Genomic DNA, 57067 nt, shown 5'->3' on the forward strand with positions numbered 1-57067 from the left:
GCATATTGATGTTAGACTTTGGCGTTGTATGAACATCACATTAATGACGTTAAGAAGTCGCAACCAATATATAACCAACTACCTAGAGTATCATATGACATTGCGTGCCTGCTGGGTAATGTCACAAATAAAATATCCTGCATATTCATGATTGTTTGACTCAAAGTGCCGATGGTATTTACTGACTGACAATCTGTGAATTACCAAAGACCAGAGTTTCAGCAAAAATGTACTTCGATGTTCTACTGTAGGAAAAAAAAAGTCTGAGGTACATCGTACATGTTCAGTTCAGGGTAAACTATCTCTTTAAGAATTCATTGGCGCATTAATATAAAAAGCATTTTGAGTCTTAAGTGAATTTAAAGCATATATTAAAAGCATGTAACATATTTTACAATGTTCAGACAAACAGTAGCTCAAGTCGTTTTCACATTCACAGAATCCTTGAAGCCACTTTCGTTAAGTCCAAAATAACACACTTTACCTCCACAGGTTTAATGCCATCAACAACAACAAATTTCACATTCCAAGTCAAAATGATTCATTTATCGTTCACAAAGTAGTCAGTGTCAACATTGAAGTAATGAATGAGAAACAAAGTGCGTGTGGTACATTCTTTTGGAAACTTAAAAACCGTGATATGGTAAATACAATCTTTTCTTGCCTTAAAAATGCAAACTAACATGACACTAACATGAAACTCAAACAAAAAAGAGAAATTGGGGTCAGTCCTGAGGGCTACAAAACAACAGACATGTAAGATACATGGTGAAAATACAGATAATAATATATAAAGCTTCCTTTTAACACTAGAATGGACCGAACTGATAAGGCCTTGGTGCAGCGTATCAACTGCTAGGATAAATGGTCATTGACATGTAGGAGGTCAAACATGGTATGATAAACACTGAATTAATCTTTTATGTTTACATAAGAAGGTAAAAGTGGAGCTGGAATATGACCTCCTTGCTTCACTGCATCGAGAATCATTATCAGTTTTTTTTTTTTTTTTTGGAAGAGTTTAGGTAAAATCCTTTTTTATAATTAAAAACAACTGCACAAATGCCCTTGACCTTCACGGCTACAATCACAATTTGATATAGTGCAATTTGACTAAATCTATTAACAAAGGTATTGAGCTGTTTTCTTTATTTTTTTCTTTATTTAATGACAATTAAAGAAGCTCTTATGTTTTTTTTTCATATAAATTCTGTTCCTTTGGAGGTTCCATGTTTTAAAAACTAAATGGCCTAAAAGATATATTTACCACCCTGACTAACCAAAAATCTTTTCATAAAAAACTTCAATTGTAAATATTTCGCTAATATTATTTTCATTGATTTATTCATTTTCCTTTGGCTTAATCCTTTTTTTAAATCAGGGATCGTCACAGCGGAATGAACCACCAACTTATCCAACACATGTTTTACGCAGCGGATGCCCTTCCACCCATACACTCTGGCATTCACACACTTTAGACATTCGATCATTCATTTTCTTTTTGGCTTAATCATTTATTAATCAGGGGTCGCCACAATGGAATGAACCGCCAACATATTCAGCATATGTTTTACGCAGCAGATGCCCTTCCAGCCGCAACCCAACAATGGAAAACACCCATACATACAGTCAATTCACCTATAGCATATGCATTTGGACTGTGAGGGAAATCAGAGCAAACCCATGTGGACATGGAAAAAATATGCAAACTCAACACAGAAATGACAATTAGTCCAGCCGGGGCTCGAATCGGCACACCTCCACACAGAAATGCCAATTGGTCCAGCTGGGGCTCGAACCAGCACACTTCTTGCTGTGAGGCGATAGTGTTAACCATGAGCCACTGGGCCACCCTGATACTATTTTGATATATATTATCTTAAAGGATAGTACACCCAAAAATAAACCATTTACTCACCCTCATGCGGTTCCTTTTTCTGGTAAATGCAAAAGATTATGTTTTAAAAAATGTTGGTAACTGATAGCCAGTTACTTTTATAATACTATGAAAGAAAATAGCTCCCGGTTACCAAACATTCCTCAAAATATCTTATTTGTGTTGACCACAAGAAACTCAAATAGGTTTAAAACATGTAGAGGATGAGTAAAGTCATTTTGGAGGAATAATTCTACAAATACGCTGTAAAACCCAACAGTCAACTTTATCAAATAAAATGAGTGTAGTTAACTCAAAATGTACTGAAAGTAAATTTTACTCATTTGAAAAGAGTTTCTAACTCAGTGTTGAAGGCAATGAGTTAATTAAATACCTCATTACTTCAACTTAAATGGAGTAAGTACTCATATAAATTAGCTTAACTCAAGTGGTTTGTTGCAATTGGTTTTCTCAAACGGTTTGAATTACCTTAACTTTTTGGGTTTGACAGTGTATTTATTAATTTATTCCCTTTCCGTCAGCTTAGTCCCCTTAATCATCAGGGGTCGCTGCAACGGAATGAACCGCCAACTTATCCAGCATATATTTTACACAGGGAATGCCCTTCCAGCTGCAACCCAGTACTGGGAAACATCCTTACACCCTCATTCATACACATACACTACGACCAATTTAGTTTATTCAATTCACCTATAGCACATGTCTTTAGACTGTGGAGGAAACCCATGCCAACATGGGGAGAACATGCAAACTCCACACAGAAATGCCAACTGACTCAGTTGGGACTCAAACCAGTGACCCTCTTGCTGTGAGGTGGCAGTGCTAACCACTGAGCCACCATGTCGCCCATATTCCATAAATATATCCACGATGATACTTAGCACTGCATTATGAAACAGGAACGAGACTATTTTGCATTACAGTAATGAAGTTATTCTAAATTAGGCTTCATTTTCTTTCTGCAGCTACATATTCTTATTTTTTATTTTGCTTTAGTGCTGATTTGATTTAGTTTCATTTTGATTTAGTACACTTCTCCACATAATGTTGAGTAATGTCATCTAAATAAGTGCTTCAGTTGGTTGGATGGTTTATCATGCCCTTCAGAGTTAAAGCATATATAAAATTACATAATTAAGAGAGTCATACACACGCATGCAAGTCACAGATGAATGCAGTTTAGAAACAAATAAGTGCACTGATGGACGGATGAACAAATGTGCAAGTCAAAGAATCATTTTTGTTCAATAAATGAAAATCAAAAAGTTAAAACACTACTAAAATAATTCAATAAATATATGACTAGACTTAATAAAAACTATTCTGGCCTTCAAGTGAACCTGTGCCTGTCATTTTGGAAATGAATATTTTTTTTTTTTGCTCACAGCTGTTCTGTTGAGGGAATGGAAAGAGAGGGTCAGTAGAGATCATCCAGACCATTGCCATTCTCAAACACAGCCTTGGTGAACTGACGAAAAACGCGGTCCATGTAGGTGCTCTGCCGAGGCCACAGACCCTCCAGGAAGCCAATATGGCCACCATGACAGGTGATGAGGAGGGCCACATTGGGGTTCTGCTTCACGGCCTCCACTGGAATAGCTAAGCAAAAAAAAAAATGGCCCAAATGTAAGTTTCTTTCATTACAAAGCTTAAAGGGCACTGATTTTGCCCCCTTTTTTACAAGATTTAAACAATAAGTCTCTGATGTCCCTAGAGTGTGTGTGTGAAGTTTCAGTTCAAAATATAAAGGGTTAGTTTTAACTCTTTGAACTCTGTGATCCAAATGATGCTGCTTGGTGACAGTTTCTTTAAATTCAAATGAGGTTGTGCTTTTCAAAAGAGCTACAGACGCATTGCCTATTACCAAAGCAGCAGATTTAAAATCTCGTTTAAAAACTAATGAAATCTCTGTAAAACTGCAAAATGGCTCAAGTGCAAAATGGCTCAAGTGTGATCCCCTTGTAGTGCACTATGGAAAAAAATATGCCATTTTGTTGCAGCTATGGCTCATGAAGACGGTGACTTTTAAGATTTACAAGTGGATTTCTATTACATTTTTCAAAGCTTGCGAAAACAAAAGATAAAGATTAACAGTATTCATTTATATTAAAAGTGTATCTTTACTTTCCATATATGAAACATTTATAGTGTTCATTCATTCATTTATTTTATTTTCGGCTTAGTCACTTTATAAATCTGGGGTAGCCACAGCGGAATGAACCGCCAACTTATCCAGCATATGTTTTATGCAGTGGATGCCCTTCCAGCTGCAACCCATCACTGGGAAACATCCATACACACTCATTCACACACACATACACTATGGACTCTTAAGCCTACCGAATTCACCTGCACCGCATGTGTTTAAACTGTGAGGGAAACCGAAGCACCTGGAGGAAACCCACACGAACGCAGGGAGAACATGCAAACTCCACACAGAAACGTTAGCTGACCCAGCCGAGGATCGAACCAGCGACCTTCTTTCTGTGAGGCAATAGCACTACCTACTGCGCCACTGCGTCACCCCATCTACAGTGTTTTAGTAATTAATTCAATATATATATATTCATTCATTTTTTTTTTTTTGGCTTGGTCCCTTATTATATATTAGTGTTTTATTTATAAATTTATTAACATTCAGTTGAAGTCAAAATTATTAGTCCCCCTTAGATTATTTCTTTCTTTTTTTAAATATTTCCCAAATGATGTTTAACAAAGCAAGGAAATTTTCACAGAATGTCTAATAATATTTTCTTTTTTCTTCTGGAGAAACTCATTTGTTTTAGTTCGGCTAGAATAAAAGCAGTTTTTTTTCCATAATCTACATAAAAAAATAAATAAATTTAAAAAAAAACATCATTATACAAAAACTTCCCTAATTACCCTAACCTGCCTAGTTAACCTAATTACCCTATTTAAGCCTTTAAATGTCACTTTAAGCTGTATAGAAGTGTCTTGAAAAATTTCTAGCCAAATATTATTTACTATCATTATGGTAAAGATAAAATAAATCAGTTATTAGAGATGAGTTATTAAAACTGTTATGTTTAGAAATGTGCTGAAAAAAAAATCTTTCCGTTAAACACAAATTGGGGAAAAAAATAAACAAGGGGACTGATAATTCAGGGGGGCAAATAATTCTGATTTCAACTGTATATTAGGGTTCATTAAGAGCTTCATTTAAAGGTATAGTTCACCCAAAAATAAAAATTTACTCACTATTTACTCCCCATCAAGTGGTTCCAAACCTTTATGAATTTCTTTCTTCTGTTGAAAAAAATGTTGGAAACCTGTAACCAATGGCACCCATAGTAGAAAAAACAGATATTATGGAAGTCAACGGTCATCTAGAATTCCAACAATTTTTAAATGATCTCCTTTTGTGTTCAACAGAAGAAAGAAAATCATAAAGGTTTGATACAAGTTTAATTTTTTTGTAAACCCTTTAAGAATGCATGAAAAATTATACACCTACGGAAACAAACAATTTTTAATACATATTATTATTATTATTATTATCATCATTATTATTATCATTATTTATATTAATATGATTAGTGTAACTATTATTTAAAATTTAATGTGTGTGTATATACAGTTATTAGCCCCTTCTGATTTTTTTTTTTTTTTTAGTTTTTAAGTATTTCCCAAATCATGTTTAAAAGAGCAAGGAAATTTTTACAGTATGTCTGATAATGTTTTTTCTTATGGAGAAAGTCTTATTTGCTTTATTTCTGATAGAATAAAAGCAGTTTTTAATTTTTTTAAAGAAATTTTTTGGGGGACGAAATTATTAGCCCCTTTAAGCTATATATTTTTTGATATTCTACAGAACATACCATCATTATACAAAAACTTGCCTAATTACTCTAAGCTGCCTGGTTAACCTAATTACCTAGTTAAGCCTTTAAATGTCACTTTTAAGTTATATAGAAGTGTCTTGAAAAATATCTAGTCAAATATTATTTATTGTCATCATCACAAAGACAAAATAAACCAGTTATTACAGATGTGTTATTAAAATTAGAAATTAGAAATGTGTTGAGAAAATCTTCTCTCCGTTAAACAGAAATTGAGGGAAAAAATAGATGTGCTACTAATTCTTATTTTATAAATTATAAATATATATACAAATCATGTGTTAACAGATTTTATCTAAAGACATTATTTTGTCTTAACTAACATGGTTCAAACAATGGATCTCTGACAGAGTTCAGGAAACACTACAAACAAACTACAAACAAACTTTTGTAGGCTAGCCGTAAGTTACAGTATGTCATTGTTTGGTAAACGGACTGCTCCGACTTACCGTGATTGGGGGAAAAGACATCATCAGCTGCGTTGAGGCACAGCATTGGCACCTGCACAGACTTGATCTTGTGAATCGGGCTAGCGTCTCTATAGTAGTCATCATTGGATGGATAACCAAACATGATGGACGTGAAACGTTCATCAAACTCTCGTATAGTTTTAGCCTGTGGAACGCATAAAGAAAGTCAACCACAGCACAAGAATAATACAAAACACATTAACATGTTGTAGCAAAAAACGTGACGAGTCAGAATAAATAACTCACCTTCATCACATGGTCTATGTCGTATTTCTTTTCAAGAATGGTTCTGTGACTGTCGAATCAAAACATGAAGTGTCACAATGAGGTATGAGGCAATCTCAACAAGTATAATAATTGTGACATTTGATATTTAAAGGTGACATAGAATGAAAATCTGGTCAAATACGGTCAAACCCAAAAATTTTTGTTGTAGGAGTAAAATTTTTATAGTTATAAATGAGCTTTTAAATTGTTGAATAGCAAAACACAAAGACAGAGAATACACTTGATTTATTTTCATCTTTGTAATTAGCTTTTTATGCTCTTATTAAATATATATTAATGTCTTCCCTGAACAATGTTTTTTTTCAGTGGAACATAAACTCATTTGCTCTCAGTGAATATAAAGCTGCAACAATACAGACCTTTCAGGGTTCGGTTCGGTTTTTGGTCACAGATTTAGTAAATACATTCAGTAAAGAGCACTGTCAAATAAAAATACAAATAAAAATACTCTACAAGCTAAATAAAATCCAAAAATGACTATAATATGGCAAAGATAATACTAAAATAAACAGTGCTTTTCAGGTTTTTCATGCATCTGTATCAGAGATGCCCAAACTAAGGCCAGAGGGCCAAAGTTGGCCCATGGTAACCTTTTATTTAGCCCACCAACCAATCAGAGAAGAGAGACAAATGATGGGGAAGGTTGGGGCAAATTACTTATATATTTATTACATAAATGTTTACATAACCTTTTGTTTGTTTGATTAATTGCTGAGCAACAAAAAAAAGCACAACTGAAAATAAATGTTTTAATTGAATGTGAATTAATCAGATTTTTAAAGGGTCATGAAAGCCTAAAACACTTTTTTTTTTCAGATTTTGACAGATATATATGTGTGATATATGTGCGGGACGTTGTTGTTTTAGTAAATAAATAAGAAAAAAACATTGGTCTCCATTATGTTATTACTAAACCCCATTATGTTTTATTGTAAGAAGTACATTATAAAATGTTAAATATATCTATAATTATTGATACGATTAAAGTATTTTTTCTATTTTTTTATATTATTAAATTAGGAAGTTACCAAGGCAGCTTTAATGTAATACAGTTAGGTGTATTTAGCCTTAGCCCACCACACCTCAATCAAGTTTTGGCCCTTTATAAGAAAAAGTTTGTGCACCCCATCATATATATATATATATATACAGTTTAAGTCAGAATTATTAACCCTCTATTTATTTATTTATAAATATTTCCCAAATTTTGTTTAACAGGGTAAATAATTTTTTTTACAGTATGTCTGATAATATTTTTTCTTCTGGAGTAAGTATTATTTGTTTTATTTAGGTTAAAATAAAAGCAGTTTTTAATTTTTTAAACACCATTTTAAGGACACATGTATTAGCCCCTTTAAGCTCAATTTTTTTTAAGTCTACAGAACAAACCATCATTATACAATACCTTGCCTAATTACCCTAATCTGCCTAGTTAACCTAATCTAACCTAGTTAAGCCTTTAAATGTCACATTAAGCTGTATAAAAGTATCTTAAAAACATCTAGTCAAATATTATTTACTGTCTTCTAGCAAAGATAAAACAATTCAGTTAATAGAAATGAGTTATTAAAACTATTATGTTTAGAGATGTGTTAAAGAAATCTTCTCTCTTTTAAACAGAAATTGTGGAAAAATAAACAGGGGGTCTAATAGATTAGGGGTCTAATAATTCTGACTTAAGCTACATACAGCATCTACTATGGGAATATTAGAGAACTATTTATCTTCAATGCACTCTATGGCACCTTTAAAATCAGCATGACATGAAAATTCAACAAACGTGTGTAAAAAAAATGGCCCTCATAACATTGAATCAAAATGTCATACAGTAGATGGATTTTCCTGTTAAAAAAACAGTATCCTCTCTAGTAATGAATGCAATACTTTAATCATTTCATCTACTCCAAGCAGACCATTTTTAGTCAACTGACATTCACCCAGAAATGTGAAAAGCCAACCAATAACCGGTGGATAAAACCAATTCCTCATCCAGATCTTTGCTCAGGTGTATCTCAATTCAGAAAAATATTTGTCACTAATAATGTATACTTAATAATTTATATACTATATAATAATATTTATATTAATTATTTATTTATTATTAATTATTTAATAAAACACATGAAAAAAACAAGTGCAATGTACACAAACTAACTCACCTCATTGTATTTAACTGACTAAATTATGTAAATTAGAATGCACTATGCGGACATTCTATAGTATTCTGAAATGTAATCCATATATATGTAGTAAAAAAATACATCATGTTTAATTCTGAGTATGTCTACCAGTTATCAACCATGGTGAGTTTGCATATTTAATTTAAATATATGTATATTTTTAAAACGTCCACTTTCGGAATCAAGTCAAATTTGGAAAGAAAGAAGAGATGTAAAATTTGTGGTTGATGTAAATTCTGGTGGATTCATATTGCAAATTGTACTGTGGGATTGTGGAGCGCGCTTTGTTGGAAAAGTAGAATGTCAAATGGTAATTATATGCATAAAGAAATTTGCATGTTATGCACAGTATACTGCATACTACAGAAATTGTAAGAGTACATCATAGTATTTATTTCAGACAAAGCCATTCAATATTACCATAATATAGTTTATTGGATTCACCTTTAATAGGTACATGTTTTGAGTAAAATGTCTATTTGTGCTTATAAACAGTCCCACTTTAAATTAAGTGGCCTTAACTAATATGTACCTAATTGATTGTTACAATGTACTTATTGTGTAAATACATGTATTTACTGTGTACTTATGCTTGATTAAATACATGTATGTAATTACATTTGTAATTAACTTTTGTAATTACATTTGTAAATACACTGTTTACCATCCCTTACACCTTAACCCACCCTTAAACCTACCCATACCACCAAACCTGTCTGTAACCCAACCTCTATCCCAACTCAAAAGCACCCCAAGTGTTCTATACATTTAATACATTATAAAAACAGTAAGTACATTGTATTTATTTTTTGATGTAAGTACATAGTAGTTAAGGACACTTAAAATAAAGTGGGACCATATAAACTATGATATATATATATATATATATATATATATATATATATATATATATATATATATATATATATATATATATATATATATATATATATATATATATATATATATATATATATATATATATATACACACACACACACTTTCTGGCCATCTGATATTAGGCTTGCATCAATCTAAAATTATTAATCCGTCTGAATTATTAGCCCCAAGTTTATTTTTCTCCCATTTTCACGTTACATATCTAAACAATAGTTTTAATAACTCATTTATAATACCTGATTTTTTTTTACTTGTGCCATGATGATAATACATAAAGTTAATTACCAAACATTCTTCAAAATATTAGCATTCAGCTTAAAGTACACTTTAAAGGCTTAACTTGGTTAATCAGGTAAGTTATGGTAAATAGACAAGTTATTGTGTAACAGTGTTTTGTTTTGTGGACAATCAGAAAAACATATTGCTTCAAAGGGGTAATGATCACCTTAAAATATATATATTTTTTATAACATATTAATATTTTTACTTTGAAGACATGTTCTCTGTAGATTATAAAAAGCCCAAACAAATGACCATCTCACTCATAACATAGTGATAAATGCCAAAGTCAGATAATCGATAATAACTATGACGCAGTATCTTATTTTTTTTCCAGAGCTGTATATCAAACACCAACACAGCACCATGATACCGCCATGTCATTTTTTTGCAAGTTGTTGATAAGCTGATTAAAAGTTAATTAAAGCAAAATAAGCCCCATATGTGCAAAATGTTCAGTTAATTTCTACTCCCTGTTCCCAAACTCTGTGTGCTTTAGCAAAATACGTAACAGATTCAGTTTAATCTTACTTGGCACATTTTATAACATTCAAAACGACATCAGACTCAATAAGAGAAGGTGGGGGCGCACTTAGGGATAATATCCCCTGTGACTACACACACACTCATGCACACACACATTACAGGCTTATCCCCCTCTGACCCCACTGACCGGTCCACGGACGCCTGCAGGCAGCTGGTGAGGTAAGAGTTGAAGAGAAATCGGTCCAGGGGTTTCTCCAATGATGCTGTGCATTCAAACACATCCCAGCCTGCCGAAAAAACCACCACACCCTTCAAGCGCACTTCAGAGCCTTTACGACCCAGGTAGTTCGCCAACATCATCCTGCAGGGTGTCATGATATTATAAAAACAGCAATGAAAAGCACAAGCGTACGCATTAACCATCAGATGATCTATATGTACTGTATATGTATGGCTGCTATATTTTTGGGCATAAGCCATGTGATGCTGACCCGTTTCTTTCTGTAAGACGGAGAGGATTACAAAACTGCACTGCACACTCAGCTTTTACTTAAATCTAGTGTGAAATGGTGCCGTGGTGGCATCTAGGGGATAATATTACTTCTGCATCACGTGACAGGGAAATAAATCCATGATAAGGCAACACAATACAGTAATAAATGACTAAAAAAAACATTTTATTTTAACAACTGGTGTGCTAACTGCTTATTATTAAGATATTTGTAAATTTTTAGTACTTATAATGTATGATCTTATCTTATTCCACATCCTTAATCCTACCCAATACCTTAACTTTATTTACTATTAATAAGCAGCAAATTAATAGTTTATTGAGCCTAAAGTCTAAGTTAAAGGTTTATTGATATCAAGAATAGTCTCTTAAAATAAAGTATGAACAAAAATATAATATTATATATGCTTATCATTGAAATAGCAATGTAAAATGTGTAGCAAAGTCCTAACAAGCTATAGTAGAGATTGAATAGGTGGTATTAGTAGTTTATTGAGCTTAAAGTCTTAGTTAAATGTTTACTAATAGCGAGAATTGCACCTTAAAATAAATAATGCACAAAAAATGATATTACATACAGTAAGCATATCACTGAAATTGTATTATTATGTAAATTATGTAGCAAAGTCTTATCAAGCTATAGTAGAGACTTTGACTAGGTGGTATTAGTTGTTTATTGAGCTTAAAGTATTAGTTAAAGGTTTATTAATAGCAGCAATTGTATCTTAATATGTATCTTAATATAAAGAATGACCAAAAAATAATATTACATATGCTTATCATAGAAATTATAATGTAAAATTTGTAGCAAAGTCTTAACAACATATAGTAGAGAGTTTGGATAGGTGGAATTAGTAGTTTATTGAGCGAGCTAAAAGTCTTAGCTAAAGGTTTATTAATAGCAAGAATTGTATCTTAAAGGGCACCTAGGTTACCCCTTTTTTCAGATTTAATATAAGTGTTTTGTATCTCTAGAATGTGTATGTAAAGTTTCAGCTCAAAACACCCATCAGATTTTCATTATACCTGAAAGATCTTATTTTTCCACCAGGGGGCTGTTTTGTCGTACTGTGCCTTTAAGGCTAGTCCACCCCGCCTACCATTTCTACGTGTCTTTCTGCGTGCCTTAATCTCCTCCCTCGGCTGCATCAGACAACAGACAGACTTAAAGGAAGAAGATCTCACGTATCGTTTGTGGGAAATACTACAGTAAGAACTTTAACAATGTTTTTACAAACAATATCACTAACAATGTCTTTACACAGTTCACGCACATGCACACATACAGATACACACGCACACGCAGCAGACACACACACACAGACAGACATAGCGCCCGTTCAGCTTTGTACTCTTTTTGCACGCATATGTAATAGGGTATACATACTGATTTAACGTCCACAAACCGGGATTGAAGCCTCTTCCTTTTTAATTGTTTTGACACACGACTGTGCCGATGAATAAAAAGCTGAAGTAAATCCCTGTAATTCATTATACACGTGCACTGTGTGAAAACATTTTAAACATGTGATCACATTTGATGATGACTGATGATCATAGCGAACTGAACAGACCGTTTATTCACGCTTGCTTTGCGCACGTCTGGTCTTGTTGACATGCAAATACACGTGACTACTGGGACATGTTAATACGCGCAGCTGTCAATCAGTTCGGTGGGCGGAAGATCGCACTCCAACGTCAAGTTGCGGTCGGTCTGAAAACCGCTCTAATTGGTTCCCCGTTTTTATGTTGTTAAATTAAAAATAAAAACTGTTTATATCACCCCAATATGACTGTCTATACACTATATATACACATATGTCTGTCCAAACAGCTTGAAAAGTAGATTTTTTTTTTTATCATAGGTGCCCTTTAAAATAAAGAATGACCAAAAATAATAATAATATTACATTTGCTTATCATTGAAATTGTAACGTAAAATGTGTAGCAAAGTCCTAACAATGTTTAATAGAGTTTGGATTGGTGGTATTAGTAGTTTATTGAGATTAAAACCTTAGCTAAAGGTTTATTATTAGCAGGAATTGTCTCCTAAAATTAAGTATGAACAAAAAAAATAGTATTACATATGCTTATCATTAAAATTTACAAATTTTTGCAAAAAAAATTTAGCAAAGTCTTGACAAGCTATAGTAGAGAGTTTGGATAGGTGGTATTAGTAGTTTATTGAGCTCAAAATCTTAGATGAATGTTTATTAATAGCAAAAAATTATATTACACTTGCTTATCATTGAAATTGTAACATTAAATGTGTAGCAAAGTCCAAACAGCCTATAGTAGAGAGTTTGGATTGGTGGAAAAAACATTGTCCTAGATTTTCCAGGTATGTGTGACTGTATCAGCTGAATTCCCATATAAGGGCATGATAAATTCATGACTGTGTGCGTTTTAAACTCACCCGCCCATAGAAACCCCAGCCGCCATGAGTGGAGCTTTGTTAATGGTTCGCTGGACATGCTCAATGACTACTTCCAGATCCTCTGTGTTGGCTGCACAATAAGTCCTTGGAGTCTAGAGCACAGTGAAAGGAGGATATAAAAGAAGGCTTGTATCCTTAATCACACACACACACACACACACACACACACACACACACACACACACACACACACACACACACACACGCACACACACACACACACACACTCTCTCAAAAGACTCTCACTCTTTAAAGCTCACATGAGACTGATTTGTGATCATGAAATCTTAAAACATCAGGACATTATTTAATATGAAATTGAAAAATCTTTTGGATTTTGATCTCATTCTGTTTCCACTGATCATTCTTGAGATGTTTCAGCAGTTTAATTAGAGTTCACCTGCGGTAAATTCAGTTGATTGAACATTATTTGAAAAGGCATACACCTGTTTATATAAGGTCCCAGGGTTGACAGTGCATGTCAAAGCACAAAACAAACATGAAGACAAAGGAATTGTCTGTAGACCTCCGAGACAATGAGTGGCCCAGCCAGAGCCCAGACCTAAATCCTATTAAACATCTCTGGAGAGATTTGAAAATGGCTGTACACCATTGCTTCCCATCCAACCAGATAGAGCTTGAGAGGTACTGCAAAGAGGATTGGGCAAAAATTCCCAAAGACAGGTGTGTCAAGCTTGTGGCATCATATTCAAAAAGACTTGAGGTTGTAATTGCAGCCAAAGGTGCATCACAGTATTGAGCAAAGGCTGTGAATACTGATGTACATGTGATTTTTTTGGTTTTTTATTTTTAACAAATTTGCAACAATTAAAAAAATGTTTACATTGTCATTATGGGGTATTGTGTGTAGAATTTTGGGGAAATAAATTAATTTAATCTATTTTGGAATAAGGCTGTAACATGTTTTTCCAAAATGTTGAACAGATGCACTGTATCTATCGAGAAGATAGTATTGAAATAAGCAAATACCCCCTTAGCTATCATCAAAGCTCTGTATAGTTGTGTGTGATTAAACAGTTTAAGTTAAAATAGTTATTTACATTTAGTAAAGACATTATGTCTGAATTTGACTGTTCTGATATTCATGCTGACAGCAGTGTGTGTCAACATGACAATGAAGCCGAAATTATTTTATTGAGGAGAAATCAGAAGAGATATAAAAGATTATCCTTACCAATAACTTTTCACCCGATACGCCTCTGTTATTGAACACCACGCATCTGAAAAACATAAAAGAGGAGTCAAAAATGTGTTTCAACAACAAATAGTTTTTTTTTTTTTGAATGAATGAAGGGGCGAGGCAGTGGCGCAGTAGGTAGTGCTCTCGCCTCACAGCAAGAAAGTCGCTGGTTCGCTGGTTCGAGCCTCGGCTCAGTTGCCGCTTCTGTTTGGAGTTTGCATGTTCTCCCTGTGTTCCCGTGGGTTTCCTCCGAGTGCTCCGGTTTCCCCCACAGTCCAAAGACATGCGGTACAGTTGAATTGGGAAAGCTAAATTGTCCATAGTGTATGAGTGTGTGTGTGTGTGTGTGTGTGAATGAGTGTGTGTAGATATTTCCCAAAGATAGGTTGCGGCTGGAAGGGCATCCGCTGTGTAAAAACTTGCTGGATAAGTTGGCGGTTCATTCTGCTGTGGTGACCCTGGATTAATAAAAGGACTAAGCCGACAAGTAAATAAATGAATGATTGAATGAATCATCTGAATCAGTGATCCATTCCTATAGTTAACTGCTTTGCTTCTAAATGAATCAGCTGTGTGAATCAGTGAAACAGTTTGAATTGAATTGTTGTTTTGATTCAACAAGACCTATAAGACCTATAAGACACTTATATATTGTAGGTTTAAGATCTTTATTTGTCTAAGACAGGTCTAAACCAGGCAAGGTTTAGGCTGCAGCATTCTCAGGAAAAAAAAAAATTAATATTGAAATGCCATGTTTCTTCTTAAATTGCGTGATTTTCTGAAATTGCAACACCAAAGCATCTGCTAAACAAATGAATATGAGAAAAGCTGATGATTTAGATGTGGTTAAAATATTACAGTATACTCGCGTAAATCCCCATCAACTATCCATGTCAAGCTTATTTCTAACATTAGCATAATAATAAACGTTTATATTTATAACAACAGAACTTTAAATTACTTTTAATGTTTCATTAATTTCCTAGCACTGAATATTTCCAGCTTTTCCATAATAGTGGAAAGATTGCAAATAACAATGAAATCAAATGTCAACAATAGATTGGTTTCCAGCCAAGTGTCATGCCTCTTGACAGTACAGCTGTGTGAGGTTTGAAAGACATTTGTTTATGCTGACCTTAGTTCGCCACAGCATTTCCACTGGGTCAGTGTGTTCTTTGGTCTGGTATTTCTGCAGGGTTAGCTTTACTTTATGCCAGATCATCTTGATGCTAAGTTGGTTGTCGAAATACTTACACCTCTAGCGGTTTCTGCACATTGGTGTACATTTGCTAGAGCTTTGGTGGTTGCTTGGTTGAAGTCTGATAAATTAATTAGTCATTTCTTTTTAATGTATCCTTTATATTACAACTTTTATAAGCGTGTGCAGCCATTGGAATCTTTTTGGCTCAAGACTTTACCATTAATTTACCACTTCCAATTTCCATTACATTTCATGTTGCAAACTGATCTTTTCTTATTATATCATTCTCCTTTTTATGTATAGTCATGAACACACTTGTTTGTAGAGCAAGTCGTTTGAGACTTTTCTGCCATTTATTATTCCTAATCGTTTCTCCCATAGGAAACTAAATTAGATGTACTAAAACAATCGCAAAAATGAAACTTCCAAATTGAAAAATAATGTATATAGTGCCACTGATATATTGTTATGATCACCAGCGATCTAGCGGCTCGGTTTATGGACTACAAGTTCCAGTTATGCACCGCCTACACACACGCCTGCTCCTAGTTTCCAGTTATTACACACACACAGAGACATAGCTGAAGCTCATCATTCATTATCCAGACTATAAAAATGTTTATGTTGTCTGCTGACTGCCTGTACTGATCATTCGCCTGTTATCTGACCACCACTCTGAATTATCTGTATACATCCGTTTGCTCCTGATTGTGATCATTGCCTGCCTGACCATTCTCTTTATAATAAATCCTGCATTTCGATCTGCACGCCGTTGTCAGCATCACCCCTGTGACATTTATAAAATCTCTTTTTTAGGGAGTCCTCTTTAAAATGGCAGGACTACAAAATTCACAAATCAGATACAAATGGTGCTAGTAGTCTAGTGGTCAGTGCGCTGACATATAGCACAACTGCGCTAGAGCTACTTTTCAGACCTCACAAACCTATCCCAATCGAATTCCCTCTTTCTCTCTGACTTCACTTCCTGTTAATATTGTTGTGTCATAATAAAGATAAAAAGGCCAAAAATAAATCCTAAACAAAACCAGATACAAAAATTTAAAATAGCTCTATTTTCATTTTACAATATATACTCACCGGCCACTTTATTAGGTACACCTTACTAGTACTGGGTTGGACCACCTTTTGCTTTTAGAACTGCCTTAATCCTTCGTGGCATAGATTCAACAAGGTACTGGAAAATTTCTCAGAGATTTCGCTCCAAATTGACATGATAGCATCAAGCAGTTGCTGCAGATTTGTCGGCTGCACATCCATGATGCAATCTCCTGTTCCACCACATCCTAAAGGTGCTCTATTGGATTAAGTTCTGGTGACTGTGGAGGCCTTTTGAGTACAGTGAACTCATTGTCATGTTCAAGAAACCTGAGTGGTGCACCAGTCTGAGATGATTCACACTTTATGCTATGGAGCGTTATCGTGCTGGATACAGCCAAGAAAATATCCCCCACACCATTACACCACCACCACCAGTATGAACCACTGATACAAGGCAGGATAGATCCATGATTTTATGTTGATAATGACCCTACCATCCGAATGTTGCAGCAGAAATCAAGACTCATCAGCCCAGGCAACGTTTTTCCAATCTTCCATTGTCCAGTTCTGGTGAGCCTGTGCGAATTGTAGCTTCACCTAATATTAATAGGTATATAGGTGTTAATATTAATAGGTTAATGGGTGTGCCTAATAAAGTGGCCGGTGAGTGTAAGAAAAATAAAATCAGACATAATAGAAACAGTTTTCATAGCAGTTAGAGAATGCTTTGCTTCAATTGAAAGCATTATTAATTAATAAAGGAAGGAATCATAAATCTGTAGCTTAAATGGTGCAGGATGAGCTGTGTGCCAAAGAAATGAGAGGTTTGATCAACATGTATAACCTGCCTTGACTTCCTCAGTATTCACATACAATGGCATCATTTGTGCCACTACATTACCCTTTGTGTCACTTTTTTTCTCTGAGACAATGATGTCTTTTGACCATAATAAAGTACCATTTGTAATTTTGCTTAGCTGTTTTTATCCCATGCTATCATTTCCTTGCACATGGAAGCTTTGAATAAACCCCCATTCCGCTGCCACTTTATCACACGGAGTACATGTATAAGCTGATAAGAGAAGAGTTATCTGACATAGCATGTGACATGTGAGTTGAACGTGCAGTCAATGTGACCTACAGTCAAAGCACATTCCTTCAGGGCCAGTAGTTCTTGCAGTTTTTATCAGATGATAACTTCTGGTTCTGTTTTAATTTTTCTAAACATGTTTTATGTTGCTCTATAAAGCTGATTTGCTTTCAATCTCTATTTTTGGTATTACAGTGGTGTAAAAAAGTGTTCGCCCCCCTACTTATTTCATATTTTGAGGATCTTTTGGTCTACGTCACATTGTTTGGCAGGTCCTATTTAAGTGATTTCATGATAGCAAACAGGTGTGGTAGTAATCAAGCCAGGGTGTGGTACGAGAAATTGAACTCAGGTGTAATAAATCAAGGTTAAGTTTTGTTTTAAAAGGGTGGCAAACACATTTTTTACACAGGGCTATAAAGTTTGGAATTTTGTTTTCCCTTTACAATAAAAATCTTAATTTAAAAACGGCATGCTTTGTTTACTTGTGTTATCCTTGACTAACATTTAAATTAGTTTGATGATCTATAAAGTGTGGCAAACATGCAAGAAAAAGGAAACAGTAAACACCTTTTCACACCATGTATATACTATACGCATGTCTTTCACTACATTCAAAATCATTCCCGCCATGGCTACATTACAGCTTTTCATTCAAAATCTTCAGCTGTTGGTGTTTTTTTTAATAGTGGGTTATAATCGCACCAAAACGTAATAAAATGTAAGTAAATTATTACAGCGCAAACTTTTCTGTAATCTAGCAGTGCTGTGTGTTATTTGTTTAACCATTTAAGGCAGGGATGTCCAAACTTCGGTCCTGGAGGGCCGGTGTACTGCTGAGTTCAGCACGCCTGAAAGAAAGTTTCTAGTATTTCTAGTAAGATCTTGATTAGCTGCTTCAGGTGTGTTTGATTAGGGTTGAGCTAAACTCTCTAGGACACCGGCCCTCCAGGACCGAGGACACCCCTGATTTAAGGTTACATTTAAGGTTACATGCTTACTGACTGACAAGGCTGCATGATGCGGGAGGCCAGCAAACACGATGTAGCTTTCAGTTTTGATAAACACAATTTTCATAATCATACTTTATTTATAGATAAAGGGCTATAGTTTTGCATACAATTACTTTATCTTGCTGGAGTTTATGGCTGTTTACATTACTTTAGGGCACATCAATGTCGTTTTGTAGGTTTAATAGAAACATTCATAAATGTTCCTAGTGAATCTAATCAATGTTGGAGACATGCTTGTTACATAAACACACTATTTGCCCTCTCCTGTGGTATGTAATGTAATGGCCGGCACAAATGTCTTGATGCCTCAGGCTGTTGGTGTTGCCATCCAATCTGCAGATCTCTCACACACCCCCATACTGAAAGTAACCCTAAACCATGATTTTTCCTTCACCAAACTTGACCGATTTCTGTGAGAATCTTGGGTCCATGCAGGTTCCAATAGGTCTTCTGCAATATTTGTGATGATCGGGATGCAGTTTCTACCTAAAATCTACCTTCTACCACTTTTCCAAATGGTCAACTAGAAATCAAGCTATTATTTGTCGTTCTATTACAGTCAGGTAGTGTAAGTGAAACACCTCAATAACAATGAACATTTGAGTCTGACTTGCATGTATTTTTGTCTTTTTTAACTGCTTAAGTACTGCTTATTGCTAGCTTCATGAAGAAAAGGATTAACAAAACAAAACACTTATATCATGGTTTGGCATGCCAGTGTCTGGCAGAGTTTTTATGAACGATCTCCTTATCAGCTAATGTTCAATAAGTTTGACAGTAAACATTAATTTTGGATTGATCATTGTTTAGAAAATATCTTTACAGATAAGTTTGCGACAAACAGGATTGAGTTTATTAGTTTCTTCGGTCTCTGCAAACAATGACTGACTGTAGCTACTTCTAACAGAAATCCATTGTTGTCAAGGCTGTAACGTGATTGGTTATCAAATCCCATGTGATCCAATCTGCTCTTTACAGTTTCTAAAAACAAATACAGAGCTTATGGTCAGCTGCAAAATAAAATTGTTTATATAACATACGTCACTGCTTATGTGTTACATTTAGAAGCTAGTGGGTCTTTTTTTCGCTGTGGAATGGAAAGTTGGTCTTAGCTAAGCTGCAAAGCTGGACAAAGCTGCAATTCATTAAGCAGAGAACAGAGGCCAAAGAAAGATGCTGAGTGAGCTACCCTGCAGCTTCACGCCTCTGCTGCTTACAAGAATGCCTTTCTGACAGATGCCCAAACGTGGAGAAAGTGCCCATCTCTGCATCCTTTAAGGGTTTAATACAGAGCTCAGTTATTTTTTGCTGGTTGCCTCACTCTCACTCTCTCATCAGAGGCGAGGCCAATAAAGATGTTACAGTAGCACTGTAAATACATTAATCTACTTCAGTTACATGTGTTCTGAAGCCTGCTAGGGCAATGGTTACAAAAGCAAAAGGAAAAACAGAACTTATTTTTAGCCTAAACCTATCATGTGCGTTTTCCAATCTGACTACCATGACTCGACTGGAAATTATAAAGCAGTTTTCAAAAGCACTTACATTTTCATTCCTCATGATATGATTAATACTCGTGAATCAGCCTACTCACCTGTATCCTAGATCCCGGCTCTGCTGTACCATATGCAGAATGTAGGATTCGCGGCTGGTGCCTGTGAGTCCTGGGAGCAGCAGCACAGTGGGTCGCGTGGACTGGTCCGGGTGGGACACACTGTCATCATTGTCAAACCAATCCAGAGAGATCTGGCCTCCATCTGGTGCTCTAATGAGCTCACTGCCGGACACAGAACAGAGAGAAGCAGCTTAATTTAGCCAGAGGAACATTCAGTGAAATTGTGCGTTAATACTAGCTTAAGTTCTCATAAATAGTACAAAGGGAGAAACTGTTTCAGGCAACTAACAACATCACCATAACATACCATGATAGCACAATAGTAGCATAGCTGTCTGTATTACACCACAACGACCCCTCTACATCACATTTAAAAACGTACACTAAGAATCAGTGGTGTAAAGTAACAAATTACAAATACTCAAATGACTGTAATTGAGTAGTTTTTCTCAGGAATTGTACTTTACTAAGTAGTTTTAGAAATGTGTACTTTTACTTTCCCTTGAGTACATTTTTAGTGCAATATTGGTACTTTTACTACTTTCCTTCAACCTACAGCCACTACTTTATTTTTTCTGGTCTATGTGGATTAGAAAAACCAGTCCTGTGATTCCTGTCCAAACTTATCGCACATAGGAGGTAAATCACATCATAACGAACTACCTCAAGACATGGCAATTTATAATTGCAGCAATCTGTTTGGAAGCAGTAAAAGTGTCCAAGAAGATGTCCAAAATCTTTACACGCCTTAAACACCCAACCTTAATGGGTTTAAACACCCAGCAGACACAAGACATCAACATGACGTTAGATTGACGTTTTACCCCAATGTCATGGGGACGTTGCATTTTATTTAGAAATGAAAATCGGGTTGACGTCAGAACTCAATGTCAGGCCGACCTCAATGTCCAACGACCAACCTAAAACCAACCAAATTTCAATGTCTAATGATGTTACAGCTTGACGTTGTGTGAACATTACCTCTATCATACGTTGGATTTTGGTTACCATACCTGACGAATAAATGTCAGTATTTGACATCAATATGACGCTGGTTTAAGATGTTGGCTCGACGTTGGATTTTGGTCACTTTCCAACACAACCTAAAATTAACCAAATATAAACGTCATTTGACGTCGTTATTGGTGATCAAAATAGTGTTGTCCTTAGACGCTGGCTAGACTTTAGATGTGTTCGACATGAAGCACAGCTGCAGCCGCAATCAACATGATTAGCTGAGTGCAGTTGGGGGCCGAGTTGAAAACAGAGCTTCGGGGCTCAAAGCTGTGGGAGTCATGATGACCAATCACATGCTGTGATCATTCATTTATTTATTTATTGCAATAACAACAAAGGATTTCCAGTACAAACATAACAGAATACAGTTTCTACAAACTACAGTTAATTTTTAGACACTAATGCAATTATGAATAGAATTTAAGTAGCCTATTTAACAAACGCATGAGAAATCAGGGAAAAATGAGAAGGCACATAAAAAGGAAATAAATATCCACAAATAGGCCTATTAAACACAAATAACAAGCACAAATTGTAGGAATTGAAACATCAGTCTTTCAGCTACTAAATGTTGAATGGTATGCCAGTATTGTTCCAGTTCTTGTTTGAATATGCCAAAAAGGGTTTACATTTATGTATATAAAACTCTCCAATATATAATAGTGTAAAACCCAAAACAAGGTGTTTGATTAAGTCTTAAACAATGATTAAGACTCTTTTGGATAATGAAAGCATTTTAATCCAAAAAGATTGAATAAAAGGACCAAAATAAGTGAGCTACACTTTAAGTAGAAATTTCCTATAAAGAGCAAGGTACATCAATATCACTTTTAAAAATTTTTCATGAACACAAAAAAATATATAATCATATATATTTATATTTAATAAAACATATTTTTACTTAATTTGTTAAAAAAATCTTTATGGGGTGTCAGGAGCAATGATGATAATCATTTTATTACAATTCTGTAAGACTTATTTGAGTTAATATTCAGGTTATTTACTAAAATATATCATTTAAATCATTTATGGAGCTGAATACAGTATTCTTTTAAAACTGAAAAATTTAAAAACCTATGCAAAGAATCTAGCCATTATAAAAAAATTATTTAACAAAAGATGACACTGCAGCAAAAAAATTGTAGTCTTTTAATAAGCCTAATGTGTACAAGATGGAGATGGCATAAAAAGTCATGCGGTGAACTTGGCCAATCGTGTAATATCGATGTCATCATGGCAGCTCCTGCAGTTACTCTACAGGTTGCTGCACCGTCTGATTCAAATCAATCGTCTGATTTCAGAGGGCTGTCGTGGTACTTTGATGCCACATGTGACAGTCACGTGGCGTTGGCACAGCATCAAGCCGGACAAAATTTCTTACTGTCATGCACAACTTTAAGACAGATTTTAATCGGTCTGCGCAGCGCTGCATAAAGTTGAACGCACCTTTTGAATTTTTGTCACATGATGTCACGACCTAAATCTAACCTAATATTAACATCTAATGACGTTGTGTGACTGCTGAGCAATAACTAAATTCAGTACAGAATGTTACGTTTACACACATTCACAAATTACATGTAAATGTATCAGCTTTTTATAGCGTAATACTAACTACTCACTACTCTTGAGTACTTTTGAAAGGTCTACTTTTTACTAATACTTTGAGTAATATTTACAACAGATATTTTAACTCTACTTGCACTACATTTTTAGGCAAGTAATAGTACTTTTGCATAAGTATGATTTTTAAGTACTCTTTCCACCACTGCTAAGAATACATTAGCATTGCTTTTATAATGCAAATAATTAAAAGAAGTCCTATAATCTAGTTTAAAAAAGAAAGAAGACATTTTGAAAAGGTGAAAAGTAATTGAAAACAGATTTTTTTTTTTTTCAGTGAACAATCCCTTTCCGCCAAGTTTCAATCCCTTAAGGTTTCCACCAAATCTATTTAGAGTGACTGAACTATTTCTCTAATGTTGTGTTCACACTTCTACAGTATTTCAGATTTCTTGGCTAGTCGGTCTGGACCAAAAACAAAAATGATACATATGGTCCTGCATGCTCTGATTTTGGTTTGTGTAGATCACTTGATTCAGGTATACAAGGATTCATTTAGACCGCACAAAAAGGTTAATATGGCATGTTCATACTTATATACATTAACTGATTAGAACAAGCACACCAATCACTTGTTTGAACCAATCACAAAATATGTATTAATAATATAATAAATTATGAAACAAATCTATAGTTTTAGCATTTTTTATATATATATTTGCACTTTTTTAGGTTCAAGTCATTTTTACATTACTTTGTTAATTTTGTCTAATGTCTATAAAATTTTATGAAATTGGATTTTTTTTTTTATCAAACGACACTAAATGAGAAATAATGCCCCAATATTTGCTTGAACATTTTAACATGAAGCTATTTTATTCTATCATTTATTTATTTATTTATTTGTTTGTTTGTTTGTTTGTTTGTTTGTTTGTTTGTTTGTTTGTTTGTTTGTTTGTTTAAATTATGAATTTACACAACACAACACTTCACATTTTGGATAAAGTCACAAAATTTTCAGGTCCAAAGCCAAAGTCAGCCTGCAGTCTGGCATAATCCACATCCCACCTGTGCTTTGGGCTGACATCACTTCCCCTGCTGGACAGCAGTTTGACTCCAACCTCTTCTAGCAATGTAAAATGTTTTTCAGTTTTACTTGTATGTTTTCAAATATACTGTATAATGGGTCTAAACAAAGTCTTTCATCTAAATTTGTTTGTATCTACTTATAAAGGTTTAGTTCACCCAAAAATATAAATTCATTAATCATTTACCCTCCCTCATGTGTTGCTTATTCCACCTCCACCAGCCTTTGTTTTGCACATTCCCGTGAAGGGGTAGTGGTGTCCCAATTCTCTTCAGCTTGAGGGCGTAGGTCTAAGGGTATAACTCCTTAACTGATAACTCCTGTATAGCAGTCCCACAACATTCTGTCACTCAATGACACTCGAATACCATGTCAGAAAAGTCTAGTGGCTGTCAATTAGCTTTTTACAGTGTCTGTTTAAATGTTAATGTTGTTTTTGGTGTGTTTACATAGATGAATAATGCCACTGTGTTAAATGCACAGTACAGTTACGATCTTATTGCCACATTATATCATTATGGTAACATAATATATGTCTTCAGTGATTTCTTGAAGATAAATACCAAAAAAATAAAACAACTGGAATAACTACAGCAGTCACTATTGTCTAATCTTTTATATAGCAAGAGATTGCGATGACATATGATGACGTGTGCAGGTACTGTAGGGCTGTCCCAATTCTTAGGGGTACATTTTGAAGGCCTTCCCCTTCAAACTGGGTTTTAAAGGCCAAGGGGAAGGGGTAGGGTTACAAAAATAAAATTGGGATTGGGCCTAAATATGTTAATAGGTTATTTAAAAATCTGATTTTCCCAGAGATGGGTTGCAGCATCCGCTAGGTATTAACGTGCTGGATAAGTTGGCATTTCATTCTGCTGTGGTGACCCCGGATTGATAAAGGGAGAAAACACGGCCCTCTTCATGATATAAGGATCATGCCCAACATATGTGGTTACCTACTATTCATATATCCTTCGAAAAATGGTGTAAATCACAAAAATGAGGACTTTCTTGTGTCTCCCATTCAGTTCTTTACTTCCTGTCCCATAGCTTGGCTGCTTTTTTTATAAACAGCCCATAGCATTTCACATTTCGGGTTGAGCATATCAAAACCTAGAGAGGATTTGATTGGTCAGAAAATTGGATGAGAAAATTAAGTATAGGGTAATGTAAAAAAAAAAAATGTTGATACATTTTGCAGGAAGTGACAGAGCTAAATGTTTATTTATTTTAAATGCAAATTCTGTCACTGTTTTGGAGCACATAAGATTATAGATTACTTTAAGACTAACATAATGACACTAACATCTAAAATAATTTTATTTTTATTCAGGAGCAGCTGATCACAGAGGGTTGGAACAGATCTTTTAATCCCAATTCCTTTGCAAGCCCTGTTCTGTGGACATGCTTACATGCATTACTATGGAGACATAATGATACTAACATCTAAAATACTTTCATTTTGATTCAGAAGCAGCTGATCACAGAGAGTTGGAACAGATCTTTTAATCCCAGTTTCTTTGCAAACCCTGTTCTGTGGATATGTGTATATGCTTTACTATGGAGACATAATGAAACTAACATCTAAAAAACTTTCATTTTAATTCAGAAGCAGCTGATCACAGAAAGTTGGAACAGATCGTTTAATCCCAGTTTCTTTGCAAACCCTGTTAGTAGATACAGTATGTGTATATGCTTTACTATGGAGACAAAATGATATTAACATCTAAAAAACTTTCATTTTAATTCAGAAGCAGCTGATCACAGAGAGTTGGAACAGATCTTTTAATCGTGGACATGTTTATATGTGTTTCTAAAGAGACCTAATAATAATAACATCTAAAATACTTTCATTTTGATTCAGGAGCAGCTAATCACAGATGCCGCTTTTCCACTATCGTGCTGAGTCATTCTGTATGCTGAACCATTCCATTCTGTGCAAAACTGGGTAAGACAGCATGGATACGGTTTTATTTTCCACTGTCCTGCTGCAACAAAGCTCTTTGGAACGTTACACAAAATGCATCAGTGGTTGCCTTGGTAACGCCATGTAAACAGCTCTATTTAATTTAAATAAAAGCCAAAACTAGTTTTTTCATGTTTACGTGTAAAAGCGAAAGCCGCGTGACTAAACACTGTTATGCTGCTCTCTTATAGGGATGCTAAATATATATGAAGTCACAGCTCCCTTTATTTAGAGGTCATGTTGTGCGGCTCTGGGCAAATTTTGTTTGGAGGGAAAATAATCAAAATGTAACGTGATGATTAAAAATGTTAGGGGAGGGGAAATAAATATTATATTTAAAATCTCTGTACATAACAGAAAAATAAACAATGATAATGCAACAATAATAATGCATTTGCATTAGTGGCAGAAATATATTTTTGGACAGGCCTTGTGAAAAGTGAGCGGGCACTTTCACTAATAAAAAAGGATAGCACTTAAATTATTTCATTTTTAACAATCAATTAAATTACACAGTGGTTTTAAATCAAAGGTTGATAATGATATAAAATATACTACGTTTTGATGGTAAAATATAACCATTTAAACAATGGCTGTTATTTGATTTCAGTTTTCAAACATTAAATAATGAATGCATCAAGTGAAATAAAAACGAATATGAAACAACACATAGCATATCAAGATACAAAGCATATAAAGGACTATTATATTTAGCAATATGCTGCTCTTTTTTGCTTTGCATTTTTATAATTTTATTTTTGTTATATGAATATTTTTTTTTCTTCATAATTAACTCATGAGCTATAGACAAATTCCTGCTTGACATTTTAGAAAATTGTTTGCGCATCTACCCAGTATACAATAAAGATTATAGAGAACAAAAAGAAAAAAAAAACACAGAAACATGTTAGGCTACATAAAGTTATATTTAAATAAATTGTATAACGCCCTGTAGCTATATGTTGATTATTGCTCATTTTATTTTTATATAACATTTGTCAAAAGATATTAATATTTTTTTGAGTAAAAAACTAAACCAACATTTAAGAACCCATATTTATTTTATTTATTCATTCATTTGACTTGTTTATTGGTGCATAGACTATAATTTAAAGGGCACCTTTGGTGAAAAATCTACTTTTTACGCTGTTTGTACAGATATATTTGTAGGTATAGTGTATAGACAGCACATTTGGGGTGATAAAAAACCTGCTCAGTCATTCAGTCATTAATTTTCTTGTCGGCTTCATCCCTATATTAATCTGGGGTCGCCACAGCGGAATGAACCGCCAGCTTATCCAGCAAGTTTTTACACAGCGGATGCCCTTCCACCCGCAACCCATCTCTGGGAAAATCAACACACACATTCATACACTACGGACAATTTAGCCTACCCAATTTACCTGTACCGCATGTCTTTGGACTGTGGGGGAAACCAGAGCACCCGGAGGAAACCCACGCAAACGCAGGGAGAGCATGCAAACTCCACACAGAAACGCCAACTGAGCTGAGGCTCGAACCAGCGACCATCTTGCTATGAGGCGACAACACTACCTACTGTGCCACTGCTTCGCCAAACACGCTCATTCCTTTTTTTCAATTTAACAACCTAAAAACGGTGGTCCAATTGGAGCGGTTTTGAGACATAGGAGCGCGGTCCCCCCGCTCACCAATATTGATTGACAGGCACTCATTACCATATCCTCAGTTTGTTGTTTCACATCCCACATTTTCAGCGTGTTAGTCATAGCGATGTCACCAAAGAAACATTCTTGATCTATTTTTAGATGTAAGGTTCATTGAGCTTAACACAAGATCAACATTTGTGGTGTGATTGGTGTACGAGACATTCACCACATGATCGCTCTAATCGGCGCCATTGTTTGTAACTTTAGGTGGGTTTGCAAATGTGTACTTTTCATTGCGTCTTCCTTTCAAACTTCAGCCGTTTGCATTACCTGCGGTCACAGAAGCTCCCTTTGATCTTAACTAGGCTAGCAGCTAGAAAGTGCGAGCGCATTGCCTCATGTGCGCGTCCATCCATTGAAAATAACGAACTTATGTCCACGCAGCCAGCGCCATGCATTTTAGAATTCTAAACATAGGTTTCTATCAGGGTGCATACACCGGCGCCGCAAGTCGGTGGCTGTCCGTGGTACCCAGCCACGACTCAGAACACTGTTCCTATGTTTGCCGTCCCACAGAGTGCCATCTGAAAAGTTTCATTTTAAATAACACGTAAATGTGAACGTCTGGTGTGCCGTGTCGCGGCTCTGAGCGGCGCATCCAGTGTGTGAAGCCCTTTAGTTTTAGTATCAGTCAAAGTTAATTCAGTGTGTGTGGTTATTAGTCTCAGTGTACAAGCTCGGAACTTTAAACTAGCACACAGTTGGCTGTAAAACTATACAAAGACACAAATGATTTCGTAGTCTCTGCTTGGTCTGTGTCCGAGTGGCACATGTATGGCTGAATGCTGGTCCTCTCACTCATGTTGCTTCTCTCTGTCAGCCTGTCTGTTGCCATACACAAAGCGGGGGAGCTCTTGGCTCCGCCCCCTTGTTAAATTCGGTTTGAAGTCAAAACTAATTTTCATGTGAAGCAACAAGCCCCTAAAACAACGAGCTGTGTACACTCCCCCAAAATGACAATTTTTAACACATAATAATAAAAAATCTGAATTATGTTTTAAACTGAACCTAAACTGAAACACTCAGAAGAATCGTAATATTAATATTAAAATTTAAAAAAATGGGTAAACTAGGTGCCCTTTAAATTATACAAGAGTACCTTGGACAGCTACTGTGCCACTCTGTAAAGCTTTCAAGCTAACTCCAAAAAAAATTAAAGTAAAATTTTACTTTCTACGGTGACGGCTAACATCACACCACGCCGTAACAGTGCTTTCGGTGTTATAGGTGGAATTAAACTACTAAACAAGCCATCTGGTCTTTAAATTAAAAAGTGCAATTATTTCCTCATTGTTCAAAAAGACTGCAAGTTCGTGTTCCATAGATATAGGATGTTGTGGATTGTGGACATCGATGATGTTAAGCGTGTTTTAATTCGATGCGCAGCAGAAAAAAAAGTCTTTCAGCAGTGCATGAAGTCATTGGTCACCTCACCTGGATCAGAGCGAGTTTATGTGCTACCAAATATGTGCCAAATACAGCGCTGCATGCAATAATCTCTTACTCAGACACAGCGAACTAAAGGTCTTGTTGCCTTTTAGATGACGGGCTAGTAATTATATTATACGTGGTTAATTATTTTCAAGTCAATTAAATAATAACTTTAATAAATAAAATATATTCGTAAGAATCTGGTGGGCCAGTGACTGCCTTCTCTGCCAAAAACTGCTCTATGATTTTAAAACCCTTTTCAAACTGTATTGTTTAGACCTGTATCATTTTTTATATTAAATATAGTGTACTTTACTTGTGGATAACTGATGATTAGTGCACTTACGCTGAGCCAGCTGTGGTAGCTTGGCAAGAGGGCCGTGTCGTCAACACACAGTATTTGTCGACACAGTTCAGCACGGTTGTCTAACCGTGTCGAGAATTTTTGGGTTAAGAATGGTTTGTAATCGTGCCGCACTGTTCCAGGTTCAGTGGAGAAACAACCGTAACTGTACCGAAGTGTTCTTAGAACGGTTTGGCACGAAAATGGAAAAGCAGCTAGAGAGTTGGAACATATCTTTTATTCTCAGTTTCTTTGCAAACCCTGTTTTGTAGACATGTTTATATGTGTTACTACAGAGAAGTGTTAATGTGCTACTGTCAATTTGGTGCGCAGGGAAAACCACACTCCTACGTCATGTTGCGGTGGGCCTTAAAATCACTACGATTTGGATCCTAATTTAAGTAAAAATACTTGTGTTTGTATCACTCCAATATGACAGTGGACCCACTAATGGCCCTTTTCCACTCAGTGGTACGGTACGGTTCGGTTTGGTACGCTTTTATGGCTGTTTCCCCTGTCGATTATCGTACCAAACCAAATCGTACCGTACCACTTTTTCGGCACCCTTTCGAAGGGGTACCAAACAGGAGAAAGGGTACCAAAAGGTGGAGCTACACATGCAGTTGAACGCTGATTGGTTAGAGATACGTCACAAGCTCGTGGAGCTAGACAGAATGAAACAAAGGAACCGCCATGTTTTTTAAATACCAAACCGAGACATTACTTGGAAATACTATATGCATATAATAACGAGCCATGGATGACCCGGAACAAACCTTGTCGTCATCTTGATGAACAGACACAAAGCCAAGAAGAAAAATCTGCCGTGTTCTGTTGTTGCTTTATGAGCCCGTCAAAAGTGCGAGCAGTTTTCGCTTTCTTCCGGAAGCTTGCGATCGCGTCTAACGTTATATTCCATATAACAAATTCTTGAGCTGATGATAATAACGTGTGTGATTATTGAAGTGTCTCCGTTATCTGATCCATTCAGAAAGCAAAGGACAAGCGCGAGAATAAAGCGTGGAAAAACAGGAGAAGCCCGGCAAAACACAGGAGCAAAATTGTTTTAGCAACCTGATTCATGAACAAACTGCCATGATTATCTTTGCCTTTTGGACTATTACGAACTGGGAATGACAAAATTACTCTGTAACAGAGCTTGCATGTGCTGGTGAAGATTACAGACACAGATGAGAGGTTTGCGCTGACTGTGGGCTATATTGCGTGTGTTTTTGAACTCAAATAAGTACTAAAAGTATGTTGTGTGTAGTTTTTCTGTAATTAATAATATATCGGAGACTGTAGGGGCTGTATGTGTTCATATATATTGCAGTCATATATTTATTTTATATATTTACAGATGTTACAGTAGCATAGAGTAGTCATTGATCTGCAGTTATAATCAAATCATGTTCATAGAAAAGTTAGTAATAAACAGTTATAAACAAGTATTTATGCGTATAAAGCATCTGTTTTGTGAGAAGTGCTTCTCATAGGATATGTAAACGACCCGTACAGCTTTACTGTAGACATTTTTTGAGCGAGCATGACGTCGACTTAAATTTTATGTCGTACACCGCGCCCACAGTTCGAGAACAGTACCGACTCGAACTGTACCGTACTGTACCAGTCAGTGGAAACGAGCCATTAACCTACACACAATTTTGTCCAAACAGCTTCCAAAAGTTATTTTTGTACCATAGGTGGCCATCAAAGTAGGAAGTTATATATTTACAACTGCTCAAATTCACCTGACATTGTTTATGGAGGATGCATTTAGTGGACAGACTTTCTTGTATACTGCATGTGTTTTCTAGAGCCTCATCATGACTCTGCTGAAGTGTCTGATTCCTCCAGAGACGCTGTGGAGAAAATCTGTGTCAAAGGGCTCTCGTGTTGTCTTACAGCAGAGACCAGCCAGATCTACACGCTTAAACCAGCATTCTCAGAGATCCGACGGACACGTAAAGCTATACATGTGTGGAATGTAATTTCAGAGGAATCATTAAATATGCACTCCAGACCAAGTGTGTCTGCATTCAGTGTCGTCAAGAACAGCCGGCAATCTGAATGTGGGAAAGTTTTTTATAGACATGTAAATCCCACCTTTCAGAACAGCAGATAGCGAGAGAGCAGTCTAGCACAGCACTCAGAAATGACAATCGACTGACTCTCAGCAATATTCCTGGAAGAGAATGAATCAGATCTTATGTCTTCAGGTCTTCCATCAAATATGTTACATTAAAAGTATCTTACTTTTTTCCTACTTTATATTCAATTTAAATAATTTTTCTTTAGCTTTTTTTTAAGATTACTAGTTTTTTTTGCTAATATTAATAATAATAGTAGTAGTAGCAATAATAATGTATATTGATAAAATTATTCATTAATTATTATTATTTTTTTAAGGATGATGTATATTACTATTCTATTTTAAAATACCATTAAAATGACAATTATATAGAACACGTTATAATTTTGTATTATTATTATTATTATTATTATCATTATTATTATTATTATTAGTGTTGTTGTTTTTGTTAGTGTTGTTGTTTAATGACGATGTTTATTACTATTCTATTTTAAAATAGCAACATACTTGGGCAAACATTATGTGCCTATTGATGATGATAATAATAATAATAATAATAATAATAATAATAATAATAAGTGACGCAGTGGCGCAGTAGGTAGTGCTGTCGCCTTACAGCAAGAAGCTCACTGGTTTGAGCCTTGGCTGGGTCAGCTGGCGTTTCTGTGTTGAGTTTGCATGTTCTCCATGCGTTCGCGTGGGTTTCCTCTGGGTGCTCCGGTTTCTAAAGTTTAAAGACATGCGATACAAGTGACTTGGGTAGGCTAAATTGTTCATAGTGTACGAGTGTGTGAGGATGTTTCCCAGAGTCGGGCTGCGCCTGGAAGGGCATCTGCTGCATAAAAACATGCTGGATAAGTTGGCGGTTCATTCCGCTGTGGCGACCCCGGATTAATAAACTGACTAAGCCGAAAAGAAAATGAATGAATGAATGAATGAATGAATGAATGAATGAATGAATGAATAAAAAATAATAATAATAATAATTTACCTTTTTGTTAGACTACCCAATTTGTCTATTTTATGATGATGATGATGATAATAATAATAATAATAATAATAATAATAATAATAACAACAATAATAATAATAATAATAATAATAATAATAATAATAATAATAATAAATAACCTTTTTGTTAGACTACCCAATTTGTTGAAGAGCATCTGCTGCGTAAAATATATGGTGGACAAGCTGATGGTTCCCAGATTAATAAAATTAATGAATTATTATAAATTTTTATTAATTATAAATAATTACTAATAAAAACAAATAATTTGTTGTTTTTGTTGTTATTATTATTATTATTTTATGCCTAATAATAATAATAATAATAATAATAAATAAGGCGCAGTAGGTAGTGCTGTCGCCTCACAGCAAGAAGGTTGCTGGTTTGAACCTCGGCTCAGTTGGCATTTCTGTGTGGAGTTTACATGCACTGCGTAAAAAACTTGCTGGATAAGTTGCCGGCTCATTCCGCGGTGGCGACCCCGGATTAATAAAGGGACTAACCCGACAAGAAAATGAATGAATGAATAATAAATAAAATAATTTGTTATTTTTAGAATTATTGGTTTTATTACTTTATGCCTAATAATCATAATAATAAGTAGAAGATGAAGAAGAAGAAGAATTCGATTTTTTTGTCTACATAATTTGTATTTTTTGTGATAATAATAATAATAAATAAAATAATGTGCTATTATTTTTATTGTTATTATTACATTATACCTAATAATAATAATATTTAATATTTTTTGTTATTATTATTATTAATATTATTATTTACCATGATACAATTATTGTTATTATTATTATTATTATTATTATTATTATTATTATTATTAATAGGTATTATTATGTAAAAAAGCTCATTTCTTTTTCTTACAGAAAAAAATTATTTTAATATTTACCACAACCTTGACCCTCAAACTAAACTGTTCACTGTAAAAATAAAATAAAATAAATTGAACATAGATTATTCCATTAAATCTCATAGTGAACCTAGACTCCTTTGGTACCGATATTTTAGGCAGTAAATCTGCACTATCCCACTTAGATCTGTATTCCCAGGACATTCTGTTTCCAAAACAGAAGCTCTAATTTCACACCTGACTACATGGCACTGAAGCTTGCTGCTTCACCGAATGACATCGCGCACACAAGAGCATTCAGTGTGTCCCAGCATGCATCACACTCTTCCTTCCTAACGGGAATGTGCAGCTGCCGGGACGGTCAAACTCAGACGCCCTTGACTTCAAACACTCCGTCCTCGATCATTCCATATAACAGCAGGATCCGTAAGCAGATTTGCTGGCTTGAACACATGTGTGTCTCTCACGCCGGCTGCATATTGAGAGGGAGGCAAAGGATTAGCTATTGATTCCAATCTCGTTAAAAGCATTTTAAGGTGACGAGAAAGGTGGACGCTATTGTTTGTGCATGTGTGGATCTTCTCTGAATGCTCAGCAGAAATCCACAGCAGCCCTTTATGCTGGTTCAATGCAGCACTGAATCCAGATCGATAACTGATGCTTCCGCCATTAAACAAACACCCAGCAGTTCACCTTCCAGACTGCATTGTTTTACCAACACACTGCACTAACTGAGTGTAGGCAAGCATTATTATTGCTTTTATTATTGTTTTCTTTAGCTTAGTCCCTTTATTAATCTGTGGTTGCCACAATGGAATGAAACACCAACTTATCCAGCATATGTTTTACCAAACGTATGCCCTTTCAGGAGCAACCCAGTACTGGGAAACATCCATACACACATACACTATTGCTAATTTTTCATTCATTCATTCATTTTTTTTCAGCTTAGTTCCTTTATTAATCTGGGGTCACCACAGTGGAATGAACCACAAACTTATCCAGCATTTGTTTTACACAACGGATGCCCTTCCAGGTGCAACCAAGTACTGGGAAACATCCATACACACACATACATACACTATTGCTAATTTAGTTTATTCAATTCACTTATAGTGCTACAGGTGGGACTCAAACCAGTGACCTTCTTGTTGTGAGGCAACAGTGCTAACAACTGAGCCACCATGTCAACCTATTATTATAATTCATTCATTCATTTTCTTTTCGGCTTAGTCCCTTTATTAATCTGGGGTTGCCACAGCGGAATGAACTGCCAACTTAACCAGCATATGTTTTACGCAGCGGATGCCCTTCCACCTGCAACCCATCTCTGGGAAACATCCATACACACTTATTTACACTCATACACTACGGACAATTTAGCCTACCCAATTTACATGTACCGCATGTCTTTGGACTGTGGGGGAAACGGGAGCACCCGGAGGAAACCCACGTGGCCGCAAGGAGAACATGCAAACTCCACAGAGAAACGCCAACTGACCCAGCTGAGGCTCAAACCAGCGACCTTCTTGCTGTGAGGCAACAGCACTACCTACTGGGCCGCCCTTATTATTATTATTATTATTGTTGTTGTTATTGTTATTAATATTAGGCCTGCACAATACAGTATTTCAGCATCGAAACCGCAATGTGATTATTCACAATAGTCACATTGCAAGATATGCACTGTTGAGTCTGGATGATAATGTATAATTTGCATGTGCTTTGAGGCCTGTGACTGTATGAGGATTTTAAACGTATTTATGCATGTACTAATTGTAACTTTAATAATGATTGATTTTATTTAATTAAGTATACAATGAAGACTATGCAGTATTATGTTAAATTGAATTAATGAACTACCATACCTTGGTATGGTAGTTCCTCTGATGTCATTGTTTATTTTATTTGTATCTTGTTGTGTTTATCAATGCTCATAGATTGTTTATTACATTTTATGCAGATGCACTCCCCTAGAAACAACCCAAAACAAAACCTAAAATTCTAAATATTTTCCAAATAGAGACATTTAAGTCATCTGGTGTAACTGTATTTGTATTTCAGGGTGCTTTCACACCTAAACTTTTGTTTCGGAACTTGGCACATTTCCCCATTTAGCTTGGTTCGTTTGGCATATGTGAATCCAGCAATCGTGCTAGGATCTGCACCAAAACAATCAGTCCGAGATCGCCTGAATAAAGTGGTCTTTGGCTTGATTAAAACGAACTCTTTAAGTGAATTGACTGTAGGGAGATACGATACGATACAAACCAGGCTATATCACAGTGTGTTAAGGATATGAAATAGCCATGGCTTTATGAAGAGAGAATTATGAGTAGGGTTGGATGTCATTCCTACCAGTAAATGTGTTTCAAGTCAAATACAAAAGTGAAAGCTTGTTAACTATTAACAAAAGCTGTGTATCCAGCCTGATCTCACAAGAAAACGTAATTTTTTTTTGTTTAGTCGTACGAAAATATACAATTTTAAAAAGGAAGCGTAGAACCCAATCCTGCCCTAAACCTGTCGTGATGAGCTAAATTGTACAAAATAGATTGTCCGAATTCATACGAATTAGCCACTAAATCCAAAAGTTACGAATTGCCATGAGATTGCGTTGGTTTATTTGTTAGGAAAATTGACTGAACAGCAGTCTTGATTTATCTGTTATTTCAGTCTTGATTTATCTGTTAATGCCTGTGAATATATTTCCAGACACATTTAGCTTCTAGATGTTAGTCAGATAACATTTCTATGTTCCTTCTTAATGCCAACTGCGTAAAAATATTGATAAACTGCTTATAATAAACCACTGTTTGTTTACCTTTAAGCTCTGACGTGTGTGCACGCAAAGCAGCACTGAGCGCCAGCACACACACATATCATGTACATCTCGACATGTGAAAGTGTTCCTTCATATGTTTTTCATTGAAGTTGTTCACAATACTCATCCATCCACAGAGTTTGTAATGTAGCCAAATGTTTACAAATACAAGGGCTGCCGTTTAGAGGTCATTTCTGGTTAATGATGTCAGAATTTACCAGTATTTTGGAATGGATGCGTGAATGCTCTTTTCTGGGAAAATCCCATAATGTCCTTGCCTGTGTGAACAACGCTTTATTTGAATTTACTGGTAAAGTCGTACTGGAAATTTTCTGGATATTTACCAGTATCACTGTGTGAAAGAGGCTATAAACAACTTTAATCGATGTTTCGGAACAAAAGAATCGATTCACATGTGTGAAATTACCCTCAATATTCGGTTGAAGTCAAAATTGTGATTTTATTTCTTCGTTTTCAAAAATTTCCCAAATTAAGTTAAACAGAGCAAGAACATTTTCACAGCATTTCCTATAATATTTTTTTCTTATTGAGAAAGTCTTATTTGCTTTATTTTAGCTAGAATAAAAAAAGCAGTTTTAAATGTTTTAAAAAACATTTTAAAGTCATTATTATTAGACCCCTTAAGCAATATTATTTCCAATTGTCTACTGAACAAACTATTGCTGCAATGATTTGCCTAATTAACTTAGTTAAGCCTTAAATTGTAACTTAAGCTGAATGCTAGTAAAATATCTAGTAAAATATTATACTGTCATTATGGCAGATGCAAAGAAATCAGTTGTTAGAAATTAGTTATTAAAACTACTATTTTTGAAAATGTGTTGAAAACAATCTCCATTAAACAGAAATTGGTAAAAAAAATTTGCAGGGGGGTATTAATTTAGGAGGGTTATTAATTCTGACTTCAACTGTATATCGCAAAATAACAAAAGACTGCAATGTTACATTTTTCTAATATCGTGCAGTTCTACATTTTATTATTATTATTATTATTATTAGTAGTAGTAGTAGTAGTAGTAGTAGCAGTTAAAATGTTTTAATAAAATAATTCATCTTTAAATATATTAAGGTGAATCTCTATTAGGGGGAAAAAAGTTAAACCGGTAGTCTACTGGGTTTTTTAGAAGCCTTGATTGTGTTTATCGGGTGCCAAACAATGTGTGCTCGTCCTTCATTTATTCAAGTTTATTTTGCTTACCAAATTGGCAGATTATTTTGCTTATTTTAAGAAAAAAACTCACTTAATTTTGATTTATTTCTGAAAACAAGATCATATTTTAGCTTGTCTAGAAAATGCTTCTTGATTTAAGAATGTTTAAATATTTAAACTAGAAACAAGAAAACAAATAAAGTAAGAAAAGTGTTTTTCTTCTTATTATTAACTCTCATTATTCAGCTATGCAGGTGTAGACCATTTCAATGTGGTCATGTAATTGGCCCATGAACATTTCCAGCTTGTTATCAAACTATTTCATCACTGTAACAAGAGAATTCAATCATAACTTCATGTTAAACAGCTATCATAACAATATTTATATATATGTGTCTTTTTTTAGTTTCTTAGAAGCCTATAGAACAGGGGTCACCACACTCTAAAAAACATTGAGTTATTTATTTACCTCAATGGTTGAGTTAAACATATTAGGTGATTTGTTGGGTCATTTTTAACCTTTATAGGTTATTTAATAATACCTTAATCAGTTGTGTTAAATATTTGATGTTTTGTTGGGTTATTTTTAACGTTTATTTGGTTATTTATTTAATAAGTCAACGAGTTGGGTTAAAACACAAAACATAAAACAGTTGTATTAATATGCGTGCGTAATGTTGTTTTAGCGTTAGAAAATGTATTCAAGCTCTATATTTTTTTTTTTATCAAATTACCTCTCCGTGTCATGTTTTTATATACAGCAGCTGCAGCAGGCTTTACTGTGTCCACAATGTACAATAGATTTTAACCACATCCAAACTTTTAAAAGAGGGTCTTGGATGGTGTACCATCCAAGACCCTCTTTTAGAAGTTTGGATGTGGTTAAAATCTATTGTACATTGTGGACACCGTAAAGCCTGCTGCAGCTGCTGGACAGTCTCTACAGCTCCATATTTTGCTTAATCAACACACGATTTTACGCTTGCACAGTTTGTTCTGTTTCTTCATTGTTTGTGATTCTCGATTTAATTTAACAAAAGTGTCTGGAACTAAAATGTAATGGAAATGAAGCATTTTCAATATTTTTTGAAAACTGTATGTTATTCATTTACACAGCCATAATTATAAAATGAAAAGTAGTACTAGTAATAGTAGCATAATTAATACCAGAATAGAAAACAATAGAAAAAATAACATATAATCAAAATAACCCAATACATTGGGTTAAATTATATAACCCAGTGCATTGGGTTAAAATAACTCATAGTTGCTATAATAACCTAGTTGGGTTATATGCTGTGCATGGTATTTTTAACGTAACTATTTTAAGAGCAAACTTTTTGAAACTGAGAGTGATTCTTGGGTACTGATTAATGTGAAGGGCTACCAGTTTGAAACACACTTATCAAATAACAAATTTGCTCAATTTACTTTTAATTATATGTTATTATTAATAATTAATGATATTCATCTATGTGCAGACACTGTTCATGTTAATGATTTCTCACAATAGTTTAGTCAATAGACAATAGTCAACAATGGTTTAACAAGGTAGGAAACAGATAAATAAGAATATGCAACACTTTATTTCTATAAAAATAAAATAATTTATATTTTAAAATTATTTCTTGTACAATATTTTCACTTGATATTAACAATTTAACAAATCATGCACTACAATGTACTGTTTGTTCAGATTATCAATTGTGTAACATAAATTAACTTTTAGATTTTACTAAAATTATCACCAAATTTAGTAAATACAGTATTTTTAACATTTTAAAAGAAGTTTTTTATTTTCTTTTTTCTGCCATGTTTTCAAATCATCTTCTCCCCTTTACTGCACCCACAACCATTGTTATAGAGGCCAGCTCTGATCTAATAGGAAATATTTTTTAAAGATTATTTCTATATAACAATGTAATTATCAAATTTACACACAATGCAAGTGTGATTTAAAAAGAATAGCTTTAAAAATATTAGATGCAGCTTACTGGTAAGTGGTGCTATGGTGAGCTATTTTTAGAACAGACCCACGGGCAACTCATGTGATCTTCGCAGGCTACCTGGCGACCGCGGCCAGCATGTTGGTGACCCCTGCTATAGAATATGTTGGGATCATTGTTTTTGTTTATTTCATTCAAAATGGACTATATCCATATTTTCATTAAATAGCACCTTGCTGGTTTTTTAAAGCATGGCAATGCTGGTTTTACTAGCATACAGTGCTTTCCAAGTGTTTATTTTAAGTACCGGTTATAATTTAGAATTGCACTTTTTTTTTTTAAAATTGTCATCAAAATAATCTACCTGCAAAACAAATCCTAAAAAGGTATATCTGTCATTTTAATATATGATGTGCTGGTAGATATGGTAGATATTTTTATTTGTGGTCAGCAATCATCAATTTATTCCACAACTGAAAGCCATATTTCACAGGAAGATAAAAGAACAGAGATAAAAATGTCATTGGATCAACACAATCCTTTTTATCTCAGACTCTTGGTATTTTTGAAATTTCGAGTTATTGTTAGTATTTTAAGATATGTTTAGGTATTATTAAATTCTTCAAACTAAATTAACTGAAAGTGTTTTTGTTATTACAAAGATGTTTTTATTTCTTGTTATAGGATAAAATAAGACTAATTTTATTGAAATAAAAGCAACCAATATGCCCTTTACTTGCATAAGTGTATTGATTACATGCAATCATCAGGATAGGAGAGTTGATATAGGCTACTACACTCTTTCTGACGTTATACTGCTGAGAACAGGCTGGACATAAGAGCTGTTCTATTACTGTATCAGACAATCAATGGAATAAATGCTGAAAGAAGCTCTCTTATCCTCTACCAAGACCACTTGTGCATGTAAAAGAAGGCAAAACATATCTTCAAGTGGAGAAATGGTAGTGTTTTCAGCATAAATTTGAAACCTGCATTGATTATCCTTTGAGTAGAGAATACTGAGACTCAGCTTGCAGAAAATTAATTACACATGGACACTGACTGTTATTCCTTCTTATAAGGGGTCATGATATGAGCAATCAAACTTGCCTTGATCTTTCAACATATGTTGCACCATAATGTATTTTAAAATAATAATTACTTAATATTTTATGAAATAATATCATTTTATTATACTTTTTAAATGTAATTCTTTTGCAAAGAGGTTTTAAATATTTCTGCTGACCCTGCAAGGTGAAGTCTAGAAGGGGTACAGCTGTATAGTCTAGAAGGAACAAAGCTGAAAATACATCAACATAGCATGTTTACACTGCAATAATTGACATTTTTTAGGATTGTGGGTGTAGAGTAGGGGTGGGGGTAAACCCTATAATTAATAAATAATTTAAATATTTCTCTCTACACTGTAAAAAGCAAGAAGTTGGCTTAACTTTAAAAAAGGAGAGTAAGCTCAATGCCTTATAATTATTAAATAAACAAACAGTATAATTAGTCAATGGGTTCACTGACTTTATTTAAGTAAAATCAACTTGTTGCTATTGATTTTTTTTAAGTAAAAGTAGCTAATTGCTTTTTACAGTGTATAATTATTGTTTTTACATTTCTGTGATGGTTGGGTTTAGGGTAGGGGGTAGGGTTGGAGGTTAATAAAATAGAATTAATGGATAATATACTAAATAAATCATTTAACTTTCTGGAGCAGCTGCATCCCTTCTAGCAACAAACCCCCTGCCTGAGTTTTTATTGTATCTGTTTTTAGAATGCATCACAAGTTCCCATGATGAAGTGTCAAGTTTATCACGTGACACCTCAGTCCCAATTATTTTGTATTGTTTATTTTATCCCTTTTCTGCAAATTTTAACAAACGTCCTAATTATATTGTGAAATATCTGACATTTCGATTCTAAAATATGTGAACTAGGCTTGCCACGACAGACGGTGTTAATGGTGTTACCAGTTTTAAGATACAACACCGGTGACATCATTTTTTTACCGTGACCCTGTCCCCACATCTGTCTTTTTTTAAGTGTTAATTTTTTATGAAATATTTATTTGAATTACACGAAAAATATAATTCTAAATAATTTACTTTAGACTAGAGCATGCACTACAATTAAAATCTGAACATAGCTATAATGCGTCATATTTCATTTATCATGTGGGGAGAACGAGAGAAGTCGAATTTACAGAAAGAGAATGGCAGACGATTTAGTGTCAAAAACGCAATGCAAAAGCGCTTGTTTGGCAACATTTTGGGTTCTAACAAAATACAAAAAGAGAACCTGAAAACATGAGGCAATCTGCAAACTTTGCCTGACAAAGGTGGCAGCATCTGGAGGAAACAACTAATTTATACATGCACCTTCAACGCACCTACTTAATGTTTAACTATGGGTAAGTCACGGTTAGAAAATATCAATAGCCATAAATACGCAACGCATACTCTCATTTTAAGAATCACGCGACCATCATCTCACAATGTTTAATAATAAATAATCATATTTGTTATTAAAACGAGTGGTTTAGCAATGCCGCACCATTAATAAGCTGCAGAGAAACAAAGCAACCATCGCGGCAACCGCAGTGATCACTTTTTCCAGTGATCATTTCTGTTCTTTTTTGCACTTGATTATTATGTGTTTAATGTTAAAAAATCAATACTGAATAGGCCAACAAGAGTGTATCCTGTGTGTGTGTGTGTGTGTGTGTGTGTGTGTGTGTGTGTGTGTGTGTGTGTGTGTGTGTGTGTGTGTGTGTGTGTGTGTGTGTGTGTGTGTGTGTGTGTGTGTGTGTATTTTATCACTGAAGCCGCTCTCTACAAAAAACGAAAGTTGCTTCGTCTGTCTGGCAATATTTCGGCTTTTAATCGAATGAAAAGTTAATTTAGATGAGCCAATATAAAAAAAAATGCAGTAAAGTCAGTGTTTCCTCTAGGATTTTTTCCAGCTGTGGTGGCAGGCCTTTTTTTTTTACACAGAACTGTAATGTATGTAATAGCCTACAGCATGCAGATCTTTTTGCTTGCGCGCCAATTTCCTCTGCTCGTGCACAAAACTTCTTGCACGCCTCCTCAAATATAAGCCGCTTCAAGAGTGCGCAGATCTTGTGCGCTCTAAAATAAATGCTGCTGAAGTGCGAATTAGTGCGTTTATGTAACAAGTATGTCTTCAGCATTTATTAGATTCGCTAGGAATATTTCTGAATGTCTCCCTAATAAACCTACAGAGCGATATTAATGCGTCCTGAAGTAAAGTGAAACGGCTATACGTTGTGTTTGCTGGCCTCACGCATCATGCACCTGTCAATCAGCCAGACAGTCAGTCAGCACGTAACCTTAAAGGGTTAAACAAATGGCGCAGAGCACTACTACGATTACAGAAAAGTTTGCGCTGTTATAATTCCCTTACCCTTTAATACATTTTGGTGCGATTATTACCCGCTATTAAAAAAATAAAATGTTTTGAATGAGAAGCTGTAATGTAGCTGTGGCGGCATGAATTTGGGCGTGGCGCCACGCCATGGAAGAATGAATGTAGCGGAAACCATGAAAGTAACTGTGACGTGCGGCCACACATAGAATCAGAGGTCTGATCTCATCTCTCTCTCTCGCTGTAATCCAGACATTGATACAGACACTACACAAGTCAAGTCGCAAAACTGAAGCTGGTACCAGCTGACAGGTAGAATAGCTAAAGCCTTTAGGAAATCCATCAAAATACAGCACTGAAATTAACCGGCATAAATGTCTGAGCCTAAAAGTCTATCTGTAGGATATCTGTAAAACGCAATCAGAGTCAATATTATGTAGTAATATGCTCAGCCTATTTAAGCTTAACGGTTATATACGCTGCCAATAGGAAGTCATTCAAAAAAATATTATTTTTCGGTGTACTGGGTTATAATTTATATTTTACAATCAAAACTAAATGTAGCATGTCTCGCTGTCACTTAAAACACGCAATTCATAACACACCGGAGGGCCTATAGTCTATACAATGTATAAACTTACAGGCTGGTGTTGGTCAATAGTCTGAAAGTATTATATGCATGCATTTATAAGCTATTTAAAAGCAGAAAAAACGAGGAAAAGAGGAAACCCCCACCCCCACAGTGATACCGGTATTACTGGTGTTGTCACATGTTGATTAGCCGGTGGGGAAATTTCCTCATTGCCACAACACCAATAAGAACATTTATTGTGTAGTTTTTTCAGCTTATTAATGATCATATTATTTGTTATATGCACTGGTAATTGATGATGCCGTGTTTAGTGTATGCTCCAGAATTGGTCAGATCTGCTTGATTTACAACATGTTTATTTATCATTTTCTTCTGAAATACATGAAAGTGGCTTTTTAAGTGAGAGAGGAATAGAGTAAATTTTCTAGAGACATAAATAGTGTATTTTACGTGAATAAATTACATGCTCGCATTATATTGTTAAATTATTGGCATCTCCATAAACATCATGTAAAACTTAAATGTTAAATTTTGCTTGTAATAATGCTGTTTTTCCCCTCTCCGCTGTCGCCTCTAGCTTGCATGGCTTGGGATCGGTAGAGCTACCCATTGATGAATTTGCTCTTCAGTGTTTAGACTCTCAGTAATGATTTCAAACCACACTGAACTGCGCTAAACTGAACTGAACTTAAACACTAAAAAACTGAACTACTCCAATTTACTATGACCATTTATGTGAAGCTACTTTGACACAATCTACTTTGTAAAAGCGCTATACAAATAAAGTTGAATTTAATTAAATAACGTGTATTTCAATGTCTGAAACCAAAAATAAATGTTTGAAAACACTGATAAATTGTGATTTATGACATCCACCATGCATCTCTTTCTATGCCTCAGAGTAAACTTTTAGATTTGAATTTAGCAGATTATGTGCATTTTGAACGTTAAAATCACACCGGTGTGATCGCACACGTGAAAGGATTATCTTAATTTAGATAAAATTGATTTTAAAAAGAAAACAAGAAAATAAAAGAAGGAGTTTTTATTGACAGTGAACGAATAGAGAGGCGTCATTTTACCAGCATGGCCACCTAAAGCACAGTCGGCAGCAGGAACAAATTGCCCTACCAGCCTGTTATTTGAATGGAGTTTGCTTTTTCTGGTGAGCATGTACAGTTCATGCGTAAATCATTTTACCTGTTCATGCACAAAATATCAAAACAGCGGAATATTAAGGTATTTTGAACTTTGACTGAAATGCATGAACTCTGCTGCTCTTGCGTTTCGGTCGACACAGCAAAGAAAATGGCCTTTGCATTGTCCAACAAAATGAATGGGTTTCATAGCACAGTGCTTTCTAAAACCGGAGTGTAAGCCGCTTAACTGGCTGGAGGTAGAGTAAAACCAACATTGTGTGTTCAGTACAGGACATCATTACCTATTTTTCAGCTCATATTTTCTGCCTTTTTTCACTTTTCAGCCAAAGTTATAGAGTCTAACAAACATTTTGAAACAGCTTACTGGAATTGGACTAGCATTTAAACATGAACACAAAATCTATATAAACAGATTTTAATTGGTTTATTTTGTTAGAAAACATTCTTTGTCCTATCAGAGATTTGTTCATATAAAAATTTGCTCCAATTGTATCACACTTTGTTTGGCATTTAAACTGATTTGAATCATAACGTATTTGAATTGATACTCAACAAGGTTACAGTTCATTGTTACATTCATATTTCCTTTGTCTGCAAATGGTCAATTTATATTTTATGTTGTGAGTACACATGTGAAAACATGTGCAATAGCAAGGAGGCATTCATATATGGTTTCTTATGCAGTGTTATGAGTTAAATTAAAACAGTGACCATTTACTGACTTAAAGAAGTAAAAAATGACCTTCCATGAAAATGACCTTCCATGTAGTGTGTAACACAGCTCTTAGTGAAGTGACATATCCAGCTAAGGCTTAAATCTTAAAGTGCACAGTGTTTAAAACTATTGATTCATGTATAAAAGAGTCTACTCATAGTGCTTCAAATGTATCGTCTTAATAATGAGTGGCAACAGCCTGTTGTTGGAGACCCCCCGAAACCAAAATATGACCCTTTTTAATGCAGGGCTCTTTAAAAGTATATGTCCCATACTCATTCATTTTCCTTCGGCTTCATCTCTGATTTATCAGAGGTTGCCACAGCCGAATCAACAGCCAACTATTCCAGCACATGTTTTATGCAACGGATGCCCTCCGGCCACAACCCAGTACTGGGAAACACCCATACACTCTCACATTCACACTCATACACAAAGGCCAATTTTATTTAGTTCATGCAATTCACCTATAGCGCATGTCTTTGGACTGTGGGGGAAACCGGAGAACCCACAGGAAACCCACGCAAACATGGTGAGAATATTCAAACTCCACATAGAAATGCCAACTGGTCCAGCCAGGACTCAAACAAATGACCTTTTTGCTGTGAGGCGACAGTGCTAACAACTGAGCCACCGTGCCACCTTATGCGCCTAAAAACAAGTAATTTCAGAAACAGGGGCACAATAAGGGGGTTTAAAAGAATTGGTTTTGTGCCAAAACTAGACTTTGCTGCTCTAAAAACAAATGACCATAGACAGTGTTTGTGCAAGCAGCATATTAAGATCTACCATTCTGCTGGAAATACAATTATTGAGTTTTATGTTTCATGACTCGACATTAAATCGTGCATCACTCTAGTTACCCATCAACAGGAGGATTTATTTAAAAGCAGAGTGTGGACTACTCTGTCAGTCCCTAGCCCACTCGTTTTTCTATTTCAAACTCACAAAATTGACATTAGCATTTTTGCAGTGGGCAGATGCTTTGGAACATGATTTACAGTCTTTTCAAGGTGCACATATTAACAGTGTGTGTTCTCTGGGATCATCTAACCCAGTGTATCTCAACCACATTCCTGGAGGACCACCAACACTACATGTTTTGGATGTCATCTTTGTCTGTCACACCCATTGCAGGGGCCTCATGTATCAATGCTGCGTACGCACAAAAACTTTGCGTACGCCAGGTTTCACGCTCAGAATCGCTCACGTTTGGATTTACTAACAATGAACTGAACGTGGGAATGTGCGCAGCTTCACGGCAGCTTTCTGGCAGGCGTACGCACATTTTTTGTGCGTGTCTGTTTTATTTCCATTGGCGACTCCTCTCTACAAAGTGTCTGAGCCTTGCAATGGCAGCTGTATGAGACGGGTTCAGCAGGTATATAAGGTTTCCATACCATACATTTGACCAGCTAAACATTAAAGCACAATTTGCAGCAGTCGTCTGTTTTCCCAATGTAATCTGAGCTATCTACTGCACGCACATTGATATAAAGACACTATCTGAAGATGAATTTGCATGCGTGAATCATAAAACATTTCCATTCAATAAATGTGCAAATAAAATATGATGCTTATTGATATGAACTTATTGATGATTCTTACTTGTCTTTCTCGTGATAAATAGTTGGCAAAATCTGATATGTAGCGGGGGAAAAAACAAGAAAGAGTTCATCAGACACTGGATTCGAGCCGAGTTCATGCTCGAACGTATCAATTCATGATCACAAGCGTCTTACGAGCGCGCCACTGAGACTGTTAAACGTCCTGCAACATTTTACAGATATAAACCACACTATTTCTTTTTTTTTAATGCACTCAGTGCGATATGTTCAGACCCAACTGTGTTGACCGCATCAGCTAAACTCTCCCACTCTATTTTTTTCTTTTGTTGTTAATTCCGGAGAACAAACTTGCAAATAACACCGCTTTTCTCCGGTCTACCTCCGAAAGCAGCACCTCCAATTCACATTCTGTTCAAAGCTTCTCTTTTTGCTTGTTTTTGCCATTGCTTTTTCGTTGGGTTTTGCCATTAGCATAGTCATTAGCATATTCATACGGGGGAGGAGGCAGGGAGGGGTTTTGTGCTCGTGCATGTTGCGCTCAGTTTCACGTTCATTCAGATGTACAAAAGAATATGCGCGAGATTCGGCGTACGCAGTGTTTCATACATCTGAAATTTTTTCTGCGTACGCACATCTACAGCTTTGTGCGTACGCAATGTTTTAGTAAGATTTCCACGCAAGTCTTCGTACATGAGGCCCCAGGTCTTTCAAGCCGCGGTCACACTACAGTTTTCACCCTATAGACATGTGAATGCAGCAGACTATAAATGCAAGTTTGTGCGAGAAGTTTCGCAGTGCGCTGCATTGCAAAGTTCAAGCTTTGTGAACTCTGACCAGCGAAACCGCATCACATGACTGAATGAAACCAATCGAAGCTCAAAGCATGACCTCTCTGTACCAAGTTTATTATAGTTAACGAAAACAAATGAAAAAAATTAAAAAGTAAAATGTAAATTTATTGTCGTTAACTGAAATAAAAATAAAAAACAAGTTTTTTTAAACACTGGAACTAACTGAAACTGTATTGTGTACATACAAAACGAACTGAAACCAACTAAAATTATAGCAAAAACCTCCTTCGTTTTCGTATTTGTGAATGTATTTAATACATAATCTTACTGTAAACCATTTAGAAGTAAATAATATAATTAGCGCTGCAGGTGTTTCGCACCCTTTCGCACGCCAGAGTCTTTAATCCTGCTGCCATTGGCCAGATCAAGCCAGTTCTCCTTCAGTCAGTCCTCGCTGACCCCGTGACAAAAACGAGTGGGCATGACAGCAGCACGACGACAGGATTACAGGCACTTAAGACTATTACTTTAACACATTTGTGCCCAATAATGGCTTTATTTCTGTATTGCAATCGTGAACGAATATTTTTACCCGGATCTTCTAAGTGAACCGGTTGAACTAATTCACCAAATCAAACTGAATCATTTGAAACGATTTGCGTCTCCAGTAAGCACTTATCCACACACTACTTACTTTTAACAGGCCTAATACCCACCTCTGACTCAAAATAATCCAATATATACTCTCATTCAGTTATTAGAACAGTAACGTTACACTGAGATTAAATTTGAGAAGCGGTGAACCAATAATATTGCGCATGCGTGATTCAGTGAACCAAACACAAACAGTACATGACAACCTGCTGTGACTGAACTAAACTTGAACAACTGCACCGCAGGTAAACTGAAGGCTTAAATAAGAGGATCTGGTGAAAAAACATAAGTTCATTCCTTAACAGAAAACTGTAATGGAATTTAAATAAGAGAATCATGATTCTGTTGGGTTGCAAAACTTTACTGTAAGACATTTCTGAGATCATGGTGATGTTTAAACTGACTGCAGTCACGATTGCTGAACATAAATTTGGTATGTTAAGTCCAAACATCCACGTTAAATATCTGAACTTCCCATCAGTACTGTGTACTCAGAGCAGCCTTGCACACATATTGTACTTAAGGCTGCAATCTTGTGGGCTGCTGTATTTGAATTTGAGGATGGATATGGTAGTGGTAGATCACGGGCGTAGTCCTTGCTATATGCACGTATACTCAGTAGGCCTACTTTTTTCCACAAGCTGTTTGGGTATTGCGACTTCTGAGAATCATAGCCTCAGTATACTTGCATGTTTTGGTTATTAGAATTCCCTAATTTTTGTGTATTGAGTTTGAGTATTTGAGTTTTTTGAAGATCACAACAAATCAGCTGAATGATGTCTTGCTGAAACGTTCAAGTAAAATTATAAAACAGCATGGTCGTTGCTTTAGCCCTCCTATATTTCCATTCAGCAGCCCCGGAAACTGATGTTTAGTATATCAAATGAATCAAAGACACATTTACTTTCATCGTTTCTTTGCCTACTTTTAAAATTTGGATTGGGTGAGTAATAGTACACCATTTTTTTTATTTTAGGACTACACCACTGTGGTAGATGATAGTGTTTATGTATCCTCTAAATACAGGTTCCAAAAAAAATGTTTGGTTGAGTTTTTATTATACAATATTTATTCTATTGATTTTGAATCTTGCACCTTACAAATATCTTTATTTATATAAAAAAACTAAAATTAATACTAAAACTAATAAAAACTAAACTAAAACTAAGTAATTTCAAACTATAGAAACTAATAAAAACTAGTAGATCTGCCTCTAAAAACTAATTAAAACTAACTGAATTTGAAAGCAAAAAGTCAAAACGAAATAGAAACTAAAACTAATGAAAAATTCTAAACTATTATATCCTTGCTCTGTACAGAAATTGAAAATATGGACCAATTGCTTACTTTTTAAACGTCTAATCATCTTGTTTAATCCCACCCCTTCTCGCAAGATAAGTCTATGAGCTGATGACCTAAATCAGGTGTGTTTAGTTAATGCCTAGTTCACACTAAAGGATTTTAAGCCTGATTTGAGCCCGATTTGGAAGTTAACAAACTCGCCGACAGATCGGGCTGTGATCGGGAAGAAATCTGCGGGTGCACGGCGCTCGCCGCTCTTTATGTGTGAACTACTGAACAACGCATCAACGAGGCTCGCTGACGCGTCACCGACACCTCGCAGACGGAAATCTAACATTCAGCATGCTAAATATTCCAGAGCAGTCGGCCGACTTAACCCCATGTGTGGTCAGATGTAGTGACGAGCTGCAGCCAATGAGAGAGCATATCAGCATGAGCTGAATGCCTGTGTGTTCAGGAGCTCAGCAGAAACATCTGTGATTGGTCAGAATGGGCATCGGTGCACTGGCTTCATTCTGCGTTTGCACAGACATGAGGAGGATATATTAACAGTGGAACTAGAATTCTGTAACTATTAGAATTACCATACTGCTCATTCTGACGGTTCTTATATAAAACGCCATATTGTCACAACATATTTACATTCAAAGCTATTATTGAGATATTAAAATTAAGCTTTGAATGTCTGGCATCATATTTAATGACACCATTACCCTAAAAATATAATCTTTTTTTGTAATACAGCCTATAAATATGTAGTTAAGATACTAAAACACTTAAAGGTCTTGGCTTTCATTTTCACTTTCAAACAGGAGCTATTTCACAGCACAGAATATGCTGTTTTTAAAGATATCTAAAGTAAATTGATGTTTTTGCCATCAGAAAGTTTTGTTTATGTTAGCAGGAAGTTGCTAGGCAAGAAAATGCACACATATTTAAAGTCACAGTGAAAAGTATCAGACATGCATGCAGTCATTTTGACCAATATGGTAATTTAAGGCAGAAATGCTCAGTTCTTTACTGTTTTGTAATAAAAAAAATAACAATGTCAGAAAGAAATACACTGATAGTTAGAAAACGGCAGGGTGTTATAAATATGTTAGTTTTATTTCAAAGAGTTATAAAATTACAAAAATTAAAAACTCTCTGTGTATCTATCCACTGCAACCTGCAGATGAGTGATTAATCCGCTGATAAATTAGCTGATTTGACGATGTTTTTAAATGCTTTCTCCAAAGCTTGAAACGCTGTCAGTGATGTAATCAGCACACAAGCAGCCAATAGTGTTCAGCTTTTTCTGACGACTCCTCCCTCAAAATCTCATTGGCTGTGGTTTGGTAGCTTGAATGAGCTGATGGGGAATGAGATGTTGTCAGATCATGTAGTGTGTGACCCCCCCTCTTGTGGATTGTTCACGGAGTGTTGCGTAGTGTGAACACCACAGAGATTAAAAGACACAAAGTCAGGTCATGTAGTGTGAACGCCACAGCGATCTGCTGATGTTTAAAATCCTGTAGTGTGAACTAGGCTTAAGGAAACAGGGAAAATGTGCAGAGCTGGTGGTCCTCTATGAGCGTGGATGAGAAACACTGATCTAACCCATGATCGTTGCACTACTACAACACAATTCTGGATTTTCCAGTAGTTTACAATTCTATCCCGTTATCATGTCAAAAAGGTATTTTCCCGTATTTCTTCTGTATTGTCAATCTTTTTTCGAAGGGTGCAAATTATAAACATTAAAGAGCTGATCCTCCCTAAAGGCAACCAATAGCGCTGAAGGGCCCTTGCTCTTAAATGTGAATCTGTTCTGTACTTTCATATTGTTTATAGGCATGAAAACTCTTTGAAATAAATATAAAAATTATGGGATTCCCTTCCTTTCCATTACAGGTGCCAATGCCCCTCCTATGCAAACCTCAAAACAGTCAGTTCATGTAGCGGTGCGTGACTGTCAGATGCGCTCCATAGTGATAAATAGTTGCTGTTTCCCAAATGGATTCTGTACACGCAATTTAAAGTGGAGTGAAAGTGAAGGGTTTTGTGTACGTGTTTGAACAGACATACATATAATAATAATAATAATAATAACCTCTAAACATGTAAATCTTGCTGGTTTTTCTTTTAAACACAACAAATTTTGTTTTAAATGAGCATAAAAAATCGAATGCTCTCATTATAGACCTGTGCATTTTTAAAGTGACACCTCTGTTATTTAATGTGATCAAACGAAGCAAGGGGGAGGTTATCCCTTATTTTCACATCTCAGTGTTGACAGGTATGAGCTAAATTAATGCCTGATGTTGATAAAGGAGCACAATGTATGTCTTATTTGCAGTAGGGGCACTATCATCGTATGCACTCCTATAACAAATGACCTATACATAATAAGATATTCCATGTTATGACCCCTTTAACACCTAAGAATAACTATTAATAGACCCAATAGCAAATATTTGATTTGATTTTTGTAATTAAATATAGTGGTAGCTACATTAGATATATATAAAGCCAAAGTCGAAAGGATGTGCACGATCTGGCACTGTGTAAACACTTAGAAACCACTTCCTCTGACATCAAGTCTTTTAAATGGTTTGACTTTAAAAGATTCCAGAGTACTTCCTATTCATTACCATTTATTGCTTGGCCATCTCTTTGAAAACTTTAAACAACTTTGGAAGAATTAAATGAATTTATCAGTTAGGGGAATGTGCTCACTTTCTGTAGTTGACCCAGGGTTTCGCAGTCACAAAGGGTCTGAGCAGCGTTTGAACTCTGCTCTCCCAGCACCAGAAAGTGGGGTAGTATGTCTCTGAAACCACGGGGCATTGGTCCCTCAGGAACTGATGAAACTTATTTCCTCCAGCTATCAGTAGAGGTTTCTGCAAAAACAAAGTGCACAGAGGTTGGTATTTATCTTGAAAAACATAACTGTGTGAAAACTGCTGAACTTCTTTTCTATATTATACAAGCTGAACTTATATCATATATAACTTAATGATGTTAAATAATCATATTGATTATTGCTATTATCACTGATACTATTTTATTATAAATGTACATTTAATATAAATAAAACAATTGTTTAATTGTCATTTAAATAATATAAAAATACACTTTAGGAAAAGCAAAACTTGTAAATTTAAAAACAGATTTTTTGTTTTTTAAAACAACCACTTAAAACTTATACCCACTTCTACTTTCTTTATTTTTACCACAATTATGATTACAGGGTTTCTGCAGGTTTCACCAAATCAAATTTAAGATTTTTTAAGACCAGGAAGATAGAAATTTCAGACTTATAAAGGGCTAGACGCTAAAGATTTTTAATGGCCCATCAAAATAAAAATTAAAAAATGTAAAAAAAAAAACATAAAAGAAAGTAGTAATTTCTTAGCCACATATTTTAAATAACGTGTCAAAACAAGCAAAACTTAGTTGTATACATACCGTTGAATTCAGAATTATTAGCCCCTTGTTTATTTTTTTCCCAATTTCTTTTTAACAGAGAGAAGATTTTGACAACACATTTCTAAACATAATAGTTTTTATTTTATTTTCGCCATGTTGAAAGTTAATAATATTTTACTAGATATTTTTCAAGACCCTTCTACACAGCTTAAAGTGACATTTTAAGGCTTAACTAGGTTAATTAGGTTAACTAGGCAAGTTAGGGTAATTATCAAGTCTTTGTATAACGATGGTTTGTTCTGTAGACAACCGGAAAGAAATAGCTCAAAGGGTCTCATAATTTTGACCTTTAAAATGGTTTTAAATTTTAAAAACTGCTTGTATTCTAGCCGAAATAAAAATAATAAGACTATCTCAAGAAGAAAAATTATTATCAGACATATTGTCCTTGCTCTGTTAAACATCGTCTAAAAAATATTTTTTAAAAAAAGAAAAAAATCAAAGGGGGGCTAATAATTCTGACCTCAACTGAACATTTTTATTCAACATAACTTTAAAAAAAAAAAAAAAAACTCTTTACTAAAGGTTTTGAGATGTGTTGGTGATTGGATGTGTTTTGGATCAATTAGGTAGCTTTACATAAACAAAAGAAAATTAAGGCCTGTTTAAAATTATTTAGAACCTACAAGACAATATTTCAGTGACTTTAAGACTTTTTAAGGACTAAAATTGTGCATTTTGAAATTTACTCCGCGGATACCCTGGATTATTGCCTTTGGAAAATTGAAATGGAAATTAATTCAAGTCATCAAAATCAAAGCATGCATAAAATATTTATTAGTTGTATTAAAATAAATATGAATTGGGCCCTTAAAGGTATAATAAATAACTTTATTTGTTATTATTATGGATTATATTACTTATAGTTTAATTACAACATAAACAATAATACTGTGACAAAACAGCAAACATGCAAAATGTGCAAAATGCACAAAAGCATGCATGTAAAATGGCTAAATTTATGTTTACAAACTTTTCATAGAAAACGTCAACTCTTTCAGTCAAAATAATTGCTAATTATTATGTTAAGTATAATTTGGGTAACAATGCAGACATAAAAATTATAAAAAATAATAATAACATATATTTTATTAATATTATTATTATTATAGCCATTTTATTGTGTTAAAAATGCAGTGTAGGTTGTAGATAGCATATTATAAATATGCTAAAAAACTAACATGTAAAAAATCTTAGAAAACCTCAAGACACTTCATGACTCAAGACTTCATGAGCAGTTTTTATAGTAAATTGCATATAATTTGACATCATAAAACTTTTTAAATCCAGTTACTATCTCGAAACTTATTTCCACATATCTTGTCATTGTAAAAATGGAGAAGGATGCTCTAGTCTAATAGCAACACTCATACTTGTATACATCCATATATTTTTCTTTTTTTTTCAAAGAGAAAGAGAGTGAACGTGAGTTCTTTTGAGCTGTAATACCCATTTCAAGACATTCCGACAGCAATATACACATACAGAGCTCCGGATTGAGTGCAGATAAAACTGACAGCATAAACTGACGTAATACAGCCCTTTTGAATTATGACATCACTAGCCGGTAGCTCTCGTGCGCTGATTGGCCCTGTCAACCGCTGCATATATGACCCAATCACGTGCACGAGCATCCGAATCGCAACGTTCATTTATAAATGAACGTGAACACCAGCGAGTCCGACGTGCAGTCACCTTACCTTGGCCACAGATATCAGGTAGTAGCAGGCATAAGCGGCGCTGAACCCGAGAACTACCGATAGTCCAACCCCAGACCCGAATAGTCCGACTTTAACTTGGTTTTTGAGGTAAAGTGAAAGGTCACTCGTAAATAAATTGAAATTAAGCTCCAGTGAGATCATTGCCCTTTAAAACCCACGGTTCCGGATAATGAGACGCTCGGGCTGCCGCTGGATGTAAGGATGCGCGTCCAAATGCAAAGGTGAACGGAGACAGGAGTTCAGACACGGGGAGATGGGTGGCGCTCTGCGGAGCAACTCAATGTGCTACCCAGAGAAATGAAAGAAACCCGGTAGATGGAAACGCTGAAGGAAGTCGCGGGGGGCGGAGCTTACGACTCGCCATTTCTTGTCCTTGGTGTGATTGGACTGCAACAATGTCAGTTTTGAAGACATGCAGCGGACGTACAGTGAACGGAAACGATCTATTTCTGAAATGTTTTGCCTTACAACGGTATTAACAAAATGAATAAATTGGTACAAAGACCGAAGGGGTTAAAGTACATCTGCAAGAGCAATCAGCGTCTCAAAAACTTGTCTTAACCCTTTGACTGCCCCTCTAGCAAACGGTTGACCATGATTTACTGTTAAAGTCATTTAGAGAATGACTGTTTTAAATAATAGTTTACACTCACAGCATTGTTGGTTTACAAAATAAAATCAAATAAACATCCAGTTGCACTACTACACTTGATTATGGTTTTATTGTTAAAAAAAGCATGTTAAATGAGAATCTGAAATGTTTTATGGTATACTTCTAGGTGATTAAGTATTTAAAATGTTTTTTTAATTGGTCTTATACTTGATATTTTCAGATTTTCATAGTATATGTATTAAGTCTGATACTTTTACCATAAACCGACATATCAACCATTTGATAGAGGCTGATATTTTAGAAATTAGTGGATTTGTTAAAAAATGCATTGAGTGTGTTAACTAATGACTATGAGGCTATATTTCTGTAGCAAAATGGCATGAGAAATGAAGGCTTGTTTTCTTGAAAACAAAAGCATGTATACCTTTGAACCATATACTCAGATCATTTTTATCTTAAAATCAACAACAACAAAAAACTTCATTATAATTAATTTCTTTTAATTTTTTTCTACTTTTAATGCCTGGCTTAATATAATTTTGCACTTAATTTAGACAAGATAATTAAATTTTAAAAATTGAACTTTTTTTACATTTAAGGAAATGACTATAGAAAGTCAGCATCTCACCACAAATAAATATTTGATAAATATATATTTTTACTATTATGACGTTAAATTAAACTATTTTTCGTTTCAGTCCACGACTAATGATTGCAGCAGCCACTTTGCATATACAAACCAAAGATAACATTTCAAATATTCACACACACACATTATATATTTATACCACCATTATTATTATACTATGATATACTATAATATGATTATACTTTCTTAAAATTCATATAAAAATATTTTTATTAATATAATAATAATAGCTCTGTAAGAGAAAACATTTTGTAATGCAATGTAAATGCATTTTGCTGATAACTGTGTCATGTTTTAATACTGGGTAAAATATTAAAATACTTGTAAACAGATTTTATAATGTCACAAAAGACAGAAAATACAAACATATAGCGAAAATATACATAAAGAATAAATACCAATTCATCTCATACATGTTTATAGTGTTTTTATGTAATCACCGAATTAATTCACTGACCTATGGTTTAATGATGGCTTTCTCTTATAGTTAAACTGTAAATGTAGATCCACGTGTATGTAATGCACCTATCTTTATATAAACATAATGAATAAACAGGAACAAAAAAGAGTTGATGTACATCAGCAAGAGGAACCATTGTCTCAAAAACTTGTCTTAAAACAAGCTAGGGTTATATTTCCATAGCAAAATGGCATAAGAAATGTTTTCTGAAAAACAACAAAAACATACTTTTTAAACCATATACTAAGAAAACAAGAATTAGAATTAATATCATAATTAATATATGAATTAATATCTTTAGCAATTTTGCACTTAATTAAGGAAAGATAACTAAAATAACAAAAATCCAATATTTATTTTTTACATTTATTTAAGGAAATGACAATAGAAAGTCAGCATCTCACCACAAAGATAACCTTCCATAAATATAATTTGACTATTATAACGATAAATTAAACTAATTTTCTTTTCAGTCCACGACTAACAATTGCA

General features: G+C 34.9%; 1 protein-coding gene across 4 annotated transcripts; it reads right to left on the bottom strand.

Annotated features, from left to right (window-relative positions):
• Positions 1-354: 354 nt before the first annotated feature.
• abhd3 (abhydrolase domain containing 3, phospholipase) lies at positions 355-55153 on the bottom strand. Of its 4 annotated transcripts, none has more exons than XM_087239265.1 (9): positions 54833-55153; positions 52380-52543; positions 20467-20649; positions 14504-14549; positions 12761-13400; positions 10548-11797; positions 6474-6522; positions 6207-6372; positions 355-3496 (listed from the first exon to the last, which is right to left on the bottom strand). In XM_087239265.1, exons 6-9 carry the CDS (start codon positions 10838-10840, stop codon positions 3315-3317), a joined length of 690 nt encoding a protein of 229 aa, XP_087095391.1. In that variant the 5' UTR covers positions 10841-11797; positions 12761-13400; positions 14504-14549; positions 20467-20649; positions 52380-52543; positions 54833-55153; the 3' UTR covers positions 355-3314.
• Between the last annotated feature and the right edge of the window lie 1914 nt (positions 55154-57067).

Source organism: Danio rerio, chromosome 2 (genome assembly GCF_052040795.2).
Source record: "Danio rerio strain M-AB ecotype USA chromosome 2, GRCz13ab, whole genome shotgun sequence".
In the NCBI taxonomy this organism is placed as follows: Eukaryota; Metazoa; Chordata; class Actinopteri; order Cypriniformes; family Danionidae; genus Danio; species Danio rerio.

Bases quoted from the DNA above. Each gene is read 5' to 3' on its own strand.
- abhd3 (XM_087239265.1), bottom strand. From the start codon at position 10,840: ATGGCTTATGCCCAAAAATATAGCAGCCATACATATACAGTACATATA. The intron at 6,373-6,473 runs GTGAGTTATTTA...TGCGTTCCACAG, and splicing joins ACATAGACCATGTGATGAAG to GCTAAAACTATACGAGAGTT. The intron at 3,497-6,206 runs GTAAGTCGGAGC...TTTTTTGCTTAG, and splicing joins TGTCTTTTCCCCCAATCACG to CTATTCCAGTGGAGGCCGTG.